Here is a 60948-nt window from a genome sequence, read left to right as displayed (position 1 = left end):
AATGTCAGAATGGGTAAGAAAGGTGATTTAAGCAATTTTGAGCATGGCATGGTTGTTGGTGTCTGAGTATTTCACAATCTGCTCAGTTACTGGGATTTTCACACACAACCATTTCTAGGGTTTACAAAGAATGGTATGAAAAGGGAAAAACAACCAGTATGCGGCAGTCCTGTGGGCGAAAATGCCTTGTTAATGCTAGAGGTCAGAGGAGAATGGACCGACTGATTCAAGCTGATAGAAGAGCAACTTTGACTGAAATAACCACTCGTTACAACCGAGGTATGCAGCAAAGCATTTGTGAAGCCACAACACACACAACTTTGAGGCGGATGGGCTACAACAGCAGAAGACCCCACCGGGGACCACTCTTCTTCACTACAAATAGGAAAAAGAGGCGACAATTTGCAAGAGCTCACCAAAATTGGACCGTTGAAGACTGGAAAAATGTTGCCTGGTCTGATGAGTCTCGATTTCAGATGGTAGAGTCAGAATTTGGCGTAAACAGAACAAGAACATGGATCCATCATGCCTTGTTCCCACTGTGCAGGCTGGTGGTGGTGGTGTAATGGTGTGGGCATGTTTTCTTGGCACACTTTAGGCCCCTTAGTGCCAATTGGGCATCATTTAAATGTCACGGCCTACCTGAGCATTGTTTCTGACCATGTCCATCCCTTCATGGCCACCATGCCCCCATTGTAAAGTGCTTGCTTTAGAAAACAAACGACGGTCAAAATCATTTTCAGACTGAACAACGGTCATGTGATCAGATGAGGATTTTGTAATGTTTATTTTGTAGTTTTTAAAAACAAGCAGTAAAAAAAAAGCATACAATTTATATATTTATAACATCATGACTTCCAATAAATTGGGGTGAGGGAAAAGAAAGAGAAGAAACCCTCAGTTCACAGAGTGAGGAGCAACACACACGGCACGAGTGTCAGTACCGGAACACACTCGCATTCACACAAACTCACAGACTGAAACGTCATTTGATATCACAGGAAAAAAAAAAAAATCACATAAAAAAACCCTCACTGAATGAATAGAGAGACAAAAAAAAAAGTGAACACGTTAAACAATGGGAATGTTCCAGCTCAAAATCAAATTAAAAAGGACTAAAAGCAAAACAAACGCATTAAAAAAAAAGGAAAAAAAAGACATGGTTACTCATCGAGTTCAAAACAGTAGTTATTAACACCTGAAGATTTCCTCTAAATGGACCAGTTTCCTCAAAAGACTTTTAAAATTAAAGAAAATTAATGCAAAACAGGAAGTGCACGCTCATGTGAGGAAGTTAGCTGAAGAAGCATTCCCTTGTGTTTCCCTGGCGACGACGAGTCACAGGACCGAGGAAGAGGAGGGATGAAGCGTTCGAGGTTGATTTTAGTCCAGACAGCGTTTGTGGATCCAGCAAAGATCAGGAAGGGGGAGAGAAACAAACAGAAGTTTGCAGAAGCCTGTACGAGGTCATAAACACAGAGATCTGGCTTCAGAGGACAGTCACACAGCTTTTCTGCCGGACACAGGAAGGGGGAGGAAGAGTAGAAGTCCTTTTTTGAGAGGAGAGCGAGAGGATGGAGGGAAGGACCCGGACGGATGAGCTCAGGAACCGTCGCCTCACTGCGCCTGGAGCGAGAACGGCACCACCGTCAGATCACACCTCAAACTTATATAGCATAACTGTACTCGTGTGAGTTTAATACATTTATATTCATACAAGACATTTCACATTAAGCTCATTGGAGGTTTTCAAAACAGATTTCATAGGGCCCTAAATAAGCTATCAAAATCTTGAAAAAATGAGCAGTTATCGCTGTTCTCAAACGCTGGTGTCCGCTGAAACCACGCCCACAAGCGGGAAAGCGGTCGACGCTGATATTAGGTGAAACTGCGTTCGGGATGGGAGGATGAACGCTGAGGCGGGAGATAGTCGTTTTTGTGCATTTCCATGTCAAAGGCATAGCTAGCTAGCAAACTGTAGGCTGTAGTAACTAATAGAACTGACAGTAACTCGCAATTGAACAACTCTATTGTTAGGGGAGGGGCCAGCCTCAGTGCATCATCAAATAGGGGCGTGTCTGAGCTCAGGGGCTTCAGTGCGTCAGAGCCGTAAAATAGCAATGGTGAAAAACTGTTTAACGGTCTAACTCCGCATTTCAGTACTTCACAGTTCACAGTCTTTGTAATACGTTTTAGCAATACATTTATAATGCGTTTAGAATTATTTTAGAGAATTGACTTTAATACTTCCAATCTTAAGTAACTCTTTTTTCAATAAACTTTATTCAAAGCCAAATTCAATGATTAGTTTGTGAAGTCTGGTTGAAGTCGAGTAATTTCATCGGGTCAGAGGTCACTCGGCTGTTACCGGATGCCAGTGATTAGTTTATAAAGTTATATATATGGATATTTCTTACAGAAACGCATCACTTCGCTTCAGAGGACCTTTATCAACTCCCTGGTGCCATACTGATTACTTTTGATGGATGCGCTTTATGGAGCTTCAAAAACTCGAGGCACCTTCAACTTCCATTATGAAGCGGAGAAGAGCCAGGATGTTATTTAACACAAGCCTGATTGTGTTCGTCTACAAGATAGTCAAACATGAATCAATGAGATCAGATCTGTGTGTGTGGAGGAGGCAGTGCTGTACCTGCTGGCCCTGCGGTGTGGCCCCGGGCTGTCCGGGGGCCTGTCCCGTCTGCCCGTAATACGCCGCCTGCTGTCTGTAATACTCGGCCCACGCGGCGCTGTAGTCGGTCTGTCCCGCCGCCGCGGCTCCTGCGGCCTGAGCTCCTCCTCCTGCGGCGGCCGCGGGGGCAGCGCCTCCTCCTGCTGCGGCTGGACACACACACACACATCAAAACACTGAGCTGGAATGATGGGTAACACTATTTTAAAGTGTAAATGTTAGTGTACTCATATATTTAAGTACCGAGTAATATTTAATCAACATGTAAATACTAAAGCGTTAGAGTCAGGATTGGGGTTTGCTTTTGGTTAGTTAAACTGTAAACGTTCAGTAACTACATGTAACAAGGACACGAGTGATGGGCGTACCCATCTTTTTGTAGTACTCCTCCCAGGCCTTGGTGTAGTCGGGCTGGGCAGTGCCTGGGGCCGCTTGGCCCGGGTCAGCGGGAGCGGCGGGCTGAGCCGCGGGAGCCTGTCCTGGCATAGCGCCCCCTCCGGGCTGCTGGTAGTACTGTGCGTAATAAGCCGCCCACGCTGCGTTAGGATCTGTTGCTGCTTTACCTGAGAGAGGGAGATTTTTACATTAAACATTCAATATAATTGATCCATCCATCAAGTTTTCAGTTAAGTTTGGGGTCCTCGGGTTTTTCTTTTTTAAACAATTTGCATATTTAGCTTTTATCCAAGTTAAACTAAACACCATTGAGAAACGGTGTCGTGGAAATAAAAAGTTTGATTGTTTTAAACTGGATAATCCAGATAATGCCTGGCATGTTAAAAAAAAACATCTGTTCTTTCTATTAGTCAAATTCTGAAAATGTATACATTTCCACAAATTAAGCAGAAAGAGTTTAACATTGATAATCAGAAATGTTTCTTGAGCATTAAATCATCATAATAGTGACTCATGATCATGTGACACTGAAGACTGGAGTAATGCTGAAATAAATTAAATTTAAAAATATAATCAAATAGAAAACAGTTATTTTAATTTGTAATATTTCACAGTATTATGCTTTCTATATTATTTATATAGAAGCAGTTTTGGTGAGGAGACAACTTTAATTTACAAAATCCAACCGACACCATCCTTATGAATAGTTGTTTAAAAAAAATCTATACATTTTGATATTTGCTGTAATGCTATAATAACTGAATTATAAAATCTGAGATCAAGATGTTTTTTGTGATGTTTTGGTTAATGTTTTTTGACTCTAGGCTCTGATGATCACACGAGACCTGTAGTGCACTTCTATAATGCTCTATCAAGACTGTAAGGCATCAGTAGAGAAGGACTCACTGGGATCTTGCGGCTGCCACTGCTGGTACGCGTTTCCCCAACCCTGAGGATACTGGCCTCCAGGAGGACCTCCGCTGGAGAGAAAGAAACACCTTTACATGTGCAAACAAACCCTGCCAAAATCAAATATCAAGCCTTTTCCTAAGGCTAAAGTGGCAATAAGGCAGTACTGACTGTTGTGGTCCCCCAGGGGGTCCGGGCTGGTACGGGTTTGGGTTGTAGGGGCCCATGGGTCCAGCGGGGCCTGGCCCGCCCGGTCCGGGACCAACAGGGCACAGAGGACCCTACAAAGAGAAGCACACCAGTGAAAACCAGCAAACAGTGCAGTCTGTAAGAGTGACAGCTAGTGGTCGATATGGGTACTGCAGTCCAAATTAAAAAGCGCAACTGACGATGAAAGCAAAGACGACATTAAATTGATGATTTGGTTTACCCGTGTTTTAATATGCTCTCGTTCATTGATTTACAGATTGAGGTTTTTAGGTCAGGTAGATTCTGCAAACTGACTCAGTTTGTTCGCTCGCTGGATCACACGTTGTCGAAATACTATTGGGTGAACTGGCAAAGGGCGGAGTCACAGACCAAAACAAAAGCAGGTTTTCCAACACGAAACACACATTTCAAACTAAAATAACTGGACGTAGAAGTGTTTTTCAGAGAAACGAGAGTGTGAACTCCGCATGTTCCCAACATATTGTAAAGTGTTAGCCATATGTTTTCAGATAAGGTTCATTAGTTTACATTAAATGTTGAAATTAATATTAACTAAGATCAATAAATACTGTAGAAGCAGTTCATGTTAACCAGTACATTAAAATCAAAGGCTGCATTTGTTAACACTGGTAATGCACTAAACCATCGTGAACAGCAGGATTTATATGAACCAACATTAAATAAATGACGAGCCGGACATGAAGCGGGGTCTTGAATCAGCCTGAAGGGGTTATAGTCGCTATACATCATCTCGCTTATATGGCTACCTACCAAACAAATCAATTTAACTCAATGATTTAAAGGGATACTCCATTTTTTTTGGAAATAGGCTCATTTAACAACTCCCCCAGAGTTTAACAGTCGAGTTTTACCGTTTTCGAATGTATTTTCTGATATTTAGAAGAATCAGTAACCAGACAGTTTCTGGTCTCGTTGATGAAGCTTATGGTAAAGTGTAACCAACACATGGTATGTTTCTGCTTTAGTAGAGTGTAGAGCACACAGGTGGTTCTCGGCGTACCTCGATCTTGTCCTCGATCAGCTGTTTGGCGTGGTCGATCTGCTGAGGGGAGCCGCGGATGGTGAACAGTTTGAAGTTCGGGTCTCCGTTGGGCGGCGGCTGGCGTGAGATCTCGACGAAGGCGCCGGTCTGCTGGTTGATCGCCTTCACGTTCTCGCCACCTCGGCCAATCACGAGGCCGCATTTGTGTGCGGGGATTGAGAAGGTCATCTCTCCGCCAGGCGGACCCCAGTTGCCTGGGCCGCGACCCCTGCCTCGCCCACCCGGGGGCATGCCTGTGCCAGGAGGACCCGGCGGACCCTGAGGGACACAACAAGATTAACTAGGGCACACCAGGAGGAAAACATGGACAGAATCGTGCTAAAGGCTAACGTTTTACAATAAGGTTCATTAGTTACCAATAGAGCCCGACCGATAAAGGATTTAAGGCCGATACCGATAATATTTTTTGGTTTTAAAATCCGATATATCGGCCGATATTTTTTTATTCCAACAGGAACGGTGTAGAGCGCCCTCTGGTGGACAAACTATACAACTCCAACACTCATGACATGGTTCAAGCATGTTTCGGCCGTTTTTTAAAATTTTCTAAATATTAATTTATCGGCCATTATAACCGCCGATACCGATAGTTTGGAAAATGCCTAATATCGGCCGATATATCGGTCTGGCTCTAGTTACCAACCTTAGTTAACATGAACTAAGAATGGACAATACTTCTAATCCAAAAGGTTGTATTTGTTTACACATTCGAAATTCCAATTAAAATACAGATGCTCATCATTTGTTCAAGTAACATTAACAATGAGCCATACATGTAATACAGTATTTATTAATCGTGAGTTAACTATGACATTAATGCGATTAAATATTTTAATCTTTTGACAGCACTAATAAATCAATTTGAGAAGTAATTTAGTGAATAAGACCGGTTTCATAAGGCCCCACCAATGTAAGGATTGTTAAAATTAAAAAAATAATGGGACAAAAAGAAATCAGGAGACATTTAGAATAGATAAAAATGTGTGATTAATCGTGAGTTAACAATGACATTAGTGCGATTAATCGAGAGTTAACAATGACATTAATGCGATTAATCGCGAGTTAACTATGACATTAATGCGATTAATCACGAGTCAACTATGACATTAATGCGATTAATCTCGAGTTAACTATGACATTAATGCGATTAATCACGAGTCAACTATGACATTAATGCGATTAATCGCGATTAAATATTTGAATCGTTTGACTGCACTAATTAATCAATTTGAGAAGTAATTTAGTGAATAAAACCGGTTTCATAAGACCCCACCATTGTAAGGCTTGTTAAAAATAAAAAAGGGACAAAAAGAAATCAGGAGACATTTAGAATAGATAAAAATGTGTGATTAATTGTGATTAATCGTGAGTTAACAATGACATTAATGCGATTAATCGCGAGTTAACTATGACATTAATGCGATTAATCACGAGTCAACTATGACAATGCGATTAATCGCGATTAAATATTTTAATCGTTTGACTGCACTAATTAATCAATTTGAGAAGTAATTTAGTGAAAAATTAAGACCCTGCCAATGTAAGGCGTGTTTACGCTGTGACACGAGCATGCTCACTCACCCCTCCTCCTTCCTCTCGTACTCTGATGCTCTGCAGAAGCTCGTTGATGATGCTGGCAGCGTGTTCGCAGCGGTCAGGAGGACCCATTACATGAGCGATCTTATCTGGACCAGTGCCGTCATCTACAGACCGGACACACACTGTTAAACACGGTGACGTCACAAAACACTGAGTGAGTCGAGAGTGTCCGAACAAACCTGGTTTAAACTGTATCCTCACACCGGCATCGTTCTGAATCTTCTTGATCATCTCTCCGCTTCGGCCAATCACAACGCCCACAGAGTGGCGAGGAACGGGCACCTGTCCAATCAGAATGAGACGCCGTCACTAGGGATGGGTACCGAAACCCGGTGTTAGACGGGCCCCGGGGCTAAACTATGAGAGGCCGCCGGATGGTTAAGCTCGGATGTTATCGATTTCCAAAGTTAATAATATTCCTATATAGACGTTTTCTTGCCAGCCGTTTCTATGTGCAATTATATTAAACTTAGTCTGTGACGCATATTTGCAATTCAGAAAAGAGAATGAGGAAGAGAGAACGAGTGAGCGAAAGAGAGAAAGAAAAGAGCGACCAAGAGAGAACGAGCGAAAGAGAGAGAGATATAAAGAGCAAGAGAAATAGTGACGATAAGGGAGAGAACTAAACATTCAAACGTCTGTTTACACTGATGATCTAATTTTGACTTTCAATAATTAAAGATATTTGAGGTAAAGCTAGCCGCATCTCGTCTAGCGCTGATACCTTCCCTTCCTTTCTCCCTAAACCCCCTGTCAGAATCAGCACAAACCGTGATCGTTGTAAAATACGGTTCCTACTGGTGCTAAATTGCGGGACGTGTTTGATCGTAAGAGCCATAAAAGCACAATAACACGTGCGAGAGGCGGCTTCCTGTGAAGGCCCACGACTAGACAAGCTCATTAGCTACTTTGGTGTCTGTGTGTGCGTCTAAACACACGTCAATGAGCGGTTTGGAGGGTCACACTACCACAGTTTGAGACTTAAATGTTCATAATTGGTAGAGAATGTGTTATTAGATCAGCACTCGGTCTTAAAGTGACGGCAGCCTAATAAACATGCTGACGATTGCATCATTAATGTGAATCAAACAACAAAGCAAAGAGAAAATTAATCACAGCTCTTGAATGAATAACTTAAATCAGCATTAATCCATCTATGATAAACTATACAGTGTAATTTTACATTTATTATATTTCTTTTGTAGGACATTCCTTACCTGAACAGTATGTTGACCCTCCTGAAATTAAAGCACTGATTATTGCATTTGTATATTTGTTTTATTGCATACTCATTTTATTATTTTTTTAACCATGTGTTAGTGTTTTTGTTCTTGCTTATTGTGTCCGACATTATAAAAACAAAAAAATGCCTGCACACTTCTGCATAACATGTTTTAGGCTATTCTTTTGTTAAAACATTGCGGTTTCTTTTGCTAAAATACATGTTTTACATTTCAAAATATAAAGCAATGCTAATTGTTCTTAATTTTGCAATAAAAATGTACAAAACAAAGAACCGATAAGAATATAGTAGGGCTGAGCGATTAGTTGCATTTGCGATAATATCGCGATATGACGAAACACAATTTTTAAAACGCAAAAGCAGCGATTACACTCTGAGAGAAAAGCAGTCTGCGGATGTAGACTCAACTTGGCATGCTACACATATAGGGCCTTACGAAAAATAAACTTTCATAAAGTTCGGAAAGGTTTAAGTGAATTACAAGGACAATCGTAGGCTTTTTTGTTCCTATTTATTTACTAGCTTTTATATTTTGAAGCTATATTCGGTTATATAACCTATTTAAAATGAACGCTTTAATAATTATTTTTAAAAATACTTATAAATTACAGTTTTTAAATCATTATTAATAATATTAATAAGGAAAAAAGTAGATGAGGTGCCTAAAGATTCCCATCCCTACTTTACAATGATTTATTGCTTGCCTTTGCCGAATAATAAAGAACTTAAAAAGTAATCGCACATTAAATCGCAATATCGCATATTAAATCGCAATATTGGTTAAAAACAAAAAAGATTTGGATCTAGAAATTAGATCTAGATCTATTTAGATCTAGATTTAGAAAAGAATTAGATTATTTTTCAAAATCGTTCAGCCCTAGAATACAGTACAAAAGCAGTATCGTTTCTAGTACTACCGTTAAAACAATCTCCATCCCTAGCAGTCACAGCTTGTATGGCATCTAAATGCAAGTCATTTGAACTGCTGAAAGAAACGCACCTCCATTCCTCCACCACCTCCTCCACCCATCCGAGAGCCGTACTCGTTTCTGTCGAAGCCGGGGTGATCCCGCTCACGCAGAATCTCCTGCACCATTTCACGCGCTTGCTAGAGAAATAGAGAAAGCCTGAGCGTCAAAACCTAGCGTGCCGTTAGACGCACAACAGCCGAAGAGCTCGCAGAGGCCGCGAGGAGCGGAGGCACACCTGGACTTTGTAAGGATCTCCAATGATGCGCAGTGGTTTGTCCATGTTTGGCCCCTGAGACGCATCCTGAATCAGGATCATCTTCACACCGGCTCGCTCCTGAAACACAAATATGAGAAAATGTTGATTTACGGGTGAACTATCCCTTTAAATCACTAAAAGTTATGCATTAGAGTAAGCTTGTCTGACTGTACGCAGAGGTTTTGAACTCTACCTGCAACTGTTTAATGGTCTCGCCTCCTTTGCCGATGATGAGACCAGCTTTCCCTGCCGGAATGATCATTTCCTGCATGTTGCCGCTCCCATTGGTCGACTCGTGGAAAGAGGGCGGAGTTCCGCGCCCCCGTGAGACGATGTCATCCAGTAGCATCTTGGCCTTCCTGCACAAGAGTTCAAAGGTTAAAACACCAGCACACAAATTCACACCATGGCTAGAAAACATGAATCAACCCAAACGTACTGGATGGCTTCAGGGCCGCCGGTGAGAGACACGCTCCTCTCCGGAAGACCACCGCTGTCTAAAAGACAAAACCAACAGGCTCCGTCACGTCTCACGTTCACACACAGATATCAGGAAAAACAAGAAAGGAGAGGAAAGTGAGCAGAGGTAGAACAGATGTGTCCGCTTGACTCCTTCGAACCCGTGTTTGACTCGCCTGGAGCAATTTGAACTTTACAGCCAGAATCCTGCTGGATCTTATTGATCTGCTCTCCACCGCGACCAATGACTACAAACAGACACACACATCATTTACTGACCGCAGCAAAAAAAAATAAACTAAAAAAATTTATCAAACTTATTGAAAATAAAATTAACACAGACCTAAAATACAGATTACATTAATGTATAATACACAATATAATAAAACTAATTATACTAAGGGTGCTCTGATTGATTTATCGGCCAATAGCAGCTTAATACAATTTGATCCGCGCCGCATATTTTCTATGCGCAGCTAAAATTAAATTCACCGGTGTGTGAACAGGACTTACAACGTCCAAATCCGCTAGATCAGTGATTACGGTAAATACAGTAAATGTTGTTAAACTGCAGGGCGTGCTCAACGATGAACAAGAAAGAGTAGGACAGTTATGAAAATAAGTTGCACGTGTAACAGTATTAAAGTGACAACAACCTGTTAACCTGCCATCATCTGCTTCAATGTTATTACACAAGACAAACAAGATGCAGTGCAGTTTTATAACTTTGTTCATAAAGACCATTTCACAGGAATTTTAAAATACATTAAGAATAGTAGGCTATTTAATTCAGAGATCAGTCCCAAAAATCCTGATCGGAGCACCCTTAATATATACAGAAAACAAACTTTTAAGTATATACGAGAGTACCATTACATATAAAATACTACGTTTCATGTAATTCTGTGCATGTTTTGTAACTATTTTCATGATATTACACCTGTATAACAGTATAATGTACACTACTTTGATGTATAGACAGGGGTTGGACAATGAAACACAGGCCAATAGTGTCGTTTCATCAGATCTCGGGCTGTGGACGACAGCAGTGTGTATTGCTCTCTGATGAGTCTACCTTCACTGTCCTGTACAGTGTGGAGAACCAAAGAAATGAAGAACGGGGTGAAGCGTCAGTGAATGGCATTCCCGACTGAGCTTGATGGGCGTCACTGCCAAGGACTACCAAACCATTTTGGAGGACCATGTTAGTGCAGATGATGGTCAAGCTTAGGGCTGGTTGCCAGAGGCACAGTGTTTAAACCATCCGGCTCACAATTGACTTTCCTTGACATAAATTGAGCAACAATTTCGTTACTTGGTAAATTACAATACAGATTGAAATGAATAAATGCTTAATATAACTTCACCCCCTGATTTGTGACGCCGGCTTCTGCCCTTTGCAATATTTACATTCTTGCACGAGGATGCAAAGGCATTTTGAACTGTGTGCGGAGTTCACTTTAGGTGTAGAACGGCTGCGATTTATTTATTTTGACAACTAAAGTTAAACATTCAATGCTTCACTTTTTCAGTTGCAAGCTTTTGAAAAATGGTCTACATCGAGGAGTTTATTGAATATATTAAATATATAATAATAAATAATAGAAAACTATTCAGGGTTTTAAGAACTAAGTTTAAGGACAAGTTAAATCTCTTTCTATGAGAGAATACAACATTAGTCACTCACTCAGTATTGATCAAATACACTTCAAGTACAACTAGCGCTGGGCGATTTTTTTTCCCTTAAAAAAAAATCTGCGATTTTATAAAAAAAATTTAAAAAAAACTCGATTTACGATTTGATCACAATCTACATACAACATTATAAAGAAAAACAACAAATCCCCCAAAAATATGATCATAATCTATGACAAAAAATGCTACTATAAACTAGATTAATGGATAATTCAGCAGTAAAATTTAGTCTAGAAAAATCACAAGTGCACAATATTGTATAAAATCTGAACATTTAGGGGGAAAAACACATTTAGTGGGGAACAAATACGAGACAAGTGTAACACTAAATCTGGTCAAACTTGGTCTACTATACAATTGAGACATGTTTTAAATGTATAGCACAGCTGTTTAATGAGACAGCAACATATGATAGATAGGACAGAACAAGAAAGGCTATTAATAATCTTTCATCGTGCAAAAGTATTATGATATGAAAGGCTCCAACTCGATTTTGATTTCAAATCGATTTTTTTCCCAGCCCTAAGTTCAACTACAAATAGTATTCAGTTGTGCTGTAGGCACCAAAACAGCCCAGTTCTTTATGGTCACTCTTATTTATACATAATCAGGACTGCCCCCTAATTGTTGACGAGAAGGCTTGGTCGACGAAATTTGCATTAGTCACAAACACTCAAAAAAATAATCCACAGGAAGTGGTGAAGTCAGCAGTCCGCGTTGGGCAAATCGTTCCCGGAGGGTCGTCACCCATCATCCATCGACCTCAAATATGGCTCAAAAACGCAACTAACAACTTAGCACAGCCGAACAGCAGAAACACCATCACAAAAAAGAGTAATGCATCATTGGTAAACGCAACAAGAAAACGTTGTGCCTCTGTAATAAAGAAAATGAACAGAAAGCGCTTTCAGCGTCTCGAACTGCACTGCGTCACAAATGAAGCAAAACTTGCGTACACTTGCCTCACAGACATGAGAAATACATCTACTGAAAGCCTGAAGCGTACTACTGCTCTCTGTAATCCGTACGCAAGGTTGCACTTCTCTCCACAAGAGCCAGCATCTCTGTTCGCATTTTTTGCAGCCGACAATGACCCGGAAAACACTAGTTTCTTCATAATTAAAATGACTCCTTGAGGTTTCCGTTCGATTCTTAATCATTAGCGTTTGAGTGCGGCGTTGGCAATATTTTAAACCAGGATATATTTAAGTAATTAAATTCATATAAATGTGCAATTAGTCTAATGGCATAAATTAACTACTACTAGTCGACTACAGACATTCTGTGCCACCCGAGACTGCCTGGCCACTAGGGCTGTGTATCGTGGCAAAATGTTCGATACCGGTTCCTGAACGATACCAATTTTATGTAACCAGTTAACAAAATAATATCACCTAAATTTTTATTTTATTTTTCAGTTTGTTGACTTTCACACTCATATTTTGAGTATGTAAAAAAAAGCACCAATGCTAAAGTTTTCTATGTTTCCTAATCATTTAACAACATGTTTTCTTTACTTCAATGAGCTTTGTTTCTGTCTTAAGGCCAATTTATACTTCTGCGTCGAGGGTACGCCGTAGTATACGGCGTTGGCTTCGCACGTAGGCGACGCCGTTGTGAGCATTTATACTTCTGCGTTCAGGTATTGGTTGCTCTGCAGTACTGCTCCGAAACGCTAGGAGGCGGCGGAGGGTTTTAATGTTCCACTGCAGAAATGCGAGAAGACGTCGGAGAAGATGGTACGTGTGTAAATGCGTGAGAAGGTACGTGCGGAAATGCGTATGAGGAAATACGATGCTACCAAGACGACCAATCACCGATCTTGCGGTCCGCGTCGTCGCGACGTGTAGTTACATTTTTGAAGAGGTGCGCGTCAGGCAACGCGGTATGGGACGCGTCTGTGCGTATGGTACGCCGTACCTACTGCGCGCACCCTACGCAGAAGTATAAATTGGCCTTTATCTTAATGCATTCTTTAACAATGAAACTGAATGAAAATTAATTGAAATGCATTACACCGTCACCTCTGATAACAGATCACTCTAAATTGTAATTTAGAAACATGCATTTTCTGTAAAACAACTTTGAAACGATATGTATTGTAAAAAAGGTTACAAAAATAAATGAAATTTAGGCTACTGGGAGGCGGGATTTATGCCTCGCGCTCAGCACACATGAAGCTTGCCGGAAAAGTAGCTTAATGATTATGGATGTGTCGGGAAACAGCAGCAAGGATATAATTTAATTGTTATTTTAATTAAAAAACAAGTGTTTAATAAGTGTGCTGGCAGCTAATATGATTATGGCTCACGTGCGACGAGTTACGTCTCTGGGTAGCCGCATAAAGTAGTGTTTTCCACCACAGCCAATCATGCTGCATGCTTACTGTTTCACTGACTTTGACGAAATTAACCATTTAGGTACCGAAAAACAAGACATGTTTCGATACTCGGTAGTACCAAGGCAATTCGGCCAGTACCTAAAAAGTACCGAACTCGGTACCCAGCCCTACTGGCCACCCCTATGAAAGTATCGGGACTCTGTCAGGGACCCTAAAGTATTATCAGCATGATAATACACCGCTAGACTTGTATTTGTCCTTCCCAAGATAGTGATTCTGTATTGGCTGCAAAAGGCCCTACACCATACTAATAAAATACTGTCTAAAACCAGGCATTTCAGTTTCATTGTCCAACCCCTGTGTGTATCTACATAAATAAATATACATGCAGCTAAATATAATATGACCCTGACAGCAATTCACCTAAGAAAGTACAGTATTGACCAATGCATGATGGGAAACAAACTTACTGAGCCCAACCATGCCGTCAGGTACTCTGTACTCTTCTGTGAGAGACGAGGGACGAACGCTACAGAGAGACAAAAAAGCAACAGTCATGAAAAACACAAATGCAGTGCATTCTTATTAAACCACTTTCAGAAAAGATTTACGTGCTTAAACACACTCAGACGGACATCTTTAGTCGCTGCACCACATCTAGTGATACTTTGAGTGTCACACCATCCATTATGTATACAAGATGCCACGTTATGCTAAAAATAGTATTTTAAAGAGCCCCTGAAAACACGTCCGATTCGAGTGAGTGGAACTTGAAACCGGCCCAGGCCTGAGAAGTTATTCTGGCCTTCAAACACACAGATCTGTTTTTATGCTAGCGCTAGTAATCACTCTGTTGCGAGCACACAAGCGGATGGTCTTACCTCTGCTGGGAAAGGGCAGCCAGCTGGGCTCCGATAGCTGTGGATGAGACAGGGATAAAATCATTGCTCTAAAAATACACACGCATTTGCTTTTGAGAGTGTGTAGAGAAAGTAAAGGAGCTCGTACACAAGGATGCAGGGTTGTCCCTGTCAGACGCCATCTTCTTACTTTCGGGTTGATCTGAGGGAAAAACACACAACAAAAAGGTCAAACACAAACTCACACGAGTGGGACGGACAGATCAAGTGTGTGCCAAGCGGCCACCGTACCTCCGTCCTCCAACGATCGCTTCTGTGACGCGAAGGGATAACTCTCCGATCCACCGTTATTGCTCATGGGGGTTCCTGTAACATCTCCACCGATTTTTGCAGCGATCTGGAAAACAAGTGGTGAAACCATATTAATACAGCAAAACCAGCATACTCAAATTAAGTTAATACACGAACCAAAAGTACTATAAATTTTGTTTTTAGATAGCTTTTTTAAAATAAGCTGCTGTTTATTTTAAACATACACTATTGTTTTATTATATTTTTTTAAATGCATAGGCAAACAACGTTAAAAACAAAACAAACATGATTAATACAGCAATCAATCTGCACAGTGGTTTATGTAAACTACCGTACTTTAGCATCTAAAACAATAGGCATACTAGTAAATCAACACATTGAGTAACACAACTTGTTTGTTTGTTAGCAAATGCTACCATGGTGCTAGAATGTTTTTACAGGATATGAACCCAATAAAACCAAGTTATGGGTCCAAAAACATTGTTAAACCATGGTGCTTTAAGTTGATTTGATAATACGATGCTAATACGAGGTTTTAAACACTTACAATGGTAGTTGCTTAGACTATCGTGAACGAGCCATGATGGTACATGAATATGGTAACGATAGTCAATCTGTGCCACGCTGTTTATCCGAGTACCTTAGCATTACCATGTGTTTCCGCTACTGAATCCTATTATTCGATAGCGAATGTAAAAAAGACCTCGTATATATTAGTTTAGCTCAGAATTATCCGCGATCGCAGCTCATGCTAACAGATAATTGTCGCGCACGCCGGCTCATGTGCGCGCGGCCCTGCGCGCGCTGCTGACCCACTAAACGCGGCCCGTTCGCTCCCGCACTGCGGATCACTCACCTGCCGTGCGCGTTGAACCGCGTCGGCGAACGCGTCTTTCTTAAGTACAACTGCTCCTAGAGCCGCTCCGGGCCCGGGCGGCGGCACCGCGCTGTATTCAGACATGCTGTCCGTGCGGAGGGGTGAAGTGTGCGGGATACGGCGGGGAGGTCTAGGCCGGGCGGAGGTGCGCAGACGCGGGAAGACAAGCGAGACAAACGCATGGGAGGGACAAAAGGCCTGTAGGTCTAAAAGAGCTCTCCTATAGGCGCTCGTGATGAGTGGCAGTTGCGACGGCCAATTAGAAAGCAGCTAGAGGCGGGTGAAGAGTTGTCGAACCAATGAGTGGCGTCGAAAAAAAAAGACGTTTTTATGACCAAACGCGACAAACAGAGCTTACCGCTGTGTGAGGGAGCCAATCAGCGACCAGGAGCTTATGAAATAGGCCAATGAGGTTGAAGGAAACGTCGATTAACAATGATGGACGTTTAGATCAGCGTATAGACAGTTTAGCACCGGATAACCTTTAAATTTATGTGGCATTTTATGCGGTAGTGAAATGGAGTTTCCGGATAGCTGAGATGAGCTGATGTTTTAATGATGGTAAAGAGCGTAAATGAAGACACGGTACGATTTAGTTTAGTTTAGTTTAATTTAATTTAACATACATTCTCTTGCATGCATTCAGATATAATTCAGTTTCCTTTCAAAGAAAACATACACGTCATGACAGTAAAAAAACAAAACAATCACCATACAATGTTCTTTGTTTTGTTTACATCGAAATAAAAACAGTAGTCCGTGTCTGAAAACACAGAATCACTGGAAATGAGAAGGCCTTAAACTAACTTTTTTTTGTTTGTTTCCATACTAACTTTGGGGAAATTTTGATGAAATATTATTTCAAACTAGATTGGAAGTGGAACTATTTTAGCTTATTAAACTAGCCAGTTGCCTCTAGTTTACTCGCTGCTGAATTAGGGGGAGGGGCGTTCTCATTCTAGAGAGAACTTGATTGGCTACACCTGTGAGTGCAGGATGATGTCACCAATAATGTTGGTCCGTTTTCCCAGGGGAGAAAGACTGAAATAATTAAACATCATGTACATCTTTTGTGTAGTTTGTGTTGTTAGGAATACAGTAGCATATGGATTAAAAGAAAATAATAAACGAAAATCCAATTTGAGACTTGAATGAAAGGTGTTTGATGGAAACCTGTGGGTGCAGACTCCAGGCAGGGATCTTTATTGTATTGTAACACATCCAAACAGTCTCTCGGACTGATATACATCTTCTGAAAGTGGTGATAAAGTACAGAGCACATTGACCAAGAAGTGACTCTAGAAGACAGTCTTTTGCTCTGTTCGATTTCTTGAAGACTCAAAAATCACAAAAATGAACACACATGCTCTCCCATCCGTGAGTCCATAAGGCTTTCTGCTCCAAATTGTAGGCCACAGTGCGTTATCCATTGGGAGTAACAGCTATTTAAAAAGATCTCCAGTTCATGTCAAGTATGTACTAAGCTGGTGATGGAAAAGTATGTACTTCTGTAGTAAGACAGAATTTTGTGAGCATTAACATCTAGCCAAATTTATTACCTTAAAATTACTTTCGTTAAAATCTAAAATATTCAAAAACTGTTGGCCTTGCATTCCTTGACACTTTTCTTCATCTGAAAGAGTCGAAAGAGAGCCATTACAAAAGTTATCTGGTAAAGGGTTGGGGAATGTTAGCCGAAAAAAAAAAAAAAACATGCATGAATTCATGCGTCGAAGAAAAAGACTGAAAGAAGTGTGCATACTATTATAATCTTTGGCATACTATTTTGCAGGCCTTATTCACGAAACACAAGCACAATCAAGTTCAAGTTAACCAATAAAATGTGTTTAATGAATGATACCTTGTGTTTTGACACTATTTAGGGTGGATATAGTTCGGAATCTTGGAATCAGTTAAACTTGAGTTCCGGAATCTTCTGTTGAGAATTCCAGAACTCTTATTATTGAGATGATGATGATTTTGGAACACACAAGGCTTTCAGCATTAAACTACTGGAGCACAGCTGATTCAACACGTGTTTCTGGAAACAGAGGCACTTTCAGTCTCACTGTGAGTCGAAAAGAAGGAAGTTAGTTTTCTGTTCATTCCAGTAGGGGGTTCAGTAGTCTGTACACTGGGTTACACACACACATGCTCACACACACATACACACTAGGGGTGTAACAATATATTGCAATACAAAAAAAGGCAAAAATATGTATCGTGGATTGTTCAGCCAAAACAAAAATTACTGTTTTAGTGTCAGTGATACATTATATAAATATTAGGGCTGTCAAATGATTAATCGCGATTAATCGCATCCAAAATAAAAGTTTGTGTTTACATAATATGTGGGTGCACTGTGTATAATTATTTTATATAAATAAATCCACACACATGCTTGTATATATTTAAGAAATATTTTCATGTATATACTGTATATAGATTTATATGTAATTTATATTATATATAAATATAAATATTTTAGATATAAATTATATTTTTTCTTAAATATACATGCATGTGTGTGGATTTATATTATATATATAGAATAATTATACACAGTGCACCCACATATATTATGTAAACACAAACTTTTATTTTGGATGCAATTAATCGTTTGACAGCCCTATATAATATATATATATATATATATATATATATATATATATATATATAAATTGTAAATATCAATGAGGGAATATTTGTGTGTCCTGATAATGGCAAATGTTTCTGTTACCAGGAAAAAGTGTCCGACATTATTTTAAATATATCTAGTCAGTGACAGAATATTAATCTAAAATAATTGTGTATTTTAAGCTTCACTATATTAAGTGTCACTATTGTCCTGTGCTTTTGGTTTTCAGCACTAAGACTAATTCATTTACACCCACAGTGTACTTTAAAATTTAGCATTTTAATAACAGTGCATTTTTTGTTAACTTTTTATGTATCACAATAATATCATATCGTGATATGTATCGAATCGTGACATGAGGGCATCTTTACACCCCTAACACACACACATGCTCACACACACTCACCCACACGCAAGTGTTCATTTTACCACGTCCAGAGGAACGTACCCTGTAAACCTGAATATCAGGCTCCTGTTGAGCAACAAAATACATCATAAACCTCAGGAATTCAGGACTCGTGGATTCTGCATATTTTAGCGTTTTAAAATCAGTTCATCGTTCTTCCTCACATCCTCTGTTTTATTTTTTGAGAACATCACTCCGGTGGTCCCATATACTGTAGTAGGCATAAATAAACTCCGTCTCTGACCTTTCTTGTCCATCGTTCAACAAAAAAAGGATTCATTTGACTCTCTCTCTCTCAGGTTCCCACTCCCAGTACTTTCCTCATGTGCTCGTAGACGACGTAGGAGATGCTGACGGCCGGGATGACCTTGAGGAAGTTTGGAGCGATGCCTCGGTAGAGTCCCACCACGCCGTCCTGGGCCACGATATTTCTGAACAGGGTCAGCATGGACATCTGCGGAGCGCCTTTCACTGACGCTGAGAGAAGAAACATCTTCAGGATCAGGCGGATTTCAGTACCGATAATGCATTTCTGATATAGCACGTCAAAATTACTTAATATTTTAGTTACGAAATACACTCATAAAAAAAAGAAGAATATTGTATTCTCATAATTTTGACTTTACTCTCAAAATATTACGACTTTATTCTTGTCATTTTAGATTTTTTTATTTTTTTACGTTGCGGTTCAGGGTTTCCGTGAGAAACATTACTTTATTCGCAAACGTTTTATGCGATATTCGGATATGTAGATTCGTGAGTAGTCTGTCCCTCACCCTGGGCCTGCATGCGTGTTCGGACGAGGGCGAGCGGGTAGGACGCCAGCTGTCCACAGGTGCTGGACACCGTCCCACAGCCCACCAGCACCAGGACCCCCGGGTCGGGCGAGCCCTCGGTGTGACGCTGCAGCCAAGCGTTCTTCAGCGTCTGCGAGAGTAGGACAGATGACGGACAGCCTTTATGAGAGAGTTATTCTGAACACACACACACATAGAGATACACAGACACACACAAACGCGCGCACACACACGCACGCGCACAGTAGACCCCGACCGATAAAGGATTTTGAAGGCCGATACCGATACAAATATTTTTGGGTTTTAAAATCCGATATATCGGATGATATTTTATTTATTTATTTATTTTTTAAACTGGACATGATAGTCACAAATTTTGTCATGCTTATTTGAGTTGAGAGAACCGATGGGGATGATCTTTTAATTGTTATTCAAGCAACGTATGTATCGTGACCAACTCAACGAGTGTTGCCAACAGGAACGGTGTAGAGTGCCCTCTGGTGGACAAACTATACAACTCCAACACTCATGACATGGTTCAAGCGTGTTTCGTCCGTTTTTATTTTATTTTTGAAATATTCATTTGTCGGCCATTATAACTGCCGATACCGATAGTTTGGAAAATGCCTAATATCGGCCGATAATATCAGTCTGCCGATAAATCGGTCTGGCTCTAATCATGACTCATGAGTTCAGTATTTACTAGAGCCCGACCGATAAAGGATTTTGAAGGCCGATACCGATACAAATATTTTTGGGTTTTAAAATCCGATATATCGGCCGATAATTTATTTGTTTATTTATTTTTTAAACTGGACATGATAGTCACACATTTTGTCATGCTTATTTGAGTTTAGAGAACTGATGGGGATGTTCTTTTAATTGTTATTCAAGCAATGTATGTCTCGTGACCAACTCAACGAGTGTTGCCAACAGGAACGGTGTAGAGTGCCCTCTGGTGGACAAACTATACAACTCCAACACTCATGACATGGTTCAAGCGTGTTTCATCCGTTTTTATTTTATTTTTGAAATATTAATTTATCGGCCATTATAACTGCCGATACCGATAGTTTGGAAAATGCCTAATATCGGCCGATAATATCGGTTTGCCGATATATCGGTCTGGCTCTAATCATGACTCATGAGTTCAGTATTTACTATATAAAGCCCGACCGATAAAGGATTTTGAAGGCCGATACCGATACAGATATTTTTGGGTTTTAAAATCCGATATTCCGATATATCGGCCGATATTTTATTTATTTATTTATTTTTTAAACTGGACATGATAGTCACAAATTTTGTCATGCTTATTTGAGTTAAGAGAACTGATGGGGATGTTCTTTTAATTGTTATTCAAGCAATGTATGTCTCGTGACCAACTCAACGAGTGTTGCCAACAGGAACGGTGTAGAGTGCCCTCTGGTGGACAAACTATACAACTCCAACACTCATGACATGGTTCAAGCGTGTTTCATCCGTTTTTATTTTATTTTTGAAATATTAATTTATCGGCCATTATAACTGCCGATACCGATAGTTTGGAAAATGCCTAATATCGGCCGATAATATCGGTCTGCCGATATATCGGTCTGGCTCTAATCATGACTCATGAGTTCAGTATTTACTATATAAAGCCCGACCGATAAAGGATTTTGAAGGCCGATACCGATACAGATATTTTTGGGTTTTAAAATCCGATATTCCGATATATCGGCCGATATTTTATTTATTTATTTATTTATTTTTTAAACTGGACATGATAGTCACAAATTTTGTCATGCTTATTTGAGTTAAGAGAACTGATGGGGATGTTCTTTTAATTGTTATTCAAGCAATGCCTGTCTCGTGACCAACTCAACGAGTGTTGCCAACAGGGACGGTGTAGAGTGCCCTCTGGTGGACAAACTATACAACTCCAACACTCATGACATGGTTCAAGCATGTTTCGTCCGTTTTTATTTTATTTTTGAAATATTCATTTATCGGCCATTATAACTGCCGATACCGATAGTTTGGAAAATGCCTAATATCGGCCGATAATATCGGTCTGCCGATATATCGGTCTGGCTCTAATCATGACTCATGAGTTCAGTATTTACTATATAAAGCCCGACCGATAAAGGATTTTGAAGGCCGATACCGATACAGATATTTTTGGGTTTTAAAATCCGATATTCCGATATATCGGCCGATATTTTATTTATTTATTTATTTTTTAAACTGGACATGATAGTCACAAATTTTGTCATGCTTATTTGAGTTAAGAGAACTGATGGGGATGTTCTTTTAATTGTTATTCAAGCAATGCCTGTCTTGTGACCAACTCAACGAGTGTTGCCAACAGGAACGGTGTAGAGTGCCCTCTGGTGGACAAACTATACAACTCCAACACTCATGACATGGTTCAAACGTGTTTCATCCGTTTTTATTTTATTTTTAAAATATTAATTTATCGGCCATTATAACTGCCGATACCGATAGTTTGGAAAATGCCTAATATCGGTCTGCCGATATATCGGTCTGGCTCTAGCGCACACAGACACACACCAGCAGACACGTGCACATATACACACAAAGACACATTCACACAGACACACACCTCGTAGACAGCGAGGTCTATGCCCGCGTACGGGATGATGCCCAGTATATTGGGCAGGTATCCTTTATAAAAGGCCAGAAGGCCCTCCTTCAGCAGGATCTGCTTGGCACAGTCCGCCGCGCTGGAGTACTGGCCTGTTTTACGGAGAGTGAGACGAGTCTTCAGCACCTGCAGAACCACAGAGAGAGAGAGTCGACACCAGAACCGGATCCTGATCAGGACGGGAAAACACTCCGATGTCTCAATCTATTCATAATAATGGCTAGTGCGGTGTCTATGACATACATGAGCCTACCAGCATCCGTTGCCATGATGTTTATAAAGACTTAAGAGGAAAAAATGATGCTTCAGTCGCATAACATCGGTTAATGGAAACAGCGTCATTTCACAATAGTTTTTTTAGCGACATTTAGAAAACATCGCAAAAGTTTTGTGTAAACCTGTAATGCGACTAGTGAGACCTTGACATACAGAGTGACCTTGATGTTTACTGTGTGCACTAACTAGCGGCCATGTGTGTGTGAGAGATAGAGAGAGAGAGAGGGTGTGAGTGTGTGTGTGAGAGCGAGGGTGAAGGGAGAAGTGACCAAAACCTGACAAAATCTCCAAAAACCTCCCATTAGGGACGTCCTCATTTGTAAATCTGGTGTAAATATTAAGTAATTAAAGGGTTTTTACACTCTTAGAAGAAATGGTTCTATTTAGAACCAGAAATGGTTCCATCCCCCGCTTCATATATGGAACTCCAGAATGGTTCTATATAGAACCATGTTTTTTAGTAAAAGGTTCTATTGGCCAAGTATAGAACCCCAGGATTCTATATAGAACCCAGAGGAACCCTTTTTTAAGAGTGTATAAAACCTTTTAGGGGTTCCAAATATGTAGCGCTGATAGAACCTTTTAAGGTTCTATATAGAACCTTTTCTTCTAAGAGTGTAGTGTGTGTGATGGGTAGGTTAATTAGCGTAAGGAGAACAAGTATACAGTTTGTACAGTATTAAAATCATTATGGAATTGTACCCATTTAGATGTAAGAAAGCTAAGTAAACGTGCGTGTGTGTGTTTACCTCCATCGGGTATATGATAGTTTGAGCTGTAGCTCCAGCCAGTGATCCAGCGACGAATCTCTCCTGAACTTTCAGAGTTCCTACTTCTTTACCGCCTCTCATCAAGCACTTAATCTACAGACACACACACAGGCGGGCTGAGCTTCGACTGGCCGTCCACACAGCTGAGTGTAGAGCCAGAGCTGTACCTGTTCGTAGGCCAGGAACTTGATGGCCGTCTCGGGTGCGATCTTCAGCACGTTGATGCCGTTCCCCCTCCACAGCGCAGCGAGTCCTCCTTCCTTCACCATCGCCCGCAGCCCGCGCCACACGTTCCCCTTCTCCGAGCTCTGCCCATGCACCTGCACAATCACACAGCTTTACAGGTGCAGTCTGTCAGAATGACAACTAGTGGTGGAAATAGGAACTGCAGGCCAATTCAAAATATCAGAGGTCGCCGTTAAGGACACGCAACAGGAACGAGCGCAATGGACAATGAAAATTAGCAACACAATATCAGACCAGCCTGGAAACACACACTTCAAAGTAAAACGAATGGCTGCAGAAGCGTTTTTCAGAGAAACAAGTATGCGAACTTAGCATGTTTCCTATTTTTATGCTTTAGAGTGAAAAGGTTACATACAGCACCTTTAAATGCTTCAGTCGAGCTAGATTAGAATAAAACAAAAGATAGTTGGGGACATTTCATTTAATATCCAACAATATTATTGCTCTGTCTGCATTGACACCATTATACGAGAACTGAGCTGGACGATGACATCATGGTTTTCTCCAGAGCGGCTATATATTTAAATGCACTAAATTAATAACTTTTCTACAGCAAAAATGAACCATCACTTAACTTACTAAAGCTGAACTGTGACACTGTTTTCTTCTAGAAACAAACTCTGTTGCATTATTTTCCAAAAGCTGCTTTGAAGCTCTATAAATAAAGGTGACTTGACTTGACAAAACATCCTGATATAATAACTGATGAACTGTTTAGTTTCAGTCATATGACCTCCAGGGGTCAGTGTGGTGCTGGATATAATATATTCACACAGCTCTAGGCTTTTATTAGCTTGTAGAGCTGCACGATTAATGGTTAAAGTACCTCTGTAGTCAATCATTTATCCTAAATTTTTCCCTTAAAATGCCTTTTTTATGGCATTTATTCTTGGAAAAAAAATTATTTGTGTCTTAAAATATCTTGAATGTAACTCGACACTCTTGCCTCATTTAGTATGGACGGTTCAATAAATATGCAATTGAGCCCCGCCTCCATTCACTCACTCAGCTCAGAGATCCACTGGTTGGCGATCACACGTTGATCTGATTGGTTACAAGGTAGTGTGTGACGTCAGAAACACCAGCGATTTCAAACCGTGTTATTACTGTCTTTGGTTCACTGCAGTTACTCAGCAATGCTATTAAAAACACCACATAGACACATAAACAACATTAAAAATGTGATTTTCACCACATGGAGACTTTAAAAGATCTTGATTCAAACACCCACATGATCTTATTCCAAAATGACAACGATCCTCCTGTGTCATGTATTAAGCAGCTTCACAAACAGTCTTTTCAACCACACAGTATCATTATTTCTGTGTTACAAACACTCATATACGTATATAATACGGATATAAACACTAATGTCTACGGTAGCAATCAAAATTTTGGAAGTAGCATGGCGCTTCAAATAACGATTGTCTCAATTACATCGTTACACCAGTAGGGGGCGACAAGTGACCGTTAGAAAATGTAGTTGTCATTGAATCGGTCACTCGATAGATTTGTTCAAAAAAAAACGCTGTTTCATCCAGTAATGAAACGAGCGAGTCGTTGAATCGTTCATTCAAACCAATTTAAAAAAATGTATTTAACAGATTAATTTAACTTTTTATATAGACTGCGGCAATTTTATATTTTGTCATAACCTCTAGGAAATGACGTTATTTTGTTTAGTGGTCTGTTCAGAAAAGAAATCGTGATTCTCAATTTATCTATAATCGTGCAGCAACACTAGATTGTACTGCGGTAGCTACATTGCTAGCATTTCGAAATCAAAAGCGAACCTCCAAATGGAAATCTGGCATGAAATCTGCAGATCTGTTCACTAGCCTGACGTTTTGTCTCACCTGCATAAAGACCTTGAGTCTGTCGAGCGGCGCCGTTCCTGTCCTGGACACTGATCCCGCCACAGCGCCGGCCATCAGCTGCCGCCACACGAACCCTGACTGCTTCTCCTTCTCCGAGAACTCATCCGGGACCGTCAAATGCTCTCCGATATCCAACATCTACACCAAACGCACAACCGCATTCATTTCACACCATGGAGTTAAAGAAAGAAAGAGGCTGGATGTATAGCCTGAGCTGTGTGCGATTAGCTTCGTACCACAGAGTGTTTCCAAAACTGAGCGATTTCCTCCATGTTGTGCAAAGGGTTAAACAGGAAGTGATCTCGCCACTCCATCCAGTCGATGGTCATGGAACGGTCTTTGTCCATGCTGAATGAACACATTTCAGAAGAATTGGGTGTCACAGAATCACTTAAAGGCAATTCAAGGCACTTTACATACATGCTAAGCTCAAATGCGCACACCTTTGCAGTATTTTGGCAGCCAGTTCCAACGAGACGTCCACGCCGAGACTCTGTAACGACTGCTGGATCTCCTCAGCGTCAACTTGACCTACAAAACACAAACGGGGATAGATACTAACATTGATGCAATAGCATAGCTGCTAACGATACTGTGAGGCTAAGCTAACAGGGCTGTAAGTGTTAATGGTAATATCACAGCTGCTAATAAGAAGATGATGTTTTAGAGCTTAAGAATGTTTCAGAAATATAGATGCTAATGGTACATTGAGGGTATAGATGCTAACAATGATGCAGTAGCATAGCTGCTAATGATCCTGTGAGGCTATGCTAACAGTGCTAACAAGTGTTTAAAGTAATATCAAAGCTGCTAATACGAAATTGTTTTAAAGCTTAAGAATGATTCAGAAATATAGATGCTAATGGTAAATTTAGGGTAGGCTATAGATGCTAACAACGATGCAATAGCATAGCTGCTAATGATACTGTGAGGCTATGCTAACAGGCATGTAAGTGTTAACGGTAATATCACCGCTGCTAATACGAATCTGATGCTTTAAAGCTTAAGAATGATTCAAAAGTGCTAATGGTAAATGTAGGATATAGATGCTAACAATGATGCAATAGCATAACTGCTATTAAAACTATGAGGTTATGTATAACAGTAAAGTAATAGTGCTTAAGGTAATTTCATAGCTGGTAATGCTAATTTGACGTTATAGATCCTAAAGTATTGATTCAAATGCTAATATGAGGAAATAGATGCTAGCAATGAGATAAAAATCAGAGACGCTAATGCAAATATAAGATCGTAGGCGCTCACACTGGTGTAATGCTATACATTTTAAGACTATTGTAAGGTTATAGATGGAAATATAATCGTTTTATCTATAACTTGAACAAACTCAAATTAAGACATTAAAAAAATTATCTTGCATTTTCAGACAGATTCTGACCAGTGTTGTTGTTGTTAACTAAAACTATTAAAAATAAAGCTGAAATCAAATAAAATATAAATATTAAATGAAAACCCTAAACTTAAAAACTTAACCATATAATTAATTGATTTTTTTTTTAGTTTTAAGCAATTTTAGTACTTTATTTTATTTCAGTAAGCTGCAAATGCTTTTGTCATTTTGATTACTTAAAAATATATTTAATATATATGTATATATATATATATATGAAGAGTTCAGATGCAAAAGCCTCTTAATGCCATTTGAAATTTTCTTCTTTAATGATGATTTTTATCAAACTTGTATATTTAAGTTCAGTAATTTCACTTAAATAACAATTAATAGGTAATTATCATTGCCATTTAAGTGAAATTACTGAACTTAAATATACAAGTTTGATAAAAATCATCATTAAAGAAGAAAATTTCAAATGGCATTTAGAGGCTTTTGCATCTGAACTCTTCATATATATATATATAGTAATCAAAATGACAAAAGTAAACAATAAAATTACCAAAACTCAAATAAAAATACCAAATAATATAAAAAAGCAAGTTAATAATATTAATAAATATTATAATAATAGAATAAAAAATAATGCTGAAATTCTGCCAGTGATGTGAAGCTGACAGAAACCAACCGTCATTGTTGCGGTCCAAGCTGCGAAACATGAGCTTGAGGCGTTTCTCATGTGAACGCAGATACTCCGTGAACTCTTCGAAATCCAGCTGACCGTCATCATTGATGTCTCCGGCTCGAACAACCTGCTGAATATATGGGCATACGGAGAGGGGAGAGAGAGACAGAGAGAGAGAAGGGGGGAAAGAGGGATGCCAGGAATCATTAGGAGAGGTGGGATGAGGGGTGCAAATGAAGAAGAAAAGCACATTAAAATTATGCAAAGCCACCAGCAATCAGTGCTCAGACGGTCAGTTTCTGCCATTAACCCTTAAACGCCGCACACCTCGGGGCTTTAATGACGTCATTCGCTAACCTCTTCCTCATTCACTTTTTTTAAAGTTAGACATTAACCTTCATAATATTCCTCAATCAATTCATTATGGAAAAAGATAAATTCAATTTTAAAAGAGTTCCTGTTTTCCCTACATTTTGTATAAAAATTGTATAGGGTCACTAACGACCCAAGGTGTACACAACAAGTTTCTGCACAACAAGAAGGCCTTGCCCACACCAACACATTTTTATTCCACAAGGTGGCACTGTCTGAAACACAATGACGAAGTGAAGTTTCACTCATAGTCACTGCAGGCAGAAAACAAAAGAATAGGAAGAATCATCAGCAAAACTTGAAAATGCTCAGTGATTTACTGCAGAGCAAGTGCCGAAAACGACCTGGCGTAGAAGATGCGAGCGATCGACATGTTAATTTTGGAGATTTTAAGGATTCGTGAATATGAGCCAGATGCTGAATGTTATTGGAAATGTGCTCTGAGGACCGTGATGCTGTTATTAAACATCAGCTCAAACTGAACGCTTCCAGAGCTCCAAAAGATTACAAAACATCCTTTATTTTATTCTTCCGTAATTGTTACTCTAATATCGGGAGAGTTTTATTAATCGGGTTATTTATTATCGCAACAGGTGTGTTAAATATAGGCAAGGCAAGTTTATTTATAGCAATTCAAAGTGCTTTACATTGAAGAAATTCAAATAATCAAAAGAAATAAGAATAATTAAAACAATATAGAGTCAAGCATTTAAGGGTTAATCGCTGAATCTGAACATAATTATCATATGAAAAACACAGAGAAAGCCAAGTGCAAAACAGCAGCCCGATAATGAGTTCTTAAAGAGACAGTTCACCCAAAAATCATTATTTACTCACTAGTGTTTTAGTAGTGTCATGTTGTGCTTGTTGTGGTTTAGATAAAAACAAGAAAATATGTGTTTATGTGTTTGCATTACGCATGATCACTTCTCAGAGTTTCCCAGGAGTGAATACGACTTGAAAGGGTGTTAATGTCCAATTTTGTATTTGTAATTTGTATTTATGATAAGTCCAATAGCATCCTAGACCGCACCATAGTGTCGGCCCAGATTCGGCCCCGATGGCAGCATAAATATTTCAGATGTGATTCTTTAGGGCTGCACGATATTAAAGAAACATGCGATATGCGATAACTCATTAAATAATGTGATATGCGATACGATAATGCTTGAAGTGTGTAAAATAAGCTTAAATTATCTTTACAATATATTTAAAGTTAAATAAACTACATACACATTTCACATTCTTCTTGTGACACTAAAACATCCCAACAACTTCTGAAAGTGATCAGCAGTGTGTTTTACTGTCGCATAAGAAGTGTTATTTTGACGCACGGGTTCGGGTTATCCTACATTAGGGTTATTTAACAATAGAAACTGAATAATCAAATGTAAAAATTAGGGCTGTGCAAAAATTAATTGCGATTAATCGCATCCAAAATAAAAGTCTGTGTTTACAAAATATATTTGTGTGTGCTGTATATAATTATTTTGTATATATAAATACACACACATGCATGTATATATTTAAGAAAATGTGTTATTCATATATAAAATATTTATATTTATATAATATAGATTATGTATTTATATATATATACAGAATTTAAGCGCAAATAATTCTTAAATATATACATGCATGCATAGGTATTTATATATACAAAATAATTATATACAGCACACACAAATATATTATGTAAACACAGACTTTTATGTTGGATGCGATTAATCGCAATTAATTTTTGCACAGCCCCTGTTTAGTTTTCCCCATATGAATTATACAGATTCTTATATTAAAGCTACCGATGTTATTCAGCCGAGAGCTGTGAGTGATTTTCTCAGTCTTTTGTTCATGACCGGAGTTATTGCAAGCCGTTATCGCGATATATACATGTGCGATATTTCGATATATTGTGCATCCCTAGATTCTATCCATAATGTCTGTCCTAGAGAGTTATATAGAGGGAATAATCATGAATCTGGCTCTGAACTGCAAACTAGAAGATACAAAATACACCCTGAGAAAAACCCCATGACATGCAGTTCCCAGAGCAGCGTGTCTGAACGTGTTTAGCCTGATCTATGCAAACTTAGAGGATTAGAGAGGCATTTCGCTGCAGGTCTCGGCGTTCTGGGTTTTATAATCAGCTCAATTATGGAGAGGACATTGTGAACACACTGACTACATATTAATGAATCAGGATGCAAAGGTTACTGTCGCTTTAAATCCACACTGGCACTCATTCCAGTGTTCATTACCACTATTCCCACAATCTCTGGTAAGTTATAGAGTAAAGTGCCCTGTACGGGAACATCTGCCAGTAATTACACTGATTTCATGCCTCCTTTGTGTGTAGGCATCTACACAGTGTGTGTTGTTGTGTTTGTTTATGTGAGCCAGCAGTCATATGATATTTACTCTCACATGGATCGACTCCAAGACGCTGACCTTTAGCACACTCTACAGCCAACGTGTGTATTTCTGTGGGCATGCATAATACTTTCGTCTCAATATACATTCATGCATAATGCAAATAAACACATGCATTGCACGCGTCACATCCAAACCACAAGCACGACATAACACTACAAAATCCTCAACTTCAAGTCAAAAAAATCAATGACACAAAGATGTTCTTAGGCAAACAGATCAATAACCCACAGTAATAATCAATGTGCTGGACTATAAACTACAGGTTTAGAGTGTGTGTTGGTATATAAACAGCATGCCATGGAGAGATTAGATAACTCAGATTAATTTAACGTGTGTGTGTGTCTGTTTTGATAACTTCTCATTGTTTTGTTCCCTAGGCCTTGGGTTTGACCTGCTAGCCTTACATTATAGCAAGAAACAGTGGTTTGAGCAAATCACTAGACCAATAGTGACTGACTTGGCAAACCCCATTATTTACGCTCTTATTCTTAAGATCATGCACCGCTGTTGATGCTTGTCGCTTTACACTAGTCTGCTGGATTATTTCAGATGGCAGGTGATGTTGATGTAGTGCCAGCGGGTGATATTGCCCTTCCTCTGATCTTGCCTTGAGATCATTAACTATTAAACTCATAAACTGGTTCATTAGTGCTGCAGGACACGATAGTTCCTGACCCCGGCCTTGGAAACAAGAATCCTGCTTTTCAGTGTTACTATTAGCTACCACATGAAGCATTAAGAGTTTAACTAGCCTATGTTGGTAACTAGGTACCCGTATAATGGGTAATACTCTCGCTAATGACTCCAGCACATCTTTCTAATCTAAATTTAACATCAAAAGTAATAGTACACAATGTCCAGCACATGATTTAGGACGCAGCCTTTTATCTTTAGACCTAAGCTGGGAAGCCCCGCCCACTGTGCAATCTCATTGGTCCATTATTGAATATTTAGCATCAGATTTAATCTGATTGGCTGTGATTGTATCGCGTACTGCAGCATTTTCACTTTCAGTATTTACAGAAATTGCGTTTAGGATCACGTGACCTGCAGGAGGTGCACTGCAGATTATCATCTCCAAATCTGCTATTAAATCATAAACCTGTCTATTCTAGTGATGGGAAGTCCGGTTCTTTTCCGCGAACCGGTTCTTTCGGACAGTTCGTTTTAATGAACCGGTTCAAAAAACCGGTTCACCAGTTCTTTTACGTCATCACGTAATGACGTCAATTCTATCATCCTGGCGGATAAAACTACTTCAAATTACAGGCATTTTTAATCATAACTTCAGTTAAATAATAGTACACATCGTCATAATCATCTTGGATAAGTTTCTTACATTTACATTTTGAAAACGAACCCTGCTGCAGCCTAGGCGATGTGCTAACGCGGATGTTTTACATGTTTTAAATATATAAAATGCATAAATGGTCTTCATCATTAAGTTGGCTTGAGAAAGCCAACTTACTGAAATCCTATTTAAACTTATTATTATTCTTCTTCTTATTTTTCTTACCCAAAATTTTCTGACTGCTACTCCTCCTAGAGCTTTAACTCTACAAACTCCAAACTCGGGTCAGACCTTCAGACTGTTCTGACTCGAGTTGCTATATCTTTTTAGACTGATTCGACTTTCAGATTTCTTAAAAATTAATATTAAAAATCATAAAAATCCCATTGACTTTCATTGCAGCATGGTCAAAATGAGCCAAGACTACGGTGGCCCAATAGCATACAACAAAAACTCAAATCTAAATTCCCTGAAGCCCTAGACTCAATTAAACTACCATTCTATATGTACTAATGATCTATCTATCTATCTATCTATCTATCTATCTATCTATCTATCTATCTATCTATCTATCTATCTATCTATCTATCTATCTATCTATCCTTCTACCTAATCTTTCTTTCTTTCTTTCTAACTAATCTATCCATCTTTCTTTCTAACAAATCTATCCATCTTTCTTTCTAACTAATCTTTCGTTCTTTCTTTCTTTCTAACTAATCTATCCATCTTTCTTTCTAACAAATCTATCCATCTTTCTTTCTAACAAATCTATCCATCTTTCTTTCTAACAAATCTATCCATCTTTCTTTCTAACAAATCTATCCATCTTTCTTTCTAACAAATCTATCCATCTTTCTTTCTAACAAATCTATCCATCTTTCTTTCTAACAAATCTATCCATCTTTCTTTCTAACTAATCTATCGTTCTTTCTTTCTAACTAATCTATCCATCTTTCTTTCTAACTAATCTATCGTTCTTTCTTTCTAACAAATCTATCCATCTTTCTTTCTAACTAATCTATCCATCTTTCTTTCTACCTAACTAATCTATCCATCTTTCTTTCTTTCTAACAAATCTATTCATCTTTCTTTCTAACAAATCTATCCATCTTTCTTTCTAACTAATCTATCGTTCTTTCTTTCTAACTAATCTATCCATCTTTCTTTCTAACTAATCTATCGTTCTTTCTTTTTAACAAATCTATCCATCTTTCTTTCTACCTAATCTATCATTCTTTCTTTCTACCTAATCTTTCTTTCTTTCTAACTAATCTATCCATCTTTCTTTCTAACAAATCTATCCATCTTTCTTTCTACATAATCTATCCATCTTTCTTTCTAACTAATCTATCCATCTTTCTTTCTAACTAATCTATCCATCTTTCTTTCTAACAAATCTATCCATCTTTCTTTCTACCTAATCTATCCATCTTTCTTTCTACCTAATCTATCCATCTTTCTTTCTACCTAACTAATCTATCCATCTTTCTTTCTAACTAATCTATCCATCTTTCTTTCTAACAAATCTATCCATCTTTCTTTCTAGCAAATCTATCCATCTTTTTTTCTAACTAATCTATCCATCTTTCTTTCTAACAAATCTATCCATCTTTCTTTCTAACTATTCTTTTTTTCACTTTCTTTCTTTCTTTCTTTCTTTCTTTTTTCTTTCTTTCTAACAATTCTATCTTTCTTTCTTTCTTTCTTTCTTTCTTTCTTTCTTTCTTTCTTTCTTTCTAACAATTCCATCTTTCTTTCTTTCTTTCTTTCTTTCTTGCTTTCTTGCTTTATGCTAATCATGTTAGCTTCTTGCTAAAAACATGCTAGCATGATGCTAGCTACATGCTAATCATGCAAGCTTCTTGCGAAAACATGCTAGCATGATGCTAGCAACATGCCAATCATGCTAGCATGATGCTAGCAACATGCCAATCATGTTAGCATGATGCTAGCTACATGCTAATCATGCTAGCTTCTTGTTAAAAACATGCTAACATGATGCTAGCAACATGCTAATCATGCTAGCATGATGCTGGCAACATGTTAATCATGCTAGCATGATGCTAGCTACATGCTAATCATGCTAGCTTCTTGCTAAAAACATGCTAGCATGATGCTAGCTACATGCTAATAATGTTAGCATGATGATAGCTACATGCTAATCATGCTAGCTTCTTGCTAAAAACATGCTAGCATGATGTTAGCTACATGCTAATCATGCTAGCTTCTTGCTAAAAACATGCTAGCATGATGCTAGCTACATGCTAATCATGCTAGCATGATGATAGCTACATGCTAATCATGCTAGCTTCTTGCTAGCAACATGCTAATCATGCTAGCTTCTTGCTAAAAACATGCTAGCATGATGCTAGCTACATGCTAATCATGCTAGCTTCTTGCTAAAAACATGCTAGCATGATGCTAGCTACATGCTAATCATGTTAGCTTCTTGCTAAAAACATGCTAGCATGATGCTAGCAACATGCTAATCATGCTAGCATGATGCTAGCTACATGCTAATCATGCTAGCATGATGCTAGCTACATGCTAATCATGCTAGCTTCTTGCTAAAAACATGCTAGCATGATGTTAGCTACATGCTAATCATGCTAGCTTCTTGCTAAAAACATGCTAGCATGATGCTAGCAACATGCTAATCATGCTAGCATGATGCTAGCTACATGCTAATCATGCTAGCATGATGCTAGCTACATGCTAATCATGCTAGCATGATGCTAGCTACATGCTAATCATGCTAGCATGATGTTAAAAACATGCTAGCATGATGCTAGCATAATGCTAATCATGCTAACATGATGCTAGCTACATGCTAATCATGTTAGCATGATGCTAAAAACATGCTAGCTTCTTGCTAGCAACATGCTAATCATGCTAGCATGATGCTAATCATGCTAGCATGATGCTAGCTACATGCTAATCATGCTAGCTTCTTGCTAAAAACATGCTAGCATGATGCTAGCTACATGCTAATCATGCTAGCTTCTTGCTGAAAACATGCTAGCATGATGCTAGCAACATGCTAATCGTGTTATTATTATGCTAGCTACATGTTAATCATGCTAGCATGATGCTAGCTACATGTTAATCATGCTAGCATGATGCTAGTTACATGTTAATCATGCTAGCTTCTTGCCAATAACATCTATCTATCGATCTATCTATCTATCTATCTATCTATCTATCTATCTATCTATCTATCTATCTATCTATCTATCTATCGATCGATCTATCTATCTTTCTAACTAATCTATCTTTCTAACTAATCTATCCATCTTTCTTTCTTTCTTTCTTTCTTTCTAATTCCATCTTTTTCCAACTTAATTCAAACTTCAAGATTCTTCAAACGCTCTGGTCCGGCTTTCTCAAGCCAACTTAAAGTTTGTGTCATCAAACTTTTTTTTCTAGTTTTATTTGTTATTAAATAAACTTACATTTCGCCGATTCACCCTCTCGTTTAAGTCCTGGGTTCACACGTACTACTGCGTGCTCGTATATCAGCACAGGATCAGCCGAAAGAAAGTTCTGTTCAGAGACGGTGCTATCACGCATGCGCAGTATCTCCACCTCATCGGTTCTCCGTATCGAACGTGTCCGAAAGAAACAGTTCTCAGTTCTGTACTAGTGATTCAAGAACTGCAACAACCAGTTCTCGACTCGAGCCATAGCATATAGGCCTGTGTGCTGAGCTGGAACCTGAATATACAGTCAAAACTAAAAAATCGATGCATGTCTGTCTCCAATAGCCTTCTGTAGCATATACATCATGTTTATAATGTGTTAACATAACGAATTAAACATGTTTAATTCGTTATGTTAACACATTATAAACATTTTCTAAGCAGTGCACCATTAAAACCTTGGCAAGAGTTTACATCAAAGATTTATATTGTTACTAGAAATTAAATGAGCTGTTCCTGAAAATATTATATTAGTATAATAATAAATGTTTAGTAGTTTGACAGTTTTAGAATCCAATCATTGTTTCCAATCGTTAAAATAATACAGTGATAATACAGTAATTATGTGATAAACATGTTTCCAAAATGTTTTATTTTGTTACACTTACTGATGTTCAACTAAAGACATGGAAACGTACATTTCGTCCCTCAGAAAAAATGCACGCATGCTCAGCTCATCAACTCATCAGTTCTCAGTATGTCGAACGTGTCCGAAAGAAACAGTTCTCGGTTCTGTACTGGTGGTTATCCGACCGCTCTATCTGTATGTTCGGTAGCACACGCATGCGCAGTATCAGCTGCTCGTGCTCATCACTTCTCTCAGCACCAACACGTCTCCGTTCAGTGAACTTTGAGTTACTTGAATAAAATATACTTCTGTATATTGGTTTATTTCGATTCGGAGGGACTGTCAGGCATGTCTGAAAGTGAGTAACTTTAGTAACTTGTGGTTTAGCGCTGACGCAAGACGCGAACTGTTTCGGACGATTCAGTCCGATTTAGTGTACTGGTTCGACCGGTTCACTAAAAAGAACCGGTTCAAAAGAACGATTCGTTCACGAACCGGCCATCACTAGTCTATTCATAGAGTTAACCTGCTCTATAAATAGGCTAACCTTCCGTTATGTCTCTGTGTGTGTGAATTGGGTTTCTTCCGTAATGTTACCTCCTCCACGGAGCTCGACGACACCCCGCGGGCGGCGAGCCCGATCCGCAGCTCGTTCACATCGATCCGGCCGTCCTTGTTCAGGTCCAGTTGCTCGAATAGCTCGGCCCAGAGGCGCTCGCGCTCGGGATCGGTCCCGCTGTCCTGGCAACGCGCCCTCGTCGTCCACATGATGACGATCTATCCGCACGGTAATGTAACGGTCACCCGTGGAAACGCATCGGTCAAAAAGACGGAAGACCTTCGCGTTCAGCGCGCGTCCAAACAAGGAGCTGTTGGCGAAATAAAACCCCTCGACTTTCGCAGATGGTGTGAACCAGCTGTGTGTGTGTGTGTGTGTCGCTACCAGAACCAGGAAGCTTTCAAAATCATGGAAACGCCACTTCCAAGAAATCCACGCGAAATCCACTTGTTTTATCCCATAAGCACCGCGATGTTTTAAAGCGAGCTGAAAGTACCGCGCATTAAAACATGATGTGTGTGTGTGTATGTGTGATGTGTGTGTGTCACACTCGAGGACTGCAGTGAGTACTGCTGCCGCAACTCACCGATACAACAGCGGCTTCAGATTACACCCTCAGGAGGGGCTTCCTAACAGCATATGGGTGATATATGGACAACATATCCAACAGTGTTAAATCTGGACTAATTATTAAATGCAGCGACTTCTTTCTGAGTCAATCATCGATGCAGATGAATCTGACGTGTAGTTGCGCGCGGAGGTGTTTGGAAATCAGGAGCCAAAGTCCGCAGTTTTTTTTAAAATGTGTTTTATATATCAAATATAAATGAATGTCCCAGTTACACTTAAGGTTGTCATTTTGTCATTAACATAGTAATTTACATTACATCATACAAACAACATTAAAAACTTGATTTGAACCAAAAAGGGAGACTTAAGGTTTTGGAGGAAGTGGGTTTGCATGGTTTCAGAGGAACCACAGGACCATAGTCAAGCAAAGTAAGTGAAATGATTAAAGGCCCGTTCACACCAACAACAATAACTATATTAGTGTATTGTTCTGTTTTTTTTTTTTAAGCGCGCTTGTCTTTTTTATTTTTTTATTGAGAAATAAATCCAAATAAAATACGATTTATAACAGGAATGCTTCACATGACAGAAATCACATATATTGAAACAAGTTCAAACAAATAAACAGGCTTAACAAAAATAAAGGAGAAGAAGAAGAAAAAAATACAAATAAAAACTAAATAAATATACATAAAAAAGCTCAATATTTGAAGAGTTCAGATGCAAAAGCCTCTAAATGCCATTTGAAATTTTCTTCTTTAATGATGTTCAGTAATTTCACTTAAATAACAATTAATAGGTAATTATCATTGCCATTTAAGTGAAATATACAATATTAATATTAAATATACAAGCTTGATAAAAATGATCATTCTAGAAGAAAATTTCAAATGGCTTTTGCATCTGAACTTTTTCTTTATTTTCCTATAGACACTTTTATTGTTCATATAATTTGGTAAACTAAGTGGGGGCATTAATTACAATACGAAGAATTCATCCATAAAGTTTAAGCGCGCTTGTCTGCTATAAATGTTAAAGCCCGTAACAGCAGGGTGGATTCTGATTGGCTGTCAATGTTTGTTGTAACTCTCATCAGTTGGATAAAACAGTCCTGAAAGTGATTTCAACAATATTGTTTCTCTGTGCTTTTATCAATAAAGCTAACTCTGCTCTTTAATACTTGAACTATCTTAATATCGTAATCATCCTTGGTGTGAACGGGCTTTAAGAGTGGACAAACACATCTAATACGAAAAATAGCTGGTTCTGTGTGATTATGGTCCAAATTGGTTGTTCGTGATTATAAGTCGGTCAACATGAGCTAAACGGCTACCAGTTTTTAATCTGAGAGACCATATTGATCCCTCTGGTTAGTAGACCTCCAGACAAAGCTACTGTGCTAAAAACCAGTTTGACCACCTTAAAGGGTGGATATTTTACACAAATATTCAGACTATTTACTCACCCTAATGTCTATGACTGTCTTCCATGGCACACAAACAAGAAGATACTTGTATAAAAGTTTTAAAAATGAACGGGGACGAATAATATCAAGATGAATTTGTCGTTTGATTGATTTGTGTGAGGAACAGCAATTTTTTTTTCAACCAAACTATGTATTTAGTTTGTTGTCAGTTTTCCGGCAGTGTCTGAAATGCAACATGAGAACAACAATAATGCTCATTTTAAATGCATTCACTATCACTTCAATAATAGAGTTGAGTGACTGGAAACAAGCTATTCCATGCAAACACAGACGGGTGACACACACACACACACACACACACACACACACACACACACACACACAGATAACCCACTGCACACCTGTTCCTTCAGTCGCCTTTCCCAACACAAATACAGGTGATACACACACAGATACACACTCGCTGTCAGCTGCTGTTCACACTAACTGTATGGACGTCAACACAAAGCGCAGTCATTGTGTTGTGTTCTCACCCGACAGCTGTGTGTTGATCAGATGAACGTCTCTATATAAGAGCAGGACGGAGCTAGGGACGCTTTTTTGAGATATCAACCTTAAATTTGGAACAAATCTTCTCCCTGTCCTGTAAACGCTTACACTGCTGTCTGTCAGGCGCCTCGCTCAGCTAGGGTGTAGTTTAGTAGGACATGTCATGAACTCTTCAGCCATGTCAAAACTTGTGTGATTGCTCACTGTGCCTTTGTATGTTTAAACCTGCTGATTTAATAAAGTAACTTGCATCAAAATGAGAGTGGTGTGCGATGAAAGCAAGCTGTCAATCACACTGAGAGCCAATCAGTGGACGCAAAATAAAGCAGTGAGGAAAATCCTCAGGGATTTTACACTCACATACTAATAATAAAGTGTTGCTTAACAGTGGAAAAACTTGCTCTGGTTTTTGAGAACACACAAAGAAGGGAAAGAAAGCTATAAAAATAGTTTATATGCTTATAAAATGACGAAGATTCAAGTGCTTGCCCATGACAAAAAATCACTGTCACAGGGCTAAATGTGTTCAAAATAATATATTATAAAAGCTCACAATCTTTTATTATTTTATTCTAAAAAAAATAATACATTTCTCAAGGATCATGGTGTGTTGTGCAGTCTCAGTCAATGGGAAGTTGTGTTTTTATATGGCGTCATCTAGCGGCCGTACGGATATGACATCATTAGCCTGATATCTGTCGAGTTATTTAGTTTTAAAAAACAAAAAAGTTATTTCGATGGTCCAGGAGCTGATTGTGGTTGTCCGGGTGTCCCGCCTTTCCTCGCTGGGGTTTTCAACACACTCAGTTTCTTATGAAGAGTCAAGCTGGCCTTCTGTGTGACTTCATGTTCAATCCTGTTCCTGATGGCCACATCCAAACCCTGCACAAACAATACATGCACACCCATTAAATCAATATTAATGGACACATACGGGGTTTGAAGGAGGACTGACCCATGTGTTTACCTTCTTCAGCTTCTGCTGTTGGACCACTTGTGCTTTTTTGGGTGCGATGATCCTTCCTGGAACAAATATAACACTGAATACACTCACATGTGGCTATTTCGGAAACAAATATTATATCTGTCATAGAATGATATTGTAAAAGTAGTGATAATATACTAGAATGCGGACCCGAATTCAGCAATGGTGATTACACGCAGAAAGAAAGTGCGCATGCGCGTCTCTGTACATTAGCAAATGCGTTCACTTTGCATCCTGCTAATACGGAGTTTTAATACGAAGAACAGCGGCTCCTCAAAAACACACAATGTTTACCTCCTTTCTTGAGTCCTTTCGGCTTTTGTATGTGCTTTTTCGCTCCGACCCGCTGCGCTTTAAATTTCTGTTTGCCTTGCGCCATTTCTACAGTCTGATGGCAACCGGAAAGCAGAAAGACTCAAGACACGGAATAGAATAAAAGTCTTTAAAAACCGCTAGAGTGAAATCTAAAATAAAAGTCTCTTCTGAACGACAGAGAGTGTTTTTGTGTGTAACAATCATTATCAATTAAATGTACGTTAATAATTAATTTATTTTAAACAACACAGTATATGTATCCATTAAATGAATTAGAAATTAATATATACATTTAATATATATATATATATATATATATATATATATATACATATATATATATATCATTTATTTTATTTAATGTGTGTGTACTGTTACATGCCGTTTCACACTCGGATTTTAAAACTTAATAAATATATTTAATATATATTTAATCATTTTCTGTAAATGTCTTGACAGCATGATAAAACCCCCCCTCAAAATAGCATTCATATATTATATTACTTTCAGTTCATTATTCACATTGGAAGAGAACATTGCATAATGGACGTTTTCCCATGCATACAGAAAATGTGCGAACTGATTAAAATGGCTAACTATTAACATTTGATCATGTGATCTGGAAACCCGGCCTGTAAGTAATGCACAAAATCAGTGTTGATGTTCACCGTGGCTTTATTAATGATAAAAAGTGCCACATTTTAAAAGGTCAAGCATGCCACAACAGTTCCCCCATCAGCGTATTTCTTGGGGTTCGCCGCATCAGCAGCAGCGAGGGCCCGAAACACACACGGATTAGGCACTTCTACCCCACAGATGGACCGTTCGAGTCAGAAGTCGTCTTCGACACCAAATAAAGGTTAGGCACTTTTGAACCGGACAGCACAGGTGTTAAATAAGATAATACATGGATCCTCTCCAACACAAAGCTCACAGCAAAACAACACATGATTCGGGAAAACACATTCACATTCTCCGTTCATTCCAACCAATCACAGGCCTCCGTTTAAATATAATAGATCACCAGCGGGCCACTTTATACCAGTGGATGCTGGGGAAGTCAAGTTTGCAAGGACACATACTTATATTGAAATCATTCTTCATTATTATCTTTGTTTTATAATTCATGTTAAATTACTTTCAATAATTAAGCATTATTAGGTATTTTGGTCCAAAATCTTGACGAGTCTTTGTACCTAAACCTGTTTAACAGAGAAATGCTAGTTGGGGAGTGTGAAGACACACCATCATTTAAATAATGAGATAAACATGGACAAGAATCCTTGACCTTTAACCCTCCAGAGTTTTAATACTTCAACTGAGTGACCCTGAACATGAAAACCAAGAGCAGGAGCAAAACCATAATCATGTTGATGGAAAACCCAATGACAAGTCAGAAAGATGTGTTTTAAAACCCTAGTTGTCCAATCGGCCGTCGTCGCCTGAAAGCTTAACTTGAAAAAAACAACACAGAAAAACATGATTGATCGATCAACAACAAAATCAATTGAAATAAATAACCATTGGTTGATTCATCCGACAGTGATTAAATAATTCAGCAATATTCACAACGATAGGAATCGGATTGCACATGAATGGACAGTTGCACTGTAGTGGTGGTGCTGAAGGAGGCACTGAGGACAAACAAAACACAGATTACCCACAATCCCCAGCTGCGATTGGTCAACCACACAAGCTTGTCCTGATTTGGTCTCCACAAAAAAAACAAAGTGTCGGTCCCTCCCGGGCACGTCCCGTCAGTACAGATGCTGAGCCTCGAGGCAGCGGCGGGACACGAGTGTTGTCACAAAACAAACTAGAGCTCCAGTCCTGAGTCTGTGTTCACCCACTGACCTCACTTCCTGCTCAGGGGCGGGGCAGGTCACTGTGACGGAGAGGGCTGATTGGCCAGGACGAGCGGTCCGTCATCACCTTTTCTGCTCCCAGATCTCCGACATGTTTAAGTCCAAACACTCGAGAGAGCGCAGAGCCTGAACGTTCTCCGAGTAAAATGCCACGTCCACCATCACCAGCCTGAGAGAGAGAGAGAGAGAGAGAGAGAGAGAGAGAGAGAGGGAGAGAGAGAGAGGGAGAGAGAGAGAGGGAGAGAGAGAGAGGGAGAGAGAGGGAGAGATTTATTTTGTAGCAAAAAATATACTTTTAAAAAATATAAATATAATAAAATAACATACACACACACATATATATGAAAAATATATAAATTATATATAAAATAAAAAGGAAATAAGTTTTTTTTACATATATTAATTATAAAAATATATGTAAATAATAGGGATGCACCGATCCACATTTTTTCACTTCCGATCCGATCCCGATACCTGACTTTGGATATCGGCCGATACCAATACTTTTCCGATACCAGAGCTGTGTTTGCTTTAATAGTATTTATCATTATTGTTGATTTTATATGATGCTGAAATAAACTCCTCTCTACAGGCAAGGATGTACATATGTATGTATGTCAATATATATATAAATATATATATATATATTAAACAATAGATAGACAATTAAACAAAGATACACATTATACAGGCCTACACAGTGCTTTAATTTCAGGAAAGTCTACAAACATTGTTCAGGTATGGTCTTAAAAAGAATTATAATAAAGTAATCAAAAGTAAAATAGCACTGCAAAGTTTATCATAGATAGATTTATGCTTATTAAAGCTGAAGTAATTCATTCAAGAGCTGTGAGTGATTTTCTCTTTGCCTTTGGTTGTTTGATTCTCAGTAATGTCGCAATCGTCACATTTATACTGCTGCCCCTTTAAGAACGAGTTCAGATTTCATAGTCTACTGATGCACCATATTTTCTCCCAAATATTTCCATAACTACGTTCATTTTAGACATAATAAATTGTTTAAGTGTTAATCTCCAAGTCGGTCGGTTTGACATTTTTGTGCAGGCTACATTTGATCGTTTAGACGCGCATATGAAGCCCAGAGTATAATTTGCTTGTCTTGTTGCGGTCTGTTTCGGATTTTACTACAATCATCGATCATGCTGATTCTGTCTTAAAGTTTGAGTTTTAGGGAGAAATGACAGTGCACCGCCGCGATGGGAAGGAAGTTGGCTAGACAGAATGCGGCTATTGTTTTTAATGTTTTTTTTACCTCAATATATTCTTTAATATTTGGAAATCAGACTAATATCACAGATCTAAAGTGTAACCAGGCTACGTTTCCTCTGTCGTCACTCATTACGCCGGGCTGTCATGTTGTGCTTGCTGTTGCACCGCGTGAGAGATCTCTCTCTTTCTCTTCTGGACTGCGAATTGCAAACATGCATCAAATAGTTTAATTAATACGGCTTTGCAAACATTGCACTTTGCTGTCTTGCTCTGCACTGCAGCGGTGTTTCCAGTTCCACCATATGATTTCCACACAGCGAACATGTTATAGCTCAGTGCTATCCTGCTAGCTGGCTGCAAACTGCGGAATGGATTTCCTGAGCGGGGGGGGGGTGTCTCATTGAGCCCTATGTTTTACAGTCACTGATTGAGCTGCACCTCCGTTCAGGGTATCCATTCCACAGTTTGCAGCCAGCTATAGCAGACTAGCAGGCCCGGCGGGAATCACTTTTGGAGTCATTTCAGCAGACAACGTTAAAGCGCAGACATGGATCATAAATATCGGATTTCTCCGCAGGTTGGATCGGAAAAATCCGATACGTGAATTATGCTGGTATCGGTCCCGATACCGATACTGGATCGGATCGGCCCCATCCCTAGTAAATAATATTTATATTTTTTTTATTTAGATATAAAATACAGAACTACTACTGTGTGTGTGTGTATACATATAAAATATAATGAAATAACATATATATATATATATATATATATATGTTATTTATTCATATATTTATTATATACATATACTGTATATATATATATATATATATATATATATATTCATTAAATATGTATATTTTATTCATTATACATATATTAATTATAAAAATATATGTAAATAATATTTATATTTTTTTTATTTAGATATAAAATACAGAACTACTACTGTGTGTGTACATATATATATATATATATATATATATATATATATATATATATGTTATTTCATTATATTTTATATGTTATTTATTCATATATTTATTATATACATATATATATATATATTCATTAAATATTTATATTTTATTCATTATACATATATTAATTATAAAAATATATGTAAATAATATTTATATATTTTTTTATTTAGATATAAAATACAGAACTACTACTGTGTGTGTGTGTGTATATATATATATGTATTTCATTATAGTTTATATATTATTTATTCATATATTTATTATATATTTATATTCATTATATATATATATATATATTATAAATATATATGTATATATTTATTCATTAAATATGTATATTTATTCATTATATTTTCACTCACACACACACACACACACACACACACACACACACACACACATATATATATATATAAAATAAAAAGGAAATATATTAATTATAAATATATACGTAAATTATATTTATATTTTTTTTATTTAGATATAAAATACAGACCTACTACTGTGTGTGTGTGTAAATAATGTATATAATATTAGAAATATAAGATGACATGTTTAAAGGAGCTGTGTGTAAAAAATGTATTTCAAATAATCATAAAATGGCCCTGATATGTCACTAGACATTAAGAAATCATGTTCATTTCAAATACTTATATCACTGACAACAGCAGTCCGGCCAGCATATTGTCATTTAAAAAGTGAAGTTGCAGCCCTCAACTGATGTTGATGTTGTTATGTTGTGTTTTGGTCTGATGCTCCACCCTCCACACATCTACCAATCACAGAGTCAGTAGTGTTGCGACATTCGGGTTGCCAGCTCTGCTCTAGTTACCACAGCTGCAGATACAAACGTGTGGGATAAAAAAATGCTGAATCCTGCAGCCTATCTGACAACCTTGAGTCAGGGGGGAGGGGATACACCGCTCTACAGTAATTCTAAAGTGATTGCAGTACCAGTTTTGACCACAATCTTCCATACGGCTCCTTCAACTCACCGCCGCAGCCCAACACTCACCCGTTCTGCGGCCCGCCGTCGTTGCTGACGCCCAGCCGCGCGAGCTGCCTCCTAAGGTGCAGATTAAAGCGGGCGTTGATCCGGAGGAACAGCATCTGCACACAAACACACGGTGAACACCAGCGTCTGCAGTGTGACGCTCAAACACTCGCGCGCGCGCCTCACCTGCGTCTGCTCCTCCGGCAACAGCTCATGAATGGCCTCGTGCATCTTGGCCATCTGCTTACACACGTTACGCAAACACGCCGACGGCATGGGCGCCTTCACCTCGTACTGCAGAGGACACAGTACTTAGTTACGGTACTTAGTTACTTTTTATGAAAAGTAATACGTTACATTACTTTTGCGTTACTTTTCCTCACCTGGGCTGAGCTTGCTTATTCGTTTTTTAATAACAACAACAACAAAACGGTAATATTTTTGGCAAATGTTACGGTCCTTTCACACCAAAAGTGCTTTCACATAAACCTCACAGCTGCTGATATTATATTATATTTGTTTTATATTATATTCTGGGTTACAGAACAACAGGATACTGGATAAGGAAGTTTAACTCTCTTATTTCTAAATCTAATCTAAAGTCAGTTTCCCGACACGGCTGACATCACTCACCTTAGACAGAGCCTTCTCGAACATGCTGTCCATAATGGCCACTAGTTTGGCAGAGATCTCTGCGATGTGGTCGTTATAGTCCTGAAGAGAGAGTGAAAGCAGCTGTTAGCATCACACGCTAGCATGCGCGGTGGGTGTGTGTGTGTGTGTGTGTGTACCTTGGTGATGTGGTCGAAGTGGCGTAGTATGCTGTACTGTTTGGGCTGCAGTCTGGTCTCGAAGTGTGCTCGGATCACAGGTATGAAGACAACCACCAGCTGAAGACAGCGAGACGCCAGAGCTGAGGACACACACACACACACACACATGACTTGAAATCTTTTGCTTTAAGTCCACTGATATCAGCAGGTACATGTGCAGTCTTGAAAATCAAACTGACTTTTAAGACCTTTTTTAAGTAAAATTAATTCAGTTTGTCCATCAGAATACAAATATCACCCCCTCCTCATTACAGCTGAGCCATGACAGTGTGTGAGTGTGTAGTGTGTGTTCAGTGTGTGTGTGTGTGAGAGGTTACCAAGGTTTCTGGTGGTGATAGTCTTCAGCCCCACGACCTGCAGCGCTCCGGCCCCGAGCACCAGCTGGCAGCACCGCGAGTTGAAGTGCTGTCGCCATGGAAACAAAACACAACCTGTCAGTCAAGTGATGTCACACTGCAGTCAGAAGTAGGTGAAGGTCACACACACACACCTTGAGCAGGTCGGTAAGGCGCGTGAGGATGTCAGTGGTGATGGAGGGAATGTCATTCACACACTGGCAATACTCCAGAAACATCCGGATCAGCAGCAGCACCGTCCTATCACAGGCCACAAGGTCAAAGGTTAAAAGTCACAAAGGAAAACTCGCCGCCGGAGAAATGAAGTGCTGGAAACCACTCACCCGACCACAGCGTATTTCTGCCCGTCGACACACAGGAACTCACTGGGCTTCCGGTCCTCCGACGCTGAGGACACGAAACACACGGCTCAAACGGCAACAATAAACAATAAACGATGACAATAAACGGCAACAATAAACAATAAACAGCAAAAATAAACGGCAACAATACACGGCAACAATAAACGGCAACAATAATCAATAAACGGCAACAATAAACGGCAACAATAAACAATAAACGGCAACAATAAACGGCAATAATAAACGGCGACAATAAACGGTGACAATAAACAGCGACAATAAACGGCAATAATAAACGGCGACAATAAACGGCGACAATGAACAATAAACGGCAACAATAAACAATAAATGGCAACAATAAACGGCGACAATAAACGGTGACAATAAACGGCAATAATAAACGGCAGCAATAAATGGCGACAATGAACAATAAACGGCAACAATACACGGCAACAATAAACATTAAACGGCAACAATAAACGGCAATAATAAACGGCAATAGTAAACGGTAACAATACGGCAACAATAAATGCAACAATAAATGGTAATAATAAACAGCAACAGTAAACAGTAACAATAAATGGCAGTAATAAATGGCAACAATAAACGGCAATAGTAAACGGTAACAATACGCCAACAATAAACGGCAACAATAAACGGCAACAATAAACGGCAACAATAAACGGCAACAATAAACGGCAACAATAAACGGCAACAGTAAACGGCAATAATAAACAGCAACAGTAAACGGTAAAAATACGGCAACAATAAACGGCAACTATAAACAGCAACAATAAACGGCAGCAATAAACGGCAACAGTAAACGGTAACAATGCGGCAACAATAAACGGCAACTATAAATGGCAACAGTAAACGGCAATAATAAACAGCAACAGTAAACGGTAAAAATACGGCAACAATAAACGGCAACTATAAACAGCAACAATAAACGGCAACAATAAACGGCAAAAGTAAACGGTAACAATACGCCAACAATAAACAGCAACAATAAACGGCAACAATAAACGGCAACAATAAACGGCAACAGTAAACGGCAATAATAAACAGCAACAGTAAACGGTAAAAATACGGCAACAATAAACGGCAACTATAAACAGCAACAATAAACGGCAGCAATAAACGGCAACAGTAAACGGCAATAATAAACGGCAACAGTAAACGGCAATAATAAACAGCAACAGTAAACGGTAACAATACGGCAACAATAAACGGCAACTATAAATGGCAACAGTAAACGGCAATAATAAACAGCAACAGTAAACGGTAAAAATACGGCAACAATAAACGGCAACTATAAACAGCAACAATAAACGGCAACAGTAAACGGCAATAATAAACAGCAACAGTAAACGGTAACAATACGGCAACAATAAACGGCAACTATAAATGGCAACAGTAAACGGCAATAATAAACAGCAACAGTAAACGGTAAAAATACGGCAACAATAAACGGCAACTATAAACAGCAACAATAAACGGCAACAATAAACGGCAACAGTAAACGGCAATAATAAACAGCAACAGTAAACGGTAACAATACGGCAACAATAAACGGCAACTATAAATGGCAACAATAAACGGCAACAATAAACAGCAACAATAAACGGCAACAATAAACGGCAACAGTAAACGGCAATAATAAACAGCAACAGTAAACGGTAACAATACGGCAACAATAAACGGCAACTATAAACGGCAACAATAAACGGCAGCAATAAACGGCAATAATAAACAACAAATGTAGAAAAATTATCTCTGAAAATATATGATAAATTGCAATAAGAAATCCTATAAAAACACCTATTGTATGGTAAAATAACATATTAATACTGTAAAAAAAAAAAAGTTGAATAATTGAAAAGGTGTATAATTCAGGTGTATAAAAGGTGAATAATTCATTAATAGGGAAATCCATACAAACATGGAAGGAAAAAAAGTCACAACTCAGAACACACATTTGCCAAACTGAGATGTGTATAATAAAGTGCAGTAAAGGACGCAGTTAACCGGAGTCACACTATTATACAGTAGGATAAAAACATCTATTAAACTCATCAACAGTGTGTGCGGTCTCCTACCCGTGTGTTTGCGCTCAGGCAGACTGATGCGTCCGTCAGCGATGGAGTCCACCAGATCCTGGAACTCCACAGGGACCTCGGCCTGCTTCCAGCGCTCGTTATCCAGCAGCAGACTGCACACACACACACACACAGCTCTTCAAACTCTATGGCCTTGTCTACACAATACGATCTCGTTTAAAACGCATCTTTTCCTCACTCTCCAAAGTGGATACGTTTGAAAGTGTGTTTAGTGTGGACGGTCAAAGAGGGGGTATCTAAAAACAATGATGCAAGTTTAGTCATAGACTAACTGTCTAATGTGGTTGTCTAATAGGCGTTAATAATATAGCTATAGCTAATAATAATTTGTAATGTCTCCGGATGGATGTAGCCGTAGTGTGTGTTGGGCAGCTGTACCTGAGCTTGGTCTTGCGCTCCTCGTGGAAGCGCTGCACGAAGCGGTTGGCCTGGCTCTGTAGCGCCCCCCTCAGGCTCACGCTGCGCCGGACACACTCCGCCTCAGTGTCCTGGACGAACGACTCCACCGCCCGACTCAAACGCACGAACTCCGCCGAGCTCAAACGCTCCAGAGACCCGTCCTGCGGGAACAGACCATCATCCTCATCCCACCAAAATTCATTTAATAATTAAAAATTATAAAATTGAGTCCGTAGGACGGACTTTTGTCGCACTTGAACCACAAACACACACAAAAAAGTAATGGATTCGAGTAGTTTTGTGATTGAAATTTCACAAAGTAACAAATCCTTCGTTTGTGGGTCATTTTGACCCAGTTAGGAATGAATGAATGCGAGGAGCGCATAGAAAAACCTAAAAATGCTCAAAATTCAAACTGAACATGCTAAAACATTACCAAAAAAATATTTTATGTGTATCTGAATGCATACTAAGTGACTTTAGGACCCAGCGGAACAGCTCCATCTAGTGGATAGAGTTCAATAGAGAATAGTGAAATATCATGTTATACATGTTTGTTTTCCTCAATGTAAGGTATTCTGACTTTGCATTTACGTTGAAAGAATGTGAGGAATGTGCTTAAATGACTATTTATTTATGATTTATTGATCAAATCTATCCATTTAAAAGGTAAATCAAATAAAAAAATAACAAAAAAGTTGCATTAAAAATATAGAACAAAAATTATAAGTATAACGTTAGCACTTCGGGTCATTCAGACCCGCGAGGGAAAGGTGTGAGGGAGGCGTGTGACAGCAGTGAGCCAATGAGCCGCGGGTGTGTGCAGAACTGAAGTGTGGTGTGTGTGTTTACCTTGGCTCGGGTCATGAGCACTTTGACGCAGCGGTCGTGACTGACGTCTGACGCCGTGTACAGCAGCTCCTGAACGTTATTGGCCACTCGACCCAACTCCAGATCGGACGGCATGACGTCCTCACTCCTGACGGAGACAACACACACATTACTGATGCTGTCCTGCTTCATGAGGAACAACACACACATTGTTTGGACTGTTTTCCGCAGATGGCTCCTGTCTGTATACGCGAAGTGAACTGTATTGTATTTATCTTCTTATTAAACGGTCTGTACACTTACAAAGTTCTCAATGCTTCGTTTTGCATGTATGGACCCTCATTATGTTACTGTGTTAGTGTGGGGCTATTTTGAGCCTTGTTAGTGGTATTAAACTAGCGATTTCTTTTTACTTAACCCTCAGGTGCTCTTCGTTTCGGAGTCACACTTGTTATCTTCCCGGTCAAAAGTGACCGGACATCTAAAAATTAAATTTCCTTCATCCCAGTAAAACCAATGCAATTTATTTTTGTTCTATAATATTTATTCTTTGTAATTTAGTATTTTGAGACAATTTGATTGAATTGATTAATATTTATGCAATATTTATGGTCTATTTTTGCCATGGAAAAATATATATATATTTTTTTTTTCCAAAAAATTATTAATGCAGTATTTTAGTTTAATATAGAGTCTAGGCCTTCAGAAAAAAATATTTTTTGAAGAAAATTAGCACCATCTGGTTACACTATAGAGAAAAAGCGTAGAGTCATGGTGTAACCACTAGATGGCATGTACAGCTCTCTATGGAGAGGCATGTGAATTCCCCAGATGTTTATGAACACATTTTTTTTTTTGGTGGATTTAAATATATATGTGAAACAATCTCAAAAACGATTTTTTATTAAAAATTAAAAAAAAAAAAAAAAAAAAATTTGTGAATTTTTGTGTTTATCTCGATTTCCCATTCATTTCCTATGGGGGTCATTTTTGACCGAAGACCACAAGTGTGACTATTTTTTTTTACGACCACTTAGCGTGCTCCGATCATGACCTCAATTTTTTTTTGTATTCGCATACATAATGCCATAAAAGTCACCTAGTTTCATAACATTCCGATGAAGCTGTGATTTTTAGAAATTCAAAACGAAGAGCGAAGAGCACCTGCCCCCATATACTAGTGTATACACTAAACAGTTTTAGAGATAAAACTCTTTACATTCGATTATCATGAAAACAAATCTCAGAGAACAGTCGACAGGTACCAATTTGTTATTAGACCAAAGGTTCATTTTGCGCCGGAGTTCTCCTTTAAGTATTGGCGGTGTAAATGAGACAGACAGTGTGAGCAGCGAGTGAGTGACTCACAGAGCAGCAGCGCCCCCTGCGGGCAGGGAGGAAGTAGTGTTGTAGTTGTGCTCCCTGCTGGAGGAGGATTCTGTGGTGGCGGAGGCCGAGTCGCTCCCGCAGGTGTCGGTGCGCGTCTGTGCTCTCGCCTGCGCGTCGTTGAGCGCGTCGCTGATGAAGAGCCCCTCGTGAGTGAGATACGCGAGCTCCGCCTCCCCGGAGTGATGAGCTCCCGACTCCTCCTCGTCCTCCTGGGAATGATCAGCCGCGGGGGTGACGTCCGCTATCCGACTCCTCTGGCTGCTGTCCAGCACCTCCAGCACCACGTTACGGATGACGCCGAGCGTAGCCTGAAACAAACACGCGTGAGTTTGCACTGCAGAGGACGAGTGCGCTACTGAGCGTGCAGTGTTTGACTGGGGAATGGAGGCTACACTCTTAGAAGAAAAGGTTCTATATGGAACCTTTAAAGGTTCTATCAGCGCTACGTATTTGGAACTCCAAAATGGTACTATATAGAACCATTTTTTTGGTAAAAGGTTCTATACACTCTGGGTTCTATACAGAACCCTGGGGTTCCATACTTGGGCAATAGAACCTTTTACCAAAAAAATGTTTCTATATAGAACCATTTTGGAGTTCCATGTATGAAGCGGGGGATGGAACCATTTTTGGTTCTAAATAGAACCATTTCTTCTAAGGGTGTATAGTTCAAGTTCGGCCTCCAGCATCTACATGTTTATCTCAAAGGGAACGCTGCTTTTTAAAGGGCTGGTTGATCATGATTTCACTTTTCTAGCTTTAGTTAGTGTGTAATGTTGCTGTTAGAGCATAAACCACATCTGCAAAGAAGATATTGGCTTTTAAAGAAATCACTACAACAAACGTCTGTTAGGGACTACACGAGCATCCTCCAGGGTTAGTGACATCACCAACCCTAATATTTACATAAACCCCGCCTCTGGGAACATTATCATGACAGATTATGCTAATTTTAAGCTAAAACTTCACAACTTATTTTACATTTTGTAAAAAGGGCGCCCTTTAACATGTATTATTACTGGTGTTGTTTTTAACATGAACTGATCCTGCAAGGCCTCGTTGATGTCTGCCAAAAGGAGGAGTGGAACTAGTCAATTCTGATGAAATTCTGAATTATTATTATTATGTGTTGTGTGCGAGATCATGTCCAGACGACACGTTCTGTCAGGTGTTGAGCTGATTTACCTTGATCCTCTTGATGAACAGGATGAAGTGTTCAAATATATCCAGCAGCAGATCAAACCACTGATTAAATGTCATCAAGCGCATCTGCTCGTGAAATCTGCAACACACACACACAGTCAGCTGTGGTAAACAGTGCTGTGATGTGATATACTGAGGGGACGTGAACTCACTTGACGGTGTCTGCATCAATCTCACTGATCTGCGACACAGACTTCTCAACACACTGCAGGGAAAGACAGAAATCATTCAGAGAAACATTCGCTTTTGTGTTAAAGTTCCCCATTATGCCAGTCTGAGGACTCATTCAGGTTTACATGCAATCACAGTCTGTTGTGATTGGTCTACTCTGCTCTGATTGGTCAGACCCAGTCTGTTGTGATTGGTCTACTCTGCTCTGATTGGTCAGATGGCCCAGTCTGTTGTGATTGGTCTACTCTGCTCTGATTGGTCAGATGGTCCAGTCTGTTGTGATTGGTCAACTCTGCTCTGATTGGTCAGATGGCCTAGTCTGTTGTGATTGGTCAACTCTGCTCTGATTGGTCAGATGGCCCAGTCTGTTGTGATTGGTCTACTCTGCTCTGATTGGTCAGATGGCCCAGTCTGTTGTGATTGGTCAACTCTGCTCTGATTGGTCAGATGACCCAGTCTGTTGTGATTGGTCAACTCTGCTCTGATTGGTCAGATGACCCAGTCTGTTGTGATTGGTCTACTCTGCTCTGATTGGTCAGATGACCCAGTCTGTTGTGATTGGTCAACTCTGCTCTGATTGGTCAGATGACCCAGTCTGTTGTGATTGGTCTACTCTGCTCTGATTGGTCAGATGACCCAGTCTGTTGTGATTGGTCTACTCTGCTCTGATTGGTCAGATGACCCAGTCTGTTGTGATTGGTCAACTCTGCTCTGATTGTTCAGACCCAGTCTGTAGTGTAGACCTCACCTGCCGTACGACGTTCTTGGCAGCACGGACCATCTCGTCACTGTAAATGTCCAGGAAATCGAGCTTCCTCTGTCTCAACAGGCCAAAGACCAGAGACTGCAAACGATCCTGCAATAAACACACAAACTCAGATGTGGAACCACAACACAAGCCAATCAAAACACCACTGATCACACATGCTGCTGAGATTTTAAATTAAAAATGATTTGATTTCCAATGAAAATCATCTCTGCTTTCGTTCTTTCATTATTGAAATCAAATGCAATCAGCGGTTTGGTTGACTCGTCGGCGTGGGATTTAGAGCGACATAACCAACCTTTCCTGACGCTGCCGGCTGCTCTGTGACCTGTGTGAGAAATCCCACACTGTAAACCTCAAACCAACCCTGACCCACATCCAACACAAGCATGAGCTGTCATGTGACCTGGTTTACTGGGCTGCCCTTGTTTCACACCTGGAAACTGGAAACCGCCGCTGTGGTCAGCTTGTGGGAACGTGAGGGCGCCACAACAATGACATTTACTGGAGAGTTCAGTTTCGCATTTGAAATGACATAATTTGTGAAACACTTCAGCACCAATCCCAACATGCCTGGGTTTGCTTATGACAAAAAGACTGAAAGAATCCCTATTCTATTTAATACACTACTGTTCAAAAGTTTGAGGTCAGTAACATTTTTAAGTTAATACTTATATTCAGCGAGAATGCTTTAAATTAATCAAAAGTGCCAGTTAAGATATAATTTTACAAAAGATTGTATAAAAACACTTAAATTCATCATAGATCCTAAATAAATTGCAATATTATTTGACAATATTACTGTTTTTGCAAATTAATGCAGCCTGAATACTTAAACAGAAGATGAACAGTTTGAAGCTGCAGTTTAGTTTCGATAAATGTTGTTTTTTAACTCAAGAGGAAGTTTTGTGCTTTGAGAGATAAGGTAAGTTGCCATAGCACAGTTATTTCAGGAAATAAAGCAACATTTGATTCCTCATGAAATGAGGAAGGTCTGACCTTCTCCATGACCTGAATGTCCTCTTCAAAGGGTCGATTGAGGTCGCTTTGAGCGTATGTGGAGAAATCAGCCACCATCATCTTATCGATCAACCGCTCCATCTCGCAGAGCTGAGAACCCAAATGCCTGCGGAAAGAGACACAAATAACAGGACATACGCTCAAACCAAGAATATTTGATACTTGATATGCTTTTACTAGTGTGTGCAGGACACTATAGACCATTTCACAAGATGTAAACAACACTGGTCCAGAAACACTTCCTGTTTCAGTTTGTAACTGTTTCCTTTATTTCACATGTAAAGAAAACATCTTAAAGATGTTTGTTTAACTTTTTGATTCAGTTTTAAATGTTCTGTTGGTTGTATTTTATCCCAGCTTTTATGTAGTGTTAAAAAACTGAAACAGGAAGTGCGATCCCCTTGTGAAATGGTCTATAGTACATTTATGTAAGTGAGGATAGCAAAATAAACTAAACTGTGACATTATATACCCAAAAATGATTCACACAGTGACTACCAGTAACATTGACACTAGGGGTGGGCGATATGACCAAAATTGTGTTTCACGATATGACTAATTTTATTTCACGGTAACGATATATTTCGCGATATAGTTATTTATATAGTTATATACCTTGTTATATACCTATATCACCTTGTTTTATTTTTATTTTATTTGGTAAATTATTTATTTGGTAAATAAATATCTCCCGATATCAACTTTTAGATGAACTTCCCACAACAGATTGACCTAAAATGATTCAGACACTTTGAGCTGACCGTGTTTTGCTAATTGCTACATTCGCATTGCCTGGTCAGTGTTTGAGCTAAACTGGTATTATCTAATAGTGTAGTTCAATTCAACAGCTGACAGATACTCAACATGATCATGTGTGAGAGTCGGACAGAAGGACGGACAAAACCTGAGAAACATCCACTGATCTGAGAACTCTAAATTCTGCTCATATTTTATTACCATTTTCTAGCGAATAAACTGTGATAATGTGAGCAATGTTGAATAAGCGACTTATAAACATCCGGATCTCTCTGCTGTTTCTTGTCCGCATGTTTCCTAGTAAACGTGTGTGTGTTTGCGCACCTGAAGCTGTGTATTCCCTGCAGTTCCTGCTGCAGAACTTCCTTGGTGGTTGCGATGAGCTCGAGCGCGCCGACGAACTCTGACGTGGAGAGGAGTAACTGCACCGTGGGCTGCGTCTGGTGCACCGCGGCCATCAGCTTCAGCTTATTGTGCAGTTTGGCGCAGTTGTTGCGCGTGAGAGCGTCCCGCAGCGCTCGCAGGGGCCCGCGGCACATCACGCGGTCGATGGCGGAGGTGCGAGCGCGGAGCTTAGCCACGGAGTCGGCCGTCTCTCGCAGCCGGTCCTGGAGCTCGTGCTGAGACGACATGGCGTGGAAAAAGGCCTCGGAGCGAAGAGAGATCTGCCGAGCGATGCTCACCTCCACCACGTCCAGATAGTGACTCAACTGCACACACACACACACACTCAGCGCATTAATCCCCCGGTTCACAGACAACGCTTAAGATAGACCCTGTTTTAACTGAAAGCAACTTGCACTGAGAGATCTTAAAGCTTGTCTTAAGATGCACAACTGCAATGTTTTTTCTAAGGCATGTTCATAAAAGCTGCTTAAAAGCCCTAACTGAACTATAAGGCCTTATCCTGGTTTAATCTAAACCTTGTCTGTGACACTGGGCCTTACTTCATATCTGTATTTGCTCTCTTTTGTTTTTATTTACTTAATTGTTCATGGTGTTTATTTAATTATTTTACTGTTTACTAGTCTTAAACGTTCAGGTTTGCTTGGAAAAAATAGAAGAACTATTTACTTAATTAGGCAATCCCCAAATTGTTAATATTTATACAAGAAATATTTATATTAAAATTTGACATTTAAAATGAATGTAAATGAGCATTAAATATTAAGTTATTTAATGAAAGTTATGTTTAATTAATATTAACTAAAGCAAAAAAAAACTTTAAATAAATATTTATGATTTTTATGATTTTAAAATAAATATATACTTAATGTAAATTAGTATTTTGGCTTAATTAATATTAACTAAAGCAAAAAAAAACTTAAAATAAATATTTATGATTTTTATGATTTTAAAATAAATATATACTTAATGTAAATTGGTATTTTGGCTTAATTAATATTAACTAAAGCAAAAAAAACTTAAAATAAATATTTATGATTTTTATGATTTTAAAATAAATATATACTTAATGTAAATTAGTATTTTGGCTTAATTAATATTAACTAAAGCAAAAAAAACTTAAAATAAATATTTATGATTTTTATGATTTTAAAATAAATATATACTTAATGTAAATTAGTATTTTGGCTTAATTAATATTAACTAAAGCAAAAAAAAACTTAAAATAAATATTTATGATTTTTATGATTTTAAAATAAATATATACTTAATGTAAATTAGTATTTTGGCTTAATTAATATTAACTAAAGCAAAAAAAAACTTAAAATAAATATTTATGATTTTTATGATTTTAAAATAAATATATACTTAATGTAAATTAGTATTTTGGCTTAATTAATATTAACTAAAGCAAAAAAAAACTTAAAATAAATATTTATGATTTTTATGATTTTAAAATAAATATATACTTAATGTAAATTAGTATTTTGGCTTAATTAATATTAACTAAAGCAAAAAAAAAAACTTGAAATAAATATTTATGATTTTTATGATTTTAAAATAAATATATACTTAATGTAAATTAGTATTTTGGCTTTAGATGTGGTTAAAAAAAAGGGTACGGAGAAATGTATGTATATATTTATTGGTAGCAGCGTACTAGGACTAAAACCATTATAAAAAAAAAAACATTTTTAATCAAAATAAATGGTAACTGAAATAAAATATTTTTAAAGCTAAAAATATATATGGACATATTTATAGAAAAAAATTTAATTAAATAAAAAAATATAATAACTAATACAAACGAAAACATCAGGACACAACAAAATTACTCAAATTAAAATGGAAAATAAAAAACTAAATGAAAATATTTACAAAACTATAGTATTATCTAAAGCTGATTTGTTTTGCTGATAATGACAGACAGGCACCTTTTCCTGCAGTAACCGTGACGACGCCACATCTCGGCTGTTCTTGCCCCCGGCGACGCTGAAGTGAGACCACGGCAACACGGCATTAAAGGTGGCCGGATCGTTCAGGACAAACTCGGGCTTCATGAAGATCTGGGCGAGAGAGAGCGAGAGAGAGAGAGATGAAATTAACCGGCAAGGAAACATTTGCCTTTTTAAATCCTCGGATGGGGAAAGGTCATTTAAAAAAAAAAAAAACCTCTCCCAGAAAAGATGAACTACAACATTTCAAACTTGGATTTAAGACAATAAAATAAAGGACAAGGTAAAATCTCATTGTGGATGTCACAATACTGGAGTGACTGTGAAATATTATTACAATTTAAAACATGTGAATATACAGTGTACAGTGTAATTTATTCCTGTGATCAAGGCTGAATTACTCCAGTCTTCAGTGTCACATGACCCTTCAGAAATCATGAATAATATGAGGATTTGATGCTCAAGACACATTCATGATTATTATCATATCATATGTGTGTGGAAACCGTGATCAAGTCTTCAGTCCTCACCTTGGGCACCTGATCCAGCTCAGCTCTGGCTTTATCTGCAACACAAACACATCAGCTCGAATACAGTGTGTGTTTGGCACGACTCCTTTATTTACAACACGGATTCAGTTTCAAAGCAAACTTTTCTCCACACAATGAACTTCGAGCGCATGTTAAAGTCCAAATCAATGGCATCATGCACGCTCCCAGCTGAGGAACACGGTCTTATCAAGCAAAACCATCAGTCGTTTTCTAAAAATAAATAACAATGTATATACTTTTTAACCACAGTTGTTCGTCTTATTTTGGTCTGCGATGCGCCAGCCATTACATCATCACGTGGGAAAGGTCACGCTGGACGTAGGCGGCCATTTTTAACAATAAACTGACACAAAGACATAAATGCCATTCAACATACAATAAACAGGGTATCTGCACATTTTTTAACAGCAAATTTAATGACTTTTAAGACCTTTTTAAGTCATCTTAAAGGCTAATTTAAGACTTTACCACGACAAAAAAAAAAACCGGAAAATAATCAGCACGACAATTTAATAATTTTGGCAGCCATTTTTGTTTTAGTCTTCAGATGAAAATTCTTATTGGTCTTAGTCACATTTTAGTCAGTAATTTTGTCATTCATAGTTTTAATCTAGTTTTAGTAGACAAAGTCATTGCATTTTTTGTCAACTTTTAGATCCTCCGTCTCCACGCTTGTAAACAATTCCGTACAAAAATAGTGCAAACTGAGCGCACTTGAGATAAATTTGCACAAAACTAAGGAACTAGTGATTATTAGAAACAAAAGTGAACTTTCTGAACAATTGAAACCCGTGAAACTCAGTGGATACCAGGTAGAAATAGTAAATAGTTTCAAATACCTGGGAACATTCATAGATAGTAACTTGAGTTTTGCTGGAAATGTGGATTATGTATTTAAAAAAGCAATGCAGAGATTGCATCTTCTTCGGAGGCTAAAACACTTTGGTGTGAGTAAAAATATTTTAGAAGAATTTCGTAGAAAGCATTATGTCTTTTAATATGACTATGTGGTATGGAGTCCTGACTGTTAAATCCAAGCAGAAATTGTCTGGGGTGGTTAACATAGCTAGCGCAATCGTAGATAAAACACAAAGACAATTGAATGAGATATATTAATTGAAAGTTAAAGAGAAGGCAAGGGTCATTATTGAGGATTTATTTCACCCCTTACACTCTAGTTTTCAGTTGCGTCCATCAAGGAGAAGGTTTAGACAACCTAGGGCAAGTAAAAATGTGTACCAGATGTCATTTGTGCCAACTGCCATTCGATTTTTAAATGCTGAGAAGACATAAATACGAGTAGGGGTGGATACATGTAAGCTTAAGTATAGCTGCATGGTAATGTTACTGTTTTTAATTTATGTATTTTTTTCTTTTCTTATGTTTTTGTGTTGGTGTCCTTGTGTGTGATGTATAGTGAAGCCAAAGACAAATTTCCACTTGTGGACAATAAAGGAACTAAAACTAAACAATACTTCCGCCTACGTCCAGCGTGACCTTTCCCACCTTTCATTGTGTGGAGAAAAATCCTGAAAAGTTTTCCTCAAAAAACTTTCTTTTCCACTGAAGAAAGAAAGACAGGAACATCTTGGATGGCTTTGGGGTGAGTAAACGATCAGGACATTTTCATTTCGAGTGAAGCGTACCGTGATTATTGGTGATGGTGGGCACCGCCAGGTCGTCTTTGCTCTGGCAGACGTTCTTGCAGCGCTCGTGAATCTTCTCCCTCTGAGAGACACAAACACACCGTGAGAAACCTGCTCTACCTTCCCAAACAGATCTGGCGTTCTCGATCACGACCCGGCTGACGGATAAAAACAGACGGCGTTCCTCGGGAGGAAATGCGGTGGAACAATGAGACAGAAAACCACAGAGAAAAACAAGCTGCCATCGCCTGGAGCCCGTGACAGAAAACACACACTGAAGACACATTTATCTGCTTTAAGAGCCTCAAAGTCTATTAATACACAACGACACACACACCTCCAGTCCTAAACTAGACAACCGTTCAGGCATTTTCTCGTCATCTAATAGTCGTTTGTTATATTTTTGCTTAATTTCAAGCTTAATTTTTAAAGTCCTCCTGTGGTGAAAATCCAGCTTTTAAAGTAGTTTATGTGTTTTTAATATGCTTTAAGACAAACCATGTTCAAACTCGACATCCACATAGAGTTACATTCAAGCTATTTTAAGGCATGAAGAATTTTTTTTTCCAAGGAAAAAACTTTTAAACATCTCATTTTAGTTTAAAAGACACAGTGATTGACTCCAGGGGACTTTAAAAATAAAAGCACGTATTAGAGCATTAGTTGAGAGTCACATGATGGGGCAGTTATGTTTTTTCCTTCTCTCTCTCTCTCAATACAATTGAGCTTTATTGACATGAGTATTGGCCATTACATAAGCAATGAACAAATAATCAATAAAGCCAATAAATCAATCAGTAAACAAATACATTTATAGAAACAAGAAATAACGAGAAATAAGATTTGAACCTACATTCAGACAAGGTCAGATTATTTCTGAGTATAGTCATTTCGTCTCTCTCTCTCTCTCTCTCTCTCTCTCTCTCTCTCTCTCTCTCCCTCTGAATAATTGAGATGTGTCACCTGAGCCGTCTCCTGCAGGTAGGAGCTGAAGTGTTCTCGGGTGATGTTGGG

The 60948-nt window shown here is 38.7% G+C and overlaps 4 protein-coding genes across 7 annotated transcripts in view; all 4 read right to left on the bottom strand.

Annotated features, from left to right (window-relative positions):
* Window positions 1-1252: 1252 nt before the first annotated feature.
* Window positions 1253-16057, bottom strand: khsrp (KH-type splicing regulatory protein). Its single transcript, XM_039684779.2, has 18 exons — window positions 15863-16057; window positions 14986-15091; window positions 14843-14896; window positions 14716-14752; window positions 14305-14363; window positions 9975-10046; window positions 9779-9836; window positions 9533-9698; window positions 9319-9417; window positions 9113-9220; window positions 7049-7151; window positions 6852-6973; window positions 5229-5528; window positions 4169-4278; window positions 3995-4068; window positions 3061-3255; window positions 2654-2841; window positions 1253-1626 (listed from the first exon to the last, which is right to left on the bottom strand). The coding sequence occupies exons 1-18, from the start codon at window positions 15965-15967 to the stop codon at window positions 1618-1620; spliced, it is 1965 nt and encodes a 654-aa protein (XP_039540713.1). The 5' UTR covers window positions 15968-16057; the 3' UTR covers window positions 1253-1617.
* A 2469-nt stretch (window positions 16058-18526) lies between these two features.
* Window positions 18527-36946, bottom strand: slc25a23a (solute carrier family 25 member 23a). 3 transcript variants are annotated; one of them, XM_089131916.1, is made up of 11 exons: window positions 36314-36946; window positions 27577-27703; window positions 25984-26071; window positions 25777-25888; window positions 25520-25678; window positions 23585-23737; window positions 23397-23510; window positions 22330-22497; window positions 19704-19854; window positions 19250-19404; window positions 18527-18995 (listed from the first exon to the last, which is right to left on the bottom strand). In XM_089131916.1, exons 1-11 carry the CDS (start codon window positions 36482-36484, stop codon window positions 18942-18944), a joined length of 1452 nt encoding a protein of 483 aa, XP_088988042.1. In that variant the 5' UTR covers window positions 36485-36946; the 3' UTR covers window positions 18527-18941. The 3 variants fall into 3 exon arrangements, with proteins under 3 accessions (XP_088988042.1, XP_039540693.1, XP_039540679.1); XM_039684759.2 differs by having other exon boundaries at window positions 18527-19404; window positions 27577-27700; window positions 36314-36945; XM_039684745.2 differs by having other exon boundaries at window positions 18527-19404; window positions 36314-36944.
* A 2428-nt stretch (window positions 36947-39374) lies between these two features.
* On the bottom strand, window positions 39375-40242 carry c6h19orf53 (chromosome 6 C19orf53 homolog). Its single transcript, XM_039684704.2, has 3 exons — window positions 40100-40242; window positions 39788-39843; window positions 39375-39702 (listed from the first exon to the last, which is right to left on the bottom strand). The coding sequence occupies exons 1-3, from the start codon at window positions 40182-40184 to the stop codon at window positions 39550-39552; spliced, it is 294 nt and encodes a 97-aa protein (XP_039540638.1). The 5' UTR covers window positions 40185-40242; the 3' UTR covers window positions 39375-39549.
* Window positions 40243-40777: 535 nt separating this feature from the next.
* The window catches only part of vps54 (VPS54 subunit of GARP complex), a 25380-nt gene continuing 5209 nt past the window's right edge, over window positions 40778-60948 (bottom strand). The window contains exons 3-24 of one of the 2 annotated variants that reach the window (XM_039684683.2): window positions 60898-60948; window positions 59935-60016; window positions 58268-58302; window positions 57717-57848; window positions 55702-56087; window positions 54601-54727; window positions 53900-53929; window positions 53584-53691; window positions 52817-52869; window positions 52647-52743; window positions 51441-51769; window positions 50094-50220; window positions 49221-49402; window positions 48822-48934; window positions 46705-46768; window positions 46516-46621; window positions 46343-46430; window positions 45984-46105; window positions 45826-45906; window positions 45379-45486; window positions 45214-45308; window positions 40778-42154 (exon numbers count right to left, since the gene is read on the bottom strand). The exon at window positions 60898-60948 is cut by the window's right edge and continues 191 nt beyond it. In XM_039684683.2, the coding sequence (XP_039540617.1) occupies window positions 42049-42154; window positions 45214-45308; window positions 45379-45486; window positions 45826-45906; window positions 45984-46105; window positions 46343-46430; window positions 46516-46621; window positions 46705-46768; window positions 48822-48934; window positions 49221-49402; window positions 50094-50220; window positions 51441-51769; window positions 52647-52743; window positions 52817-52869; window positions 53584-53691; window positions 53900-53929; window positions 54601-54727; window positions 55702-56087; window positions 57717-57848; window positions 58268-58302; window positions 59935-60016; window positions 60898-60948 (2622 nt within the window). In that variant the 3' untranslated portion in view covers window positions 40778-42048. The remainder of the gene's footprint in view (window positions 42155-45213; window positions 45309-45378; window positions 45487-45825; window positions 45907-45983; window positions 46106-46342; window positions 46431-46515; window positions 46622-46704; window positions 46769-48821; window positions 48935-49220; window positions 49403-50093; window positions 50221-51440; window positions 51770-52646; window positions 52744-52816; window positions 52870-53583; window positions 53692-53899; window positions 53930-54600; window positions 54728-55701; window positions 56088-57716; window positions 57849-58267; window positions 58303-59934; window positions 60017-60897) is intronic. The other variant, XM_039684692.2, reaches the window with a different exon arrangement.

This window comes from Pimephales promelas, chromosome 6 (genome assembly GCF_988280905.1).
Source record: "Pimephales promelas chromosome 6, fPimPro1.hap1.1, whole genome shotgun sequence".
Lineage (NCBI taxonomy): Eukaryota > Metazoa > Chordata > Actinopteri > Cypriniformes > Leuciscidae > Pimephales > Pimephales promelas.
The sequence above is the reverse complement of the archived record's forward strand: the minus strand, read 5'-3'. Positions and strand labels throughout refer to the sequence as shown.

Excerpts from the sequence above, each read along its gene's own strand:
- khsrp (XM_039684779.2), bottom strand. The coding sequence starts at position 15,967 with ATGTCTGAATACAGCGCGGTGCCGCCGCCCGGGCCCGGAGCGGCTCTA. Across the intron at positions 14,753-14,842 it reads GGACAACCCTGCATCCTTGT|CTATCGGAGCCCAGCTGGCT; the intron begins GTACGAGCTCCT and ends TCTCATCCACAG. Across the intron at positions 4,069-4,168 it reads CCCCCTGGGGGACCACAACA|CGGAGGTCCTCCTGGAGGCC; the intron begins GTCAGTACTGCC and ends CTTTCTCTCCAG.
- slc25a23a (XM_089131916.1), bottom strand. The coding sequence starts at position 36,484 with ATGTGGACGACGAGGGCGCGTTGCCAGGACAGCGGGACCGATCCCGAG. Across the intron at positions 26,072-27,576 it reads CTTGGACCGCAACAATGACG|GTCAAGTTGACGCTGAGGAG; the intron begins GTTGGTTTCTGT and ends TGTGTTTTGTAG. Across the intron at positions 22,498-23,396 it reads CTATCATATACCCGATGGAG|GTGCTGAAGACTCGTCTCAC; the intron begins GTAAACACACAC and ends GTGGTTCTGCAG.
- c6h19orf53 (XM_039684704.2), bottom strand. The coding sequence starts at position 40,184 with ATGGCGCAAGGCAAACAGAAATTTAAAGCGCAGCGGGTCGGAGCGAAA. Across the intron at positions 39,844-40,099 it reads GAAAGGACTCAAGAAAGGAG|GAAGGATCATCGCACCCAAA; the intron begins GTAAACATTGTG and ends TATTTGTTCCAG. Across the intron at positions 39,703-39,787 it reads AACAGCAGAAGCTGAAGAAG|GGTTTGGATGTGGCCATCAG; the intron begins GTAAACACATGG and ends TTGTTTGTGCAG.